Source organism: Bidens hawaiensis, unplaced genomic scaffold, assembly GCF_021521415.1.
Source record: "Bidens hawaiensis isolate Kalapana, Puna unplaced genomic scaffold, B.hawaiensis_p1.1 tig00028645_1, whole genome shotgun sequence".
Classification (NCBI taxonomy): Eukaryota; Viridiplantae; Streptophyta; class Magnoliopsida; order Asterales; family Asteraceae; genus Bidens; species Bidens hawaiensis.
In genome coordinates, this window is record NW_027494693.1 from 279 (window position 1) to 72,367 (window position 72,089).

The following is a 72,089-nucleotide window of genomic DNA, read 5'->3' on the forward strand; positions in this document are numbered from 1 at the left end:
CTCTTTGCTAGTAATAACTTATTAGTCAAGCCAAGTGTGCTGGTAACGCTGTAGCTTACTCGAAGTTGAACCTTGCCCGATGAAGTCCTTAGAATTATTCTTTATCAACTTCAATCAAAGCATGCTCGGACCACTGTTTTATTAATGAATACCTTGCTAGATTTTCCAAATACTTGGCTTCAAAAGCTTGGTTAGCAAGGAGCCTACTCTGAAGTAAACCTTGCTAGGCTATGAAGAACAACTTTTCTAGACATAGAGAACCCTTCTCGGATTGACACGAAAGAAGACTTCTAGAAGATAACCTTGCCCGAAGGACAAAATACCTTGCTAGGCCAAGTAAACTTTGCCCGAGAGTCCAGGTGTGCTCTAATTCCATACTTAGCCATTTCTGGGGAGGTTGAGAAGATTACAATCTTCCTTAATCATCCTTAACTCATTTCAAGTCAAATTCTTGACTCAACAATCTCCCCCTAGATTGGAACACCTCAGCTGTCCCAAAACACCTCTAAGGTTACATACACTTAATCAAAATACAAATCAAATCAAAATTAAATTACATATTCATAAAGTTGAAACATTACATATTCAAAATCTGTCCGTAGACATTACAAAGCAAAACCTATTCTAAGAATCTTCATATTCTTCTTGCATTGTAGGCTGCTTGTCTTCGATTGACTATTACCGTTCCTGCCCTTTGTTGAAAAATGGATAAGATTCGGTAATGAGGGTGACTCTCAGGAATAGTCATCTCCATTATATCCCTCAGGTCTTCATAGCTGGTAAACGTCAAATCTTCATCTATTTTGATAATTCCCAATATAAGACCATCAGAGTTCCTAAGAATGTAGTGGCCTTCATTTTCCTTATATTCAATCTCAGTGATTCGGCCATTCTTCTGAACTTCATAATTTGGTCATGTCATTCTTCATCTCATATTAATGCATGTATTCAGATTTGACAAGGGATTCATGTTTCTGACTAACAACTGATAGCTCACTTCAGCACTTCTTATATTTCTTATTCGATTGGTTTTTCTGCTTTGCTCTTGTTTTGTCAGCTTCCATTTCTTCTTTTGATTCAGCATAGGAAATCCCTTCTCAGCTTCAACTTTCAAGAGTTTTGACAGCTCATTCTGTTGTCTCCCGGCTAGCCTGTTTGAGTCATGATAGTCATAAAGTTCAAGAATGGCCATCTTCTCCAAGTGTTCTCTATTATATTCAGCAAAGTCATCTTTGAAGATTATTTCTCTCAGTTATCTGCTTTTCATGATCACCTTTAGAGTTTGGGAGACAGAGTCATAGTAGAGTACCATAGGTAGATCAAATTCAGATTGATGCTTTTCTCTTCTTTGTGTTCCTCCTCTACTTGATTCTCCTATGATTGTTGATGGGTGTTGCCTTGAAGCAGAGGGCCTAGTTGGAATTGACTTCATGGGTTTACTAGGCCCTGATACTGCAAATGCTTTCTTGTACATTGATTCAATCAATTCAACAGGATAATTAATAAGATCTACAAAGTTTTCACCTGCATCTCTGTGAAGTCTTCTAATCATCTCAACTATCATGGGATTATTCAACAGCCCAGCAGGCACAAACCTTCCTCCAATAAAACTTCTGGGATTTTCACCCTCCAACAAAACTTTCTCCCATTCAGCCTTTTGCATGTAGAATAGTTCTTTCAATTGATCTTTATCCAATGCATTAAAGGTTTACACATCCATTCCTTTCTGATTTACCATTATACCCCTCAAGATTTTAATCATTTCATCATTTTTCCATGGAACTATAGGTTCATCCAGTTCAGGCTTCACTTCCAATGGGATAGGAGTTTCTTGTGTTTCATACCTTTTTGATTCACTTTGAGCCTTTTGTTTCTCTCTCAAGGTTATGGTTCTTCTTTTCTTTGCAGGAGGCTCAGGCTGTTCTTCCCTTGACTGCCTAACCGAGGACTCAGGTTGATCTCTCTTTAACTTATCTTTCTTTTGCAGTATGTTATAGTGAGAGTCAACAACAGTTTTTGATAAACTGTTCACCAATTCTGGTGCCATTCCCTTATCCAGTAAATATCCACACTTGCCAGCATATTTCTTTCTCAAATCATCAATCTTCTCAGCCAAAGCTGCTTCTCTTTCAAGTCTTTCTTTCTCTTTTCTCTCAACATCTTCTCTTGTTGTATTGCAAAGTTTTTCAAGATCTTCAAATTTAAAGTGGGATAGGTCTTTTTCAGAGAAGTTGTGTTTTCTCAGATATTCTCTGAACTTAAGACTATCCATGTTCTTCTTTTCCATCATTATTTTTATACCATCCCTCTCATTGTCCAGTTTTCTTTGCAATTCTTCATCAAATAGAGAGGCAAGATCTTCAAATTTGAATCCATGTCTAATCAGACTGACAATTAAAGGATTATTCCTTCTTGCATTATCAAGACTTTGTTGGATATTTACCCTTTGTTCATTTGAAAATTCTACCTGTGGGGACACAATATCAACATTATCAGTTGTATTCTCCTGGTTATTATCATCATCATCATCAGTTGTATTTTATTCTTTTGTTGATTCAATGACTGCATTAATCTTGTCATCATCAGAGTGTGGAACATCTGAAGCTGGAACATTTGGAACACCTTCTGCTACTTCTTCTGGCCTCAGTGTTTGAATAGGAACTGGCCTTAAAGGGCTTTCTTGATCATCAGGTGTTTCAACAAAATATTGGTTTTTTTCATCCCATTTTCCCTTCTTAATAGTTTCACCTTTTTCAGCTTGGTCATTGGCCTTCCTCTTTCTTGAATACATCTTTACAAATCTGTTTACATTTTCATGAATTTTTGCTGCCTTTGCCATCATATCTTCAACAGTTTCTCCAGTCTCTCTCTCTCTCTCTCAGACTCTTCTTGAGGTTTCTTTTCAGATTGATTTTCTGTTTGAGCGAGCATACTTACCACAATAGCCAATGAGTTGTCAATTTCTTCAGTCTTTTTCAGATTAATCAGGGTTTCAATCACCTCCTAATCTTCAACCTCTTCTTCATCAAAACTTTAGAGATGTTGCCTTGTTCAATCAGGTTTGCCTGCTCTGTCAGTACTTCTGTAGTTAGGGTTCGGGCAATATATTTCCTCTCCCTTATTTCATTCATAACTTGTTCCAGCCTTCTAGCAGCAGCAGCACTTTCATCTTCTTCCTCTTTTTCACCAGTATTTGCCCTAATAGGCTCATCCTCCTTCTCAGCAATTGCTTTGCCTTTGGCTAATCTTCTTTTCTTGTCACTCTCTGTTTTAGAAGGAAATTCATCAATATCTTTCTCCAAATCACTCATTTCTTCATCATGCTCTACTCTCTTGGAACATAATTGATCTGTTTCTGGTGCTGTAAGAACAAGTTCCTCAGTAGCAGCTCCCGCATCCATCAAAGCATCTGTTTGCACATTAGTGGCTGTTAATACATCAGTCATCACACCAGTTGGTACATCTGTCACATCATCAGTAGCAATATCAATTGTAGCCACTTGATCATCATTCACAATCTCCATATCATCCTCCACATTCTTCTCTTTACTCAACACATCATCATCTTTTCTTTCAATTGTGTTTAAAACTTCATTATTTACATCATAGTTTTTTTTTTTCACTCCCGGATAGATCAACTTCATAATCTTCTTCAAATACCATTCTTACACCACTATCCTCATTATCACTCTCATTCTCATCATATGCATTCAATATACAAGGCAAACCTTCAGTATTCATATTTTCAACATTCACTTCCCTATCAGCTCCAGTTGCCTCTTCATGTGAAACATTCCCCCCCTGTTTAGGGGCAGCTGTAACATCCCGAAATTTCAAAGGTAATATTAATTATATTACTTATTAATAGATGGGAAGTTTACTCGGGTTATCAGGAAATAAATAAAAGAATAGGAGTTGGTATGGGTCGGGCTAGTGTCGGGTAATGGAAGTGGGTTATGGACTTGGGTTAATTGAGATAGGTTAAATGAGAATGGGATTTCAGGGATATAAATACCCCCAAAATCCCAAAATATCTCATTTCTCACCAAACTCCCTAACACACACTCCTTACACCCTCAAAACATACACATTCTAACCGATCTAGATTCGAAGCCGAGACCCGAGATTTGTTGATAGATCTGAGTTGGTAAGGTAAGAACTAATCTAACAAAGCTATTATTACTGAAAATGGTTAGGATTGGATGGGTTAACCGGACCCGAAACCCAACTGCCCAAATCGGACCCCTAAAACGTCGATTTTAGGCCGATTTGATGGTTGGGGTTTGTAGGCGCCGATCATACGGTTCCGTGGGTACCAAAATCGAGTTATTTGGCTAAGAAACGAAGGAGTTATGGGCAAACAGATCTGCAGCGCGACAACTTCGCCTGCAAGATTAAGTTCGCCTGATGAACTTCGCCTTCAAGCGTAACTTCGCCTTCAAGCGTAACTTCGCCTAAGGATAACTTCGCCTACGGCCAAGTTCGCCTAAGGATAACTTCGCCTGAAGCCAAGTTCGCCTAAGGATAACTTCGCCTGAAGCCAAGTTCGCCTAAGGTTTAACTTCGCCTGAAGCCAAGTTCGCCTAAGGTTTAACTTCGCCTGAAGCCAAGTTCGCCTAAGGTTTAACTTCGCCTGAAGCCAAGTTCGCCTAAGGTTTAACTTCGCCTGAAGCCAAGTTCGCCTAAGGTTTAACTTCGCCTGAAGCCAAGTTCGCCTAAGGTTTAACTTCGCCTGAAGCCAAGTTCGCCTAAGGTTTAACTTCGCCTGAAGTGAGGTTCGTTTAGAAAATAAATTAAAAACCTAATGGAAAATGTGTTAAGGCAGTTATCGAAAATAAAATTTTTCCAAGCTGACCTGGCAGCTTAACCCCAGCCAGGGGCTCTGCCCCTTGGACCCCGCTAGGGGCTGCCGCCCCTAGAACCCCGCTACCAGGGGCGCTGCCCCCGGACCCCCGTTCATTGTGGGTCATATAAAGATAGAAACGCAACATAAGTAGTAGTAGCTAATTGATACGTGTAAATATTATACAGTTAGCCGTGCACAGCTCAAGAGGGGAATAACTATTAACGGAGGAGCGTAACAGTATTCAGGTGAGTTTCTAGCCCCATTTATGTGTTATGTTTTCGGGGCTGTGTGCATACTCGATGTGTTGTTAATACATTTATCCTAAGTGATAAGTGTATGCCATATGTGATATATGTGATGGATATGAATGGTTGCTTGTCGGTACGCGAACGATCTTCGGATATTGCGCGTACTGTCAGGTCAAAAATAAAGGTACGAATATTATACATCGAAGATGTATGAACATTACAAATGAATACTTGTCGGGGCGTGAACGATCTTCGGATATTGCACGTATCGACAAGAGGTATGGTTGTTAAATGAATGATGTAAAGAACGCCTAGGGTGTTCTTATGCTATGATGTAATTATTGTATATGTGAAGTAGGTGTATACAGGTACACGAATGGTATGTGAGTTCTACGTTCGACATAGTAAGTTAGGATGGCAAATCCCTCTAGCTTTTGTCGGACATAGACTCGGCTGGTGATGACGTAGTTAAGGACTGCGGGCCTTATACGTAAAGTAGATGATAGATGTAAACGTAGTTAAGGACTGCGGGCCTTATACGTAAAGTAGATGATAGATGTAAACGTAGATAGGGACGGTGGGCCTTATACGTGTTACAGATAATAGACGACAACGTAGTTAAGGACTGCGGACCTTATACGTATTATAGATAGGCATCAGCATAGGAAAGGACTGTGGACCTTATACGTGCTGTAGTTGTATTGTGGTAACATAGGGGAGGACTGCGGACCTCGTCGTGCTATGGTTTAGGTTGCAACATAGGGGAGGACTGTGGACCTTGTACGTGTTGTGGATGTAGGATGGTATAGGGAAGGACTGCGGACCTTGCACGTACCATAAAGGGTGAACATAGGTAAGGACTGCGGACCTTTTTACGTGTTCACGACCTTGAGTACAGGTATAGACGGCGGACTATGAACGTACTCTCGGTAGACTGAGGTTAGTGGTTATAAATATGCATGTATGTATGGTAGTAAGTATGTATGTAGAACAGAAGGGTAACTAGTGAAGTATGGATATGTATCTACGGATATGTATGTATGTGTATGTATTGTATGGCGTTCGATTAACTAGAACTCACTCAGCGTAGCTGACTTTTAGTTTGCACGCAGGTGAGCTGATTACAGAGTTAGCATGAGGATGACACACGGCATGGATTGAACGGCTGGCATCTGAAGAAAGAAGTAAAGATGTTTTAAATATAAAGTTTTGTGTTATGGTATCAAAGAAAAGGTTTAACGTTTTGTAACAAATGATTGATGTTTTATATTCCGCGAAAAGTTTTAATAAACTCTGATTTGAAGAACTGTGTTTATGAGTAAATCCGACGCTAAAGTAGGGTTACCGGTGACGGGGCCTTACAGCAGCTGAGGTCTTCTCAACCTCCTGCTCCAGGGTTTGAATTCTTGAATGTTCCTGGGCCAACTGAGCTTTCAGTTCCTCATTTTCATGTTTTAACTCATCATTTTCTTTCCTCAACTTCACAGCTTCTATTATTAAATCAAAGTTTCTTCTGTAAACATTGGAAATATGGGGAGGAGTAATGGGTGGTGTGATAGGAAAAGGTTCTGGTAAAGGATTTGTGGCTTGAGTTTCAGATTGAGGAATTGGGTTAGTGGGAGCGCTTAAGTCTTCAAAGATGTTTTCACTTGTGGAAGGTAATGATTGGTGAAAGGGTTGGTTTGAGGTTTGTGTAAGAGATTGGTCTTGTTATTGTGTGAGGATTGTTTCAGGAATGTAAGGTTCATGGTCATGGGTTTGGGTTAGTGGTTGGGCTTAGGTATAGGTTATCAGGTGGGGTTTGAGGTGGGGATTGTGTTAGGGTTTGTGGTGGCGAGTGAGGTGGTGATTGGATTAGGTTATGTGGTGGTGAGTGAGGTGGTGAGGCTAAGGGTGTGGATAGTGGTGTTTGGATGAGTTGGTTCTCCCCCTGAACAAGTACATCATCAATCACGGCTCCCCCGACCCCTCCTTCATTTCCATCCCCAGCATCTCCGTTATCATTATCATCATCACTATCATCATCCTCTAACTCATTATCCTGCTGTTCCTCCTCTGAGCTCAACTCATGTACATGCATAATTTCCAAGTCATTGTTCATTAACAATGGCAAAATCTCAAACGGAGTGTTTGGATTAAATCTACTAGTGGGTCCCAAATTAGCAATTCGTTTATAGGTGTTGGGATTCTGCTGGACATGAGTTGTACCCATTGTAGGTAAATCATGTAGCTCATGGTTGAAGATTATTTGCAGAAATCTTGGATAAGCTAAGAATCTGTCTTTTTCAGCCTTCCTCAAAATGCCTACCATCCCATCAAAGATCATCTTGGAGAAATTGAACGGTAGATCATAGACAATAGCTACAGTGGCGTTTTCTAAGTCACAACTCATCAGAGTCCAAGATCCTTTTCTCGGGGGAAAAGCCCTGGATCAAATGATGGATCAAGAATCTGTATAAAATAGGGAACATGCCCTTTTGAAATTGGCCTTCATGCACTGTACCCTGATATCCCATAGTTTGCTCGAATATTCTTAGCAGATGAGTAGTATTGAAGTTAATTGGGTTATGATCATCATCATGAAGTGCCAAGCACCTTCTAATCAACCTTTTAGTAACATGTATCTCCTGTCTTGCCATGGTAGCCTCAATCCACCTACCATTAACATCATCAACCAATTGTGCTGAGCGCCAGAAATCTAATGAATGATTTCCATAAATGACTGGGCACTCTGTCAGGGCAAAATGAATGTTCGATCTTATTAGCCATCTTATCATCATAGCCACTTCCTCATTGTCAGAAGTGACCTGCAACAAGGCACACATATTGTGCTTCTGTTCAAAGGGATATCTTGGATTTTCTTGATTCGACATATCCGAACACACAAACAAACATATTCAAAGCAGAAATTAGTCCTAAAGTTCACAACTTTAAGTAATTTCTGGTATAATTTAAAGAAGATAAGTAGAAATTTCATTAAGAACCCGATCTTCGACAAATTTATAACCTACACACATAAACAGAGAGTCAGTAAAAATGCATAATCAAAGCCCATTATAAATTAATCATTGTCGGAAAACATTTAATTGAAGCTTACCGAGTCGAAAAAGTGGGCTGGTAAATTAGGGTTAGGGATTTGAGATTATCGCACTTTGGCGGTTGAGTTTCTGAAAAGTGGGTGAGAGAGTGGAAGGTGAGAGAGAAGAATGAGAAAAATTTCTCTAACTCCCTCTTATATACCTTTTTGAAAGTGGGTTTTAAATGCATTTTGTCATGTAGTGAGTTAATAGCTATCAAACAGTACTATTAACAGTTTAAAATATTCACATTTAAACCTTGCTCATTAAAGTTCATGTATCATACCTTACTCGGTAAATTTCATCTATCAAACCTTGCTCGGAAAAGTTCTTTTTAGTTTAAACAAGGTTTTCTAGGAACCTTCCACTTTCTCAAAGCTTGCCCGTTTCAACAATTAAAAGATATTAAAAATAGATCTAAGTGAGATGAAGAAAGCTTACTCAAAAAACAAGATTGCTCGTGAATTGAATCATAAGACAGATAATCAAGTATAAAATATCAAGTAGGCAACCTTGCCAGGAATTAATTTATAACCCTTAATAGATTTCTCAGAAATATTTCTAATTACATACCTTACTCGGACAACACAACCTATCACAAACTCTACCGTAAATGTAAAATAGTTCACAAATATTCAGTCAAGTATATTTTGAAATCAAAGTATGCCCGAAAAACTTCAAGAATACAAAGTGTGCTAGATAGGGATTCTAAACACAAAGTGTACTCGGAAAGTCAGGTTTTGAAATTACCACGTATGTTAAGAGAACACTTAAAAATTTCAAAGTATGCTCGGAACATAAAGTGTGCCCGGACCCTAAGTTTGCTCGAAAAACACTTTTAATTTCAAAGAATCATATTCACAAATAACACATAGCTTGATAGAATGAGTTCAAACAGTAAAACAAACACCTAAGTATGCTATAAAGTCCGAAATCATATAAAGCTTGCTGGAAGTAACATATTTAATCACAAAGCATGCTAGTAAACCATATCATATCAAATAGCTTGCTAGTAAACATTTGTACTCCTAAACAAAACAATAAAGTGTGCTAGACAATACAAACTATATAAAAGCATTCTAGAAACATCATATTCAGCATTTAAAATGCAAAGCTTGCTAGAAACAAGTTAAACATCTTACAAAACAGTTAAGTGTGTTAGAATAACTTGAACTTGTTAAAGCTTGCTGGTAATATCATATTCAAATTTCAAGTATGCTCGAAGGGGTCAACCTTCAACTAAAACAGTCAAGTCTACCCGAAATAATGTGAAACATCAAAGCATGCCCGAAATTGATAAACTTAGACAAACAACATCTAAGTGTGCTTGGAAGGGTTGAAAACATCAAACCTTACCCGAAAATACATATTCAAACCTTTTGAAAGTAAAATGCAACACTTTTTGACTTAAACACAATATCGGTTATATTTTCAATAAAAATCAAGGTTTAAGAGCAAATGGTGCATTTAGAGATCAAATTTCAGGTATGTTTCCTTTCTAAACAGTTTCTTTCTTTTGCTGAAAAAATCTCAAGAATGGGATCATATTGACTAAGTAGCTTTCTCAATACTTCATTCTCAGCATTATTATGACAATATAAACAGGTTAACAGCAGGTCTAGACTTAGCATGAATTTCATTTCTTTGGTGATATGATTAAGTTTCAATTAATATGCATATTACTCAATGGATAACATATCTTGTTTTCTGATATTCCATATCTATTCTCAAGGCTTATTTGGCTTTCTCCAGATCACCCTGAATTGACTCCGACCCCCGGATATATGGTCCAAAATCTTTAATGACAGAACAGTTTAAAGATATTGATATTTCTTTTCAAATTATACAAACATATTTGAGGTTGAATGTTGGAGTTATAGGCCACACATGATAGACTTACATGCCTTTCATTCGGAATGTTTAAAGGACTTATATGATTGCCTCCACCCCTGTAGTTCTATAATTATCCCTCATGTTTGCATTTTTCTTTATAAAAATTTGTGAACACTTATCAACTTTTGGTTGATTAAATATTTGAAATAGTGTTTTTCACATTTGTTCTTTGTCATTCCAAAAAAAAATATATTTCATTTTGGTGACCAAATACCAACGGACTCGTGCATGACTGGATAATCACTTTTCTGCCTATCATTTGGAAAGATTTATCTTGGAATATGCATAGACAACAATGTAACTCCACATAAGGCTTAACATTTTCTTTATGTTTATATCACCTTAGATTTTACACATCATGGGAAAGTAACCATACATGTTAATGATTGTACTAAGTGCCTTTTTCGCCTATTAAATCCATATGATTGGCTAAGTAGTCAATATACTATCATTTCCCATTATAACACATTTTAAAATTAAGACACCCCACTATCTCTTAGTTGACAGGTAAATGGCTATCCTGTTTGACCAGAAGTGGTTAACATGACCAAACATATATGTGAGTACTGTTGGAATTACGTATGCCCGAGACACATACTTATACTAATGTGGCTAACTGTGTTTGATCCAAGTCGGGTCATACCCAATAACAAGCTAGACGACACCAAATGTATTCTTTTAATGATTTGATCATTTAAACGAATACCGAACACTACGTGTGTAGAAAATTGGTTTTCTAAACAAACACACTTGAGGATTTAAATAAATTATCTGGATAATTTGTTTATATAAATTAATTATTTAATTGGTTAAATAATTACATAAATGTATGTGCATTTTATAAAAATGAGTTTTATAAAATAAAAGGAGATGTTTTAAATGGTTAAAACAAAACAACAAAAAAAAAAAAAAAAAAAAAAAGGGAAAACCGGCCACCCCATGTGGGTGGTGGTTTTGGTTCAACCAAATGTTTTGTCCTTTTGTGTGGACCATCTCTTTATACTCCACCATTCACAAGACATGCATTTTTGATCTTGTCCCCATTTTGAATTCAAGAGTTGAATCAAAAATCCTCTCTCTCTTCCTCCTCCAAAACTCACGGCCAAAGAGGGGATTTTGGGAGAGCTTGGTGAGCTTGTTTAAGTGTTCATAAATCCTAGCAATCAAATTGGTGTTGTCACAAATAGCTTGGGGTATCACTATCTTGAGGTCTTCTTCTTTGGAGGCTTGCCATTCATCCACCATCATCTTCAATATCTTACTTATTCTTCTAAAGGTAGAAGAAGGTACATTTACATTTTGTGAGCATATTGTTCTTGTAATTTTGATCCTTGTTCATTGGGTTTTGATTTTAACATAATGGTATGTTCATAACTAGATTTAAAATCTAAGCTTCCGTTGCGTTTTCTAGTTAAATATGGTTAACTTGACTTTGATAAACTTGTATAAAACCCAACAATGGCATCAAGAGCCGGTTACAAGGACTTATGCTCCTTGCATGTTCATAGATTTCGGTTTTTTCATGGGTGAAAAGGGGTCCGAAATTTTGGTGGATTTTACCCCTCATGGTTTTGTAAGATCTTGACATGCATGCAAAGATCTTAGGAAACCATTACTAACATTTGGATGTTGAAAATATCAAAATTGCAAAATTTTGGGGGGGGGGGGGGGTTGAGCCGTAGCCTCCTTTGGGGGGGGGGGGCTGCCTTTTTTTTTGATGTATTTAGGCATTGGTTGCTTAGGTTGCATGCTTAGAACATTTGGTATGTTTGATTGTGTCATAACCGAAACCGAGACCTTGGATGTGTTGATTGTTGTTATGTGTATGTTGGTTATATTTATTATTCAATATGGTTGTAATAATTCATATTTTAGGCTTGTGTAATTTATTTATTCATAAGTTGGTATGTAATAAATAGATTAGTTGCATTTTCTTTGTTTTAGAAAAATATGTATTAGGATACATTTTGTAAAAATTGAAGATGCAAGAATTGGTGGATTTGGGCCTTGGACCAAATTTTGGGCTTGTTGGGCCTCACCGGCCCATCATGGGATTCAAGCCCATTAAGCCCATAAATTTCACTCTTGGGCCCAAGAAGACTTTTGGAAGTTTGGAGCCCATTTACAAGCCCAACAAGAACACAAACAACTTGGAAAGGATACTTGAAGCATTTGGATGCAAGGTCAAGTGGGAGTCAACATTCCATCCTTGTGTCATGTTTTGTCCCTTAGGTGAGACTTATGACCTATACTTGTTTCGGCTAACAAGTATGGTCAAACTTAGCGGTTCTCGGTTATGACTATATTTTGCATGTATGCTTGGTTGTTTGTTTTACTTTATGTAATGTGTGGTTGATAGATATTAGGATATCCAAACCGTCACATAGGAACGACAACTAGCATAAAACGGGTTCTAATATATATTTGGTAATATCGCGTCAATTAGTTAATAAAATGGGTTTATTAAAACTAAGCGATTACTCACATATAATAAAATTGGTTTTATTATAACTAGAACCTTGAAAATTGGTTTTCAAAATCGCCATATTACTAAATGCATGTTAGGATATGGCATAATGTTTTTCAAACTAGAATATTGGAAAACTTAAAAATCCCTTTTTCATAATTACCAAGGAAACAAGTCTAACACCATCCTTTTGTAAGACACTTAACGTATTAGGAAACTTTAAATGGGATAAAGGTCACCTAACCATTTTAGAGCAAACTAATATACTTAAGGTAATATTAACATAATTGTGGGATAAAGGTCACCTAACCACTTGTATGTTAATCTTACATGTTTATACAAGTAGGACGACTTGAATTGGAAACCATGTGATAAAGGTCACCTAAGCATGGGGTCCAATGGTGTTGATGGGATAAACATGCCAACACGAAATAAGGATTTCGAATGGTCCCATACCTCTAGAAGTTGCAAAGGGTTGCAATTGTCAAGGTTGACTACCTTGTTAAATCAAATAACGGGATAAAGGTCACCTAACCGAAATTTGATTTATCATTGGATTCTAGAATTTAATTATTATTTTAAAATTTGGAATAAAAGGGTATTAATAATTAAATTGTTTATAATACTAAAATAAAACTTTGTTAAATTTTGTAGATGGCCGCTAACAATGCAAACACCTCTACCCATAACACCCGTAACCTATCCTTAAGAACCATCCTTGAAAAGGATCGTCTAAACCATAATAACTTTATGGATTGGTATCGCAACTTGAGAATAGTTCTCAAACAAGAAGAGATATCATATGTCTTAGACGATCCCATTCCCGACGAGCCTAACGTGGAAGATGAGGAGGCTTATTACGATTGGGTTAAGTACACCAAAGATTCGGTGCAAGCCTCTTGCCTCATGTTGGGAACTATGATTCCCGAAATCCAAAAGGATTTCGAGCATCATGGGGCATACGACATGATAACTCAATTGAAGGAAATGTTCCTTCAACAAGCTAGAGCGGAACGTTTCGAAACGGTTCGAGCGTTTCATGCATGTCGTATGGAGGAAACCCAAAGCGTCTCATCTTATGTCCTAAAGATGAAAAGCTACATTGAAAAGCTTCGTAGGTTGAATTGTCCCGTCTCTAATGAGTTGGCTACGGATTTGATCCTCAACTCTTTGACCAAAAGGTTTGAAACCTTTGTCATGAACTATAACATGAACGGGTGGGACAAAAGCATTGGTGAGCTTCACGCAATGCTAAGAACGGCCGAAGCGGGAATGGGTAAAAGGGTTTTACCCGTTCTAACAATCAATGAAGGCAAAAGGGGACATAACTCCAACCCCAAAGCAAGTGTTGCTAAGGGCAAGGGCCACGTCCAAGGAAAGGGAAAGAGGAAAGCCATCACGCCCTACAAACCGAAGGAAAAGAAGCAAAAGGTTGCGACGCAAGATCCATGCTTTGAGTGTGGAGAGATAGGTCATTGGAAAAGAAATTGTCCGACCTATCTCAAAGCGTTAAAAGATAAGAGGGATGCGGAGCAAACCTCAGGTATTATCTTTACTATATATGTTGAACTAAATGTTATTTCTTCAAATACATGGGTACTTGATACCGGATGTGGAACTCACATTTGCAATTTGTTGCAGGGGTTCAAAAGAAGTAAGCAACTCAACAAAGGGGACATTAGTCTCTTTATGGGCAATGGAGCAAGAGTTGAAGTCCAAGCTCAAGGAGACTACATGTTAAAGCTTCCAAGTGGTTTGGAAGTAATTTTGAAAAATGTTTTGTATGCTCCTAAGTTAAGGAGAAACATTATTTCCGTGTCCCTTTTAAAACAATGTGGCTTTGATCTTAAGTTTATTGATTATGATATTCATGTTTTGATGAATGGCATATTTTATTTTAAAGCTATACCCATGAATGGTATATATGAAATAGATCAAAGTGGTATGTCACATAGTAGTTCAATGTATAATGTCAACACCAAGAAACTCAAGAAGGACTTGGGTGATCCCTATCTTTGGCATTGTCGCCTTGGACATATAAGCAAGAATCGCATGCAAACTCTTCGCAAGAGTGGTATTCTAGAAACCAATGAGTTTGATTCATTTGATGTATGTGAATCTTGTTTACAAGGCAAAATGACAAAGCAACCCTTTAATAAAACTTTTGAAAGGTCAAAAGAATTATTGGGTATCATACATTCGGATGTATGTGGTCCTTTTAGACCAATGACTAGGAATGGTGAAAGATACTTCATTACCTTTATTGACGATTATAGTCGATATGGTTATGTGTACTTAATGAAACACAAAGATGAAGCTTTTGAAATGTTCAAAGACTTCAAAGCTGAAGTAGAAAGACAACTCAAAACCACAATCAAAGTACTTCGTAGTGATAGAGGAGGTGAATACCTAAGTAGTGTTTTTCAAGATCATCTTAAGAGTTGTGGAATTATTTCACAACTTACTCCACCTGGAACACCACAACATAATGGTGTGTCTGAAAGGAGAAATCGTACCCTATTAGATATGGTTCGATCGATGATGGCTAGAAGCACTTTACCTCTATCATTTTGGGGCTATGCTTTACTTTCCGCTGTTCGCATATTGAATATGGCTCCAACCAAGAAAGTGGAGAAGACACCTTTTGAAGTATGGCATGGAAAGGCTCCATCGCTATCATTCTTAAAAGTTTGGGGTTGTGAAGCTTATGTAAAGCAATACACCCCAAACAAATTAGAAGTCCGATCCACTAAGTGTATCTTTATAGGTTATCCTAAAGATGATTTAGGATATTACTTTTACGATCCTAGTGAGCAAAATGTTATTATTGCTCGAAAGGGTAAGTTCTTGGAAACTAAGTTCCTTGAGGAAGGAACTAATAGTAGAACAGTGAAATTTGATGAGGATCAAGAATCACAAGATGATACACAATTGGTTGATACTAGCACTCAACAAGAGGTTGTTGAAAGTGATCAAGTGGTTGATCAAAACACACAAAACGTTCGCAGATCTGGTAGAATTAGCAATCCACCTGAAAAATATGGATTTTTTGTAGAAGGTTGCTACGTGGTAGATTCGGATGAACCGACCACATACCGTGATGCAATGTCCAAGAATGATTGTGACAAATGGCTTGAAGCCATGAACGTTGAGATGCAATCCATGTATGACAACCAAGTTTGGGAATTGGTTGAACCACCACTCAACTCCAAAGCTGTTGGAAGTAAGTGGGTTTTCAAAAGGAAAACTGATATGCATGGAAACTTGGATACTTATAAAGCAAGACTTGTAGCTAAAGGTTTCACTCAAACTCAAGGGGTTGATTATGATGAAACTTTTTCGCCTGTGGCAATGCTAAAGTCTATTAGGATATTATTTGCCATAGCTGCACATTATGATTATGAAATCTGGCAAATGGATGTCAAGACCGCTTTCCTAAATGGATATCTTGAGGAAGATGTCTATATGGTTCAGCCTGAAGGTTTTGTCGATCCAAAACATCCTAATAAAGTATGCAAGTTAAAGAAATCAATCTATGGATTGAAACAAGCATCTAGAACTTGGAATCATCGTTTTGATGAAGAAATCAAAAGTTTTGGATTCATCAAGAACGCTGATGAGGCTTGTGTGTATAAGAAAGCTAGTGGGAGTATAATTACCTTCTTAGTATTGTATGTCGATGACATTCTACTATTTGGAAATGACATTCCAACCATGGAAAGCGTTAAGGCTTGGCTTGGAAGTAGATTTTCCATCAAGGATCTTGGTGAAGCTGCCTATATTTTGGGAATAAAGATCTATAGGGATAGGTCAAGGCGCTTGATAGGTTTGAACCAAAGTACATACATTGATAAGATCTTGAAAAGGTTCAAGATGGAAAACTCCAAGAAAGGTTTTGTACCTATTCAAAGAGGGACCATATTGAGTTCAGCTCAATGTCCAAGCTCAAAGGGTGAGCAAGACATGATGAAACAAATCCCATATGCTTCTGCTATAGGATCCATCATGTATGCGATGATATGTACTAGACCGGATGTGTCATGCGCTTTGAGCATGACAAGCAGATACCAACAGAATCCAGGAGACAGTCATTGGATGGCTGTTAAGAGCATATTGAAATACCTTAGGAGGACTAAGGATATGTTTCTGATATATGGATCTGGTGAGGAGGAACTCGCTATAAAAGGTTACACGGATGCGAGCTTCCAAACTGATCGAGATGATTCTCGATCACAATCTGGGTATGTGTTCACTCTTAATGGAGGAGCTGTCTCTTGGAAGAGCTCAAAACAGGAAGTGGTAGCATTGTCCACTACAGAATCAGAATACATCGCCGCTTCATTGGCAGCTCAGGAAGCTGCATGGTTGAAGAAATTCATTACTGATCTAGGGGTGGTCTCTTCCATTCAAGACCCCCTAGAAATCTTTTGTGACAACGAGGGTGCGATTGCACAAATCAAGGAACCTCGTTCGCACCAAAAGACAAGGCACATAGAGCGGAGATTCAACTACATAAGGGATGAAGTTGAAAAGGGAAAGATATGTATTCGCAAAGTTGGAACTGATCAAAATCTTGCGGATCCATTCACGAAGCTCCTAGAAAGACCGAAACATGAGCGTCATGCGAGTGGCTTAGGACTTCGATATTCTAGTAATTGGATTTGATCTATTTTGTATTACGTTTAAAAGACTTTTGTAATTTAACTCTTTTATATGATTATGGAATCTTGAGTTAAATTCTAATATTGCATGTTTAATCCATGAATAAGTTATCTTATTCTAAAAGTCCGTAGTCGATCACATTTGTGGGAACAAATATGAAGCAAGACTATTATGAACTAGGATTGGTGGATATTCATAAGGAATGAATATGGAGCATAGGTTTGCTGCCAAAGTTCATAGATATTTGTGGGATACAAATATTGGACTGACCCGCTCTCAATATTACTACATGGAGTCGATTGACCTGATCATTAGTAATTTTGAGTAAAGGAGAATTTCATATTATCCTTAGACCTGAGATGTATATTGGGTCTTGATTTTCACCGAGTATTACACTTTGACTCTCCCCTTCGCTATTCGTAAAAGATGGTACATAAGGATGAGCTCAGGTGGAGTATAAAGTGATAGTGAGAGGCGTATACAGTCAAGACGGAATTTGTTCCTCTTATGTGTTGAGAGTTTAGATGTCTAAGGCCTGATAAAGTTGAATTGTAAAGAGAATGATCACCTATGTCTCTTAGATTCAACATGACATCTAGTAACAAAGGGATATAATGATAGATTCACCTAAATCATATCAAGTAAGGGACTTGAAGGGATGATGTTATTGAATGGCACTTCGTCAAACACATTAGGGGTGGTGAACTGTTGTTAGGCGGTATTCACCACTTGCATTAATTTTCTATGTATCTCGTGCAAGTGGGAGATTGTTGGAATTACGTATGCCCGAGACACATACTTATACTAATGTGGCTAACTGTGTTTGATCCAAGTCGGGTCATACCCAATAACAAGCTAGACGACACCAAATGTATTCTTTTAATGATTTGATCATTTAAACGAATACCGAACACTACGTGTGTAGAAAATTGGTTTTCTAAACAAACACACTTGAGGATTTAAATAAATTATCTGGATAATTTGTTTATATAAATTAATTATTTAATTGGTTAAATAATTACATAAATGTATGTGCATTTTATAAAAATGAGTTTTATAAAATAAAAGGAGATGTTTTAAATGGTTAAAACAAAACAACAAAAAAAAAAAAAAAAAAAAAAAGGGAAAACCGGCCACCCCATGTGGGTGGTGGTTTTGGTTCAACCAAATGTTTTGTCCTTTTGTGTGGACCATCTCTTTATACTCCACCATTCACAAGACATGCATTTTTGATCTTGTCCCCATTTTGAATTCAAGAGTTGAATCAAAAATCCTCTCTCTCTTCCTCCTCCAAAACTCACGGCCAAAGAGGGGATTTTGGGAGAGCTTGGTGAGCTTGTTTAAGTGTTCATAAATCCTAGCAATCAAATTGGTGTTGTCACAAATAGCTTGGGGTATCACTATCTTGAGGTCTTCTTCTTTGGAGGCTTGCCATTCATCCACCATCATCTTCAATATCTTACTTATTCTTCTAAAGGTAGAAGAAGGTACATTTACATTTTGTGAGCATATTGTTCTTGTAATTTTGATCCTTGTTCATTGGGTTTTGATTTTAACATAATGGTATGTTCATAACTAGATTTAAAATCTAAGCTTCCGTTGCGTTTTCTAGTTAAATATGGTTAACTTGACTTTGATAAACTTGTATAAAACCCAACAAGTACATGTCCTTTCAAAATAGAGTTATTGACATAATTTAAGTGAAAGAACAGAAAACAAGTTACAATTGCCCCATTAGAGTTTAGTATTCCAGGTTAATGGCTATCCTCTCAATCTGAAAACAGATGATAGGACCAAACATATACAAGTATATGTCCTTCCAACTTGAGCTAATGACATAATTTTCAGCAAAAGTAACCCTTTAAGACTTTTCATTGAAAATTTTCCTTTTAAGCTTCTATAAAGCTTTGAACTGAATAGTATTATCATGTCTCTACACCATTAACAACTTGCTCTATGTTATCAAAAAATGTTTTGGTCAAAAGTTTTTCTTTGCAGTTTCAATTTAGCATAACATTTTGACATGGAAACATATTTTTACACAAAGACAAGCAACATATTCAAATCATGATCATTAACATCTTTAATACAAGCAGATTTCTTATCATGCATAGTCTAATTAATCATAACAATATCAACAGATCAGATTACTCACATATTCAAACATTCAAATATGACATCAGATAAGCATATAATCAATTTTGACAATTCATACTACTTTTCATGACATCCTATCAATCAACTGATAAACAATTATAAGCATCAATGATACCTAATCTGCACAGATAATCAGTTACGCACATATCAGTTAACATAAAAAAGTATCATAATCAAACACATATACACAACATTCACTTAGACTTTGAGAAGGTAGTCAGTTTGCTCAAAAAGCACATATCATTAATCAGACTTCATTAGAATTGATCATGCCCAGGGCTTTCAGAAGAAAGTTAAACCTGGTTCTATCAAGTGGTTTTGTGAATAGTCAGCCAAATTATCACTTGTATCAACTCTTTTCACTTCAATTAATTCTTTTTCACTACAGTCTCTTATGAAGTTATGTCTGATTTCAATGTTCTTAGTCTTGGATGTTGCACATGATTATTAACAATGAAAGATGCAGCAGTATTATCAATGTATACAAGGGTGTTTAGAAAATTCAAACCATAGTCCAGCATCTGATTCTGAATCCAGATGACTTGTACACAGCAGGCAGATGCAACAATATACTCAGCTTCTGCAGTTGATATTGACACTGTGGTTTGCTTCTTGCATTGCCATGACACCAATCTATCACCCAAGAATTGACAGCCTCCTAAAGTGGATTTCATTCTCATATTACATCCATCATAGTCACTATCTGTGTAGGCAATCAGATCAAATGACTGGTTCTTTGGATACCAAATTCCCAAATAAGGTCTTCCCTTCAAATATCTAAAGATTCTCTTGACTGCATTCATGTGAGAAACCTTAGGACTTAACTGGAATCTTGCACAGGCACATACAACAAACATGATATCTGGTCTTGAAGCAGTAAGATACATCAGAGACCCAATTTTTGCTATGTATTCATGTTCATCCACTAGCTCCCCCTTTTCATCTGCTACCATCTTTTCTTTTGTATCAATAGGAGTTGAAGCAGTCTTCAAATCATTGCATTTGAATTTGTCTAAGATTTCCAACACATACTTAGACTGGTAGATGAAAATCCCATCAGCTTTCTGTTGAACATGCAATCCAAGAAAGAAGTTCATTTCTCCCATTGAACTCATACTGTATGTGGATTTCGTCACCTCTTCAAACTCCATACACATCTGTTCATTGGTTGACCCAAAAATAATGTCATCCACATAGACTTGTAAATCTCTTCCTTTCTTCTTGTAAAAGAGGGTCTTTTCAATGGCTCCCCTTTGGAAACCATGTTCAATCAAATGAATTGACAACTCATCATATCAAGCTCTTGGAGCTTGATGCAATCCAAACAAGGCTTTGTTTAGCTTATACACCCTGTTAGGATACACTGGGTCCTCAAAACCTGGTGGTTGAGTTACATACACCTCTTCTTCTATCTTTCCATTCAGGAAGGCAGATTTGACATCAAGTTGGAATACCTTTATATTCTTTGAGGCAGCATAAGCTAGAAAGATTCTTATGGCTTCAGGTCTTGCAACAGGTGCAAAGACATCCTCAAAATCAATCCCTTCTTCTTGTAGGCATCCAAGTGCAACAAGTCTAGCTTTATTCTTAATCACAATACCCCTTTCATCACTCTTATTTCGGAAACCCCATTTGGTTCCAATTGCATATCTGTTTCTTGGCCTGTCCACAAGCTCCCAAACATGTAGATCTCTGAACTATGCCAACTCCTCTTGCATTGATTCTACCCAACTGTTGTCCTTTAGAGCTTGAACAATGTTCTTTGGTTCTATTTGGGGCAGCATAAGCAGGAGTACAAACAGATGTTTGCAGATTCAGAATGACTTCTTGTATATTTTTCATATATATCTCCAATGATGTTTTCAGTAGGATGATTCTTTTCAACATAAGGGGTTTGAACTATCACATCTGTAGACACAGTAGTGTCAAGATTTGATTCATTGAGATTTGGTTCATCAATAATCAAATCAGTTGTTTCAGTATCAGCTTCAGGTGCTTCCTCATTGTTCTGCCTTGATGTAGATGCACCATTGTTTCCCAAATTCAATCTTTCAAACAAATCTTGAAACCTTGTTGTTGAAACTGTCTCCTCTTCACTAGCCCCATTCTGAACTTGATCACTTTGCACTTCCTGATTGTCTTGATTATTATCTGCTTGATCATGTTCTGGACTCTGATTTTTTCTTGATTATTGTCTTGAACTTGCTCAACATTTGCACTTTAGGGATCCTTTAGGAATGTATATTCATTTTCCTTACTTGCAACCTTGTTCCATAACTTTTCCAAGTCCAATGTTTTCTGATTTCTCACTTCAATCACACTGGTCTTGTAAAATGAATCATCAAAGTCTTCAGGCTATATCTTGAAAGACTTAACCAATTTTTCAAGTTCAAACATCCATGCTGCACCATCAAGTGTGTTGAACTGATTTTCATTAAAGACTTTATCTATTAATTCAATTAAAACTAAATGATCTTTCACATATACCCTGTATGCCATTGAGTGTGTAGAGTATCCAAGAAAGAAGCAACCCAATGATTTAGCTTGAAATTTGTTTAAATAATCCTTGGTGTTCAAGAGTGAACATTTGCATCCAAAAGGCTTGAGAAACTTGATATAGTATTAAAGAAGATTTTATAAGGAGTCTTGTTGTGCCTTTTATTAAGAAGTACCCTGTTCTGAACATAGCAGGTTGTGTTGATGGCTTTTGCCCAAAATGTAACTGGTAGATTAGCATCTGCTATCATGGTTCTTCCAGCTTCAATTAGTGTTCTGTTTCTTCTTTTTGCAACACCATTCTGTTCAGGAGTTCTAGGAGCTGAGAATTGTTGAAGTATTTCTTTTTCTGCACAAAACGCTTCAATTGAGCTGATGAGTTTTGTCTTATGAGAAGACTTGTGCTACTTTCCTATTTGGCATGAAATACAATTATCATCCAATCTGAACTCTCTTGTAGGTAGGCCAATTACATGCTCACCCTTAACAAGTTTGTTCATGTTCTTCAGATTCACATGGCACAATTTCCTATGCCACAATTTTGACTCATTTTCAGTGGCTTTAGAAACAAAACAGGCACCTCCCCTTAAAACAGCATCCTTCATGTTTAGTTCATACAAATTGCCATTCCTTGGGGCCATCATCATGATCATGTCCGGAGGGATTACATACTCTGGTCTAAGAATGAAACAATGAAAATCATCAAGTCCCACTTTATAACCCTTGTCACACATCTGGGATATGCTTAAAAGGTTAACTGTAATCCCTCAACATAGAAGACATTGTCAAATGTGACTTTTCCATTCGTTAAGATACCCTTTCCTACAATTCTACCTCCATTCTCATCACCACCAAAGGATACAGGACCTTCAAACTTCTCTTCATAGTTGAAAAGTAACCTCTTGTAACAGGTCATGTGCCTGGAACACCCACTATCCATATACCATACTTCATTCAGTGGAGTGGATGGTTCCTGCACCAATTAAAAGAGATTGATTAGTTGGGTGATGAAGTGCAAGTTATTTCAACTTGCAAATCATCAAATTCATTAACAGTAGCAGCATTGAGAGTGAATGTGATGGGCTCAGGATCTTCATGAGTAATCTCAAGATTATCTGAATTATCTGTTTCATAACCACATTCTCTTGGAGTTTTCATAAATGATGTTGGCCACTGGGAATCATCGAATACAATGACACACGAACTGCATAGTCAATTGATCTTGAATAATCTCTCATTTCAGTATTATTATCCTCCTTAATTTCAACCTTAGGTTTCCAAAGAAATCCTTGAGGTTCAAAACCATGTTTCAACAAAAACTTTTCGTCACCAGTTAGTTCAGTTGGTTTCTTTCTTGAGAAAACATTTTTCTTCTCTTTCTTATCAGCATTTGGTGATCCTTGAGAATCATCAGACTTAACTAAATTTATGTCTTGTTTGGGGATAATTCTCAAGGGTTGAAAGTTCTTTTGACAGCAGTTATAGACTTCTTGGGAGATCTGCTTCTTCTGACTGGTTCAGCCACAAGTTTCTTTTGTTTCACGTCAACTTTATTTTCTTTCTTAACCTTCTCTGCAGCCTTCTGAACATTTTCATTTGTCGGTCGTGAATAATCACTCACAATCACAATCAAGTCATAACTCACACAATAAATGTGTCGACAAGAGAGTTAATGACGGTTGCTATTTTAAGAAAGAAAATCGTTTGTTTAAGGCGGAATCGGAAACAAACTGTGTAGTTGCTAAAAGATTAACAAAAGGTAACTAACACCCACAAGAATCACTCAAAATATTTCCATTCATATAAACAAGTCATACAAACTTTAATCGATTTAGGGTTTCTTGGATGAAAAGCTATATCCGTACTATTCTATGACAGCCGCCACGCTCAACGAATATTCTCTCAATATTAATTGGCTTGTCCGTCTCTATCCGTCTGTCATCCGTAGGAGGCGTGCCCTAAAATATTCCTTTTATAGGCCTGACACCTCCAGACAGCTGTCATTCCATCTAGAAACCCTAAATAAACAATACATATTCAAATTACATATTCAAAATTATGCTAAGTGTAAAAATAGGTCTTCCGGGTATACTTTGCATAAGTTATCTTCTCCGGGTAGACCTGGTAACCTTGAAGTGTGCTTGGAAACAGTTCTCCAGGTAGACTTTACTTAAGAGTATTTTCCTAAGAAAATACTCACCTAGCAGACTTCAATTTCATGATCATATCAAACTTTGCCCGACATGACCTTATGAGCAACCTTGTTCTTCAATGGTCCTTTCAACTCCTTGCTAGGAATAGCTTATTAGAAAAGAAAAGTGTGCTTGGTAACACTGTAGCCTGCTAGAGTTGAACCCTACCCGATGTTACTTGAGATATCTCATTACTCATATCAAGCTTACTCGGACCACTGTTTTATTGATGAATACCTTGCCCGATGGCTTCATGAGCTTGGTTAGCCAAGAGTTTACTCGGAGGTAAACCTTACTCGGCTAAGAAGAACAATCTTACTAGTCATAGTGAACCCTGCTCGGGTATACACTAAAGAAGAATTCTAGAAGATAACCTTGCCCGATGGACAAAATACCTTGCTAGGGTAAGAAAACCTTGCCCGGGAATCCAAGTGTGCTCGGATTCCATACTTAGCGATTTCTGAGGAGGTTGTGGAGATTCCAATCTTCATTATACTTCTCTTAGGTCAAATCTTGACTCAACAATCTCCCCCAGATTGGAACACCTCAGCTGTTCCAAAACACTTCTACAGTTACTTACACATTGTCAAAATACACATCAAATGAAAATCAAATTTTTACATATTCAAAATGACAAAAAATTACATATTCAAAATTCTGTCCGAAGACATTACAAATCAAAGCCTATTCTAAGATCTTTATCTTCTTCTGGCATTATAAGCTGCTTGTCTCCTTGCTACAATTACTGCTCCAGCTCTTTGCTTAAAGATAGAAAGGATCTGGTAATGAGTGTGGCTCTCAGGAATATCCATATCCCTAATACCTCTATGATCTTCATCATGCAAATAAGTCAGATCTTTATCCTTCTTGATTATCCCCAAGATAAGCCCATCTGAATTTCGAAGAACATAGTGGCCATCATTTTCCTTATATTCAATTTCAGCAATGATGCCATTCTTCTGAACAGTGTACTTTGGGCGTGTCATTCTTCTCTCAGTGCTTATACAAGTATTTATATTTGACAGGGGATTGTTGTTTCTCACTGACAACTGATAATTCAATTCAGCACTTCTTGTCTTTTTCATTCTTGTTGCTCTTCTTGTTCTATCTTGTTTTGTCAACTTCCAACTTTTCTTTTCTTTCAAAAATGAAATCCCTTGTCAGATTCATTTCTCGAATACTTTGAGAGTTCATTTTACTGTCTCCCGGCCAACTTGTTCCTATCATGATAATCATATAAATTCAGTGTGGCCATTTTCTCCAATAGTTCCCTTGAATACTCAGCAAAATCATCTCTGAATACAATATCTCTCAATTATATACTTTGCATAATCACCTTTTAAGACACAGAGACTGAGTCAAAGTAGAGAGTTCTTGGAAGATCCACATTGGATTGTGGTCTTACTTCTCTTTGTGATCAGGCTCTACTTGATTCACCTCAGCCTGCTGATCAGTGTAGTCTTGATATAGGTGGTCTAATTGGGATAGACTTCATAGGTTTGCTAGGCCTAGATATAGCAAACACTTCCATATACATTGATTCAATCAATTCAGCAGGGTAATTGATCAGATCAGCAAAGTTTACACCTTCATCTTTGCACAGTTTAATAATCATATTAACTACCCTGGTCTTGTTCATTAATCCAGCAAGCACAAATCTCCCATCAACGAAGCTTCTGGGGTTTTCACCCTCCAACAAGACTTTCTCCCACTCAGCTTTTAGCAAATAAAACAACTCTTTCAACTCATACTTATCCAATGCATCAAAGGCATTCTCATTCATTCCCTTCTGATTTACCATTATACCCCTACGAATTTGAATCATTTCTGCATTCTCCCATGGAATAATAGGTTCATCAACTGGTTCAGGTTTCAATTCTACTGGGATTGGGGTTTCATCAGTAGTTGCCCCTTTTGATTTTTCTTTTTCAATTTGGGCCTTTTGTTTCTCCCTTAAGGTCATGATCTTTCTTTTATTTACAGGGGGATCATCTTGATCTCCCCTTGGCTGTACAATGGATGGCTCAGGTTGCACTCTCTTCAGCTTGTATTACCTTTGCAATTTGTTATAATGAGAGTCAACATCAGCTCTTGAAAGGCTATTCACAAAGTCTGGTGACATTCCCTTATCCAACAAGTATCCACATCTACCATTAAATTTCTTCCTCAACTTGTTAATCTTATTAGTCTATTCAGCATCTCTTGCAAGTTGTTCCTTCTCTTTTCTCTTCACATCTTCTTTTGTTGTGTTGTATAGCTTTTCAAGATCTTCAAATTTGAAATGGGACAAGTCTTTTTCAGAGAAATTGTGTTTTCTCAGATAATCTTTGAATTTAGACTATCCCTGTTCTTCTTTTCCATTCTTTTCTTTTCTTCCATTTCTTCATTCTGAATTTTATTTGTCAAATAATTAAATTCTTTTTCAACCATATCTTTAGTCATTGAATCTACATCATAGGGAGTTCTTCCATGTTCTATAAAGAATCTTCACTTTCCTCCATATTTGTTATAGAGTTTCTCAATTCTTTCCTTTTCATTTACAGTTTTCAGCTTAGCTTTCTTAAATGCATTTTCTTTCTCAGCATCTTTGGTTTTATTGTAGACATCACGAAGTTGCTAAAACTTAAAGTGACTTAAATCTTCTTCAGAATAGTTGTGCAATCTTAGATACTCTTTGAATCTTTCACTTTCTCTGTTTTTCTTTTCAATCAATCTCTTATCATTTTCTTTGTCCAACTTGTTCTGCAACTCCTCATTAGTTAAGAAGCTAGTTCTTCAAGCTTGAATCCATGACACATCAATTTGATTACCAAAGGATTTATCCTTTTAGCTTCAACCCAACTCTGCTTAATGTTTTCCCTTTGATATTCATCATTGTTTCTTGTGGTGACACAACATCAGTATTTTTATTAGCTTTTCCCTGATCATCAATATCATCATCATTTTAAGATTCATCCTCCTCCTCTGTTGTTTCATTTACAGCATCAATCTTAGGTTCATTAGGAGTTGGAATATCAGGAACTGGAACATTTGGGACTCCTTCAACTACTTCCTCAGGCCTTAAGCTTTGTAGAGGAATTGCCCTCAATGGACTTGCTTGCTCATCAGGGGTCTCAACATGGTATTGGTTCTGATCATCCCATCTCCTCTTCTTTGCAGATTCAGCTCTACCAGCTTGTACATAATCTTCAGGTCTGAGCCTTCTTCTTGAGTATTTCTTCCCATATCTTAAATCATCTTCACATTCCCAATCAGATGGGTTCTGTCTGATATCTTCTCTTATTTGTTCAGCCCATTTGTTTGCAAAGATTGTTTCAACAGACTCACCAATTTCTTCAAAATTCAAATCCATATTCAAGTTCTTTTCTGGCTCAGCATTTGAATTTGTTTCATTTTGAGGCTTCTGAGATTTGCTGAACTTACTTAATACAATAGCAAGTGAATTATCCACTTCCTCAGTTCTTTTAAGATTTATCAAGGATTCAGTCACAACTTGATCATCAGCCTCTTCTTTATTAAAAAATTTTGAAATGTTGGCTTACTCAATCAGTGATTCCTGCTCTGCCAGTTCAGTTGGATCCTCGGTTCGGGCAATGTGTTCCCTCTCCCATGTTTCATTCATGACCTGTTGCAATCTTCTGGCAGCAGCAGCAGAAATCTCATCTATTTCCTCTTCTTCTTCCTCAGCATTATCCTTTTCATGCTCATTTACATTCTCAGCAATTGCTTTACCCTTGGCTAGCCTCCTATGCTTATCACTCTCAGTTTCATATTCAAAATCATCAATTTCTTTATCCAGTTGATTTATCTCAGCATCATGCTCAACATTCTTGGAACCTTCTTCAATAGTTTCAATTACAACTGGTTCCTCAGCTACAGCTTCTTCACCTATCACATCAGCTTGTACTAACACATTAGTCTGCATATCAGTGACCACGTCAGTGGTAACCACATTTTCATCCAAAATTATCTTTTCTATTTCATCCTCTTTCTCCTTTTCACCTCTAACCTCATCATCATCATCTCTGTCAACAACATTTAAAACTTCATTATTGACATCATAGTTCTGCTCAACTCTTTCACTACTGTCCTCATCATCATCATAAGCATTTATCAAAAAAGTCAAAGCATCATTGTTTGACATCACACCAGCATCTACCATCACAACATCATCAGTGTGAATATCATCAGTTGGTCCAACAATATTCTCAATCACATTATCAGTAGCATCAGTTTGAACAATGATATTCTCCCCCTGTTTTGGGCAGCTGAGGTCTTCTCAACCTCCTGCTCTAGGGTTTAAATTCTTGAATTGGCTAGGGCCAACTAAGCTTTCAGTTCATCATTCTCATTCTTCAAATTTGCATTTTCATCTCTCAGTCTTACTGCTTCAATTATTAGATAAAAATTTCTCTTGTAAATATCGGCAATATTGGGAGGTGTAGTGGAAGGTGAAATGGTAAATGTTTCTGGTAAAGGATTTGAGGTTTGTGTCTAGGGTTGGGTTTAAGTCTGGGGTTGGGATTGTGTCTGAGATTGGTTTGAGGTTGGGTTAGGATGGGTATGTGAGTGGGTGGAGATTGAGTAATTTGGTCATTTAATGGTGGAGAGGAATGTGGTGTTTGTGGTGGAGTTTGGTTTAAGTTTATCTGTGAGTTTTGGCTTAGGGCTGGTGGTGGTGAGTGAGGTGGTGATTGGGTGGCTTGGTCAATTGGTGATTGTGGATGGGGTGGTTTTTGTGGTGGTGTGTCAAGGGGTGTGGTTTGTTGGTATGATCTGTGACTCCCCCTGATGTTGTACATAATCATCAAAATTGGCATCTCCCCCTTCTCCTAAACCAGCATCAACATCATCTCTCCTCTCATTATTCCCATCATTACCATCATTGTTTCCATCATCACCATCATTTCCATCATCTCCAGCACTATCTCCCTCATCACCATCATTTCCATCATCTTCTGAGTCATCATCTTCTTCATTCTCATTCACAACAACCTGTTCTTCTTCACCTAAAATCTCATGTAAATGAGGAATTTGAATATCATCAACCATCAGCCATGGTAGATCCTCATACACTTCATTAGGATTAAATCTGTTGGTACTACTCAATTGAGTAATTCTCTTGTATGTATTTGGATTTTGTAAGGAATGAGTGATCCCAGTATCAGGTAATTCCTCCAACTCCTGATTAAAAATGATTTGTAAAAATCTGGGATATGCCAAGAATCTATCTTTGGGTTGCTTCTTCAAGTTACTCACAAGTCCTTCAAAGATCATCTTTGAGAAATTGAAAGGATATCTGAATAATACAGCAACTGTAGCATTAGCCAGATCCCGACTCATTAGAGTCCAAGAGCCTTTTCGAGGGCCAAAAACTTGAATGATGTGATGAATCAAAAATCGATACAAGATGGGGAACATTCCCTTCTGGAATTGTCCTTCATGTATTGTTCCCTGATAACCCATTATCTGCCCGAAAATTCGAAAAAGTTGGGCAGTTGTTAAGTGAAGTGAATCTGGGTTATCATCATTCAACTGCAAACACCTTCTAATCACCCTTTGTAGGTTCCTGAACGCGGATCGTACACGGGAAATCTCTAACAACGCAGGTGCGGAATCCCTGCGTATATAGGTACGAGTGTAGATATTGTAGAGATTGAATACACGAACAATGAACACGAGCTATAAGGTAAACACGTTATATTGAATAACTAAACACGTGACAGTAAGTCACTGTTACAGAGAACAAAACGAAACAAAGCGTAACCAAAAACCCTAACTCACGTCCTCTTCTGTTTCGGTTGAAACAGTGTATTTAAACACGACAACTTCGCCACTGGCGAAGTTGTCAGTAACCTCGCTAAATCAGCAAGTTCGCCATAGCGAACTTGCTGATAACTTCGCTAGTTTACAAAACAAAACATAAACAAACCATTAACTATATTACAGACTCGATAACAAATACTAGACTATGAACTACTGACAAACATGTACCAACAGACTCCCCCTTGGCAGTAGCTTCATATCTTGATCTCTGAGTCTTGTAATCTTGCACTTTCACGCGTGCGCCCCTTCTCTCACACAAACCGACACAACTCCTTGATATTTCCTCGCTTGATCCTTCCAAGCAGGAATGTAGAAGATCTTCTTGTTGTTCAGCACTTCCAGATCAGCCTGCGATAGATTAACAAGATGCATCGGGTCATAAACCCGAAGAACTTCTTGTTCGTCCTCATCTTCCATAACCGCCTCAGCTGTCTCGCAATCCACATACCACCATTTCAGATCTGTTAGGACATTCTTGGGCATGACTCTCATTGGTACTTCCTTCAGATGTCGGACTGGTTTATACTTCATAACCATCCATGGTTTTCCGTCAGCCCTCATTCCCCTATCTTTATCTTCTATCAATCTTCCTTTCTGAGGCTTTAGCAGTTCAAACTTTTTGTCTTTGATGGCTTCTTTCCAGACGATCTTTTCAATAATTCTCGCCATATTATCGTTACTTCTGTTAATTAGCCCCAGTCTTGCTAACTCTTTCACCTCGCATTCCGGTAGGGAGTTTAGAGATCTCAATAATCTTTTAAAGTATTGAATGCCGTCGTACCTTTTGATCACAAATAATTTCAACTCTTTGTCGTACAACCAGCATATAATACCTTTCTTCGACTCTGCATAGCCCTTTATATTATACGTCTTTCTAAACATTGTTGGCACTGCAGGCTTCTTAGTTTTAACAAACCATTGAGCACACCCTTCTTTCCAATTTGGTTGCTCCTCCCATACCGTATCATCTACCACATTCTCATCTCCCAAATCTGCTCTTTCAACAGCTGGAATCTCATGTTCCACTGCGTCATCCACGATCTCTCCTTCTTCCAACACATTCACCACATCAATATTTTCTCCAATCCTTTCAATTTCCTCCACGGGCAACACATCATCGTCATCATCATTCACAAAGTCATCAACCTCCTCCTCATCTAACTCCTTCAAAGCATCGATGACGTCTTCAACATCAGCATCGTCATCAACATCCACAACATCATCACCCGCTGCATCAGTTGACTCCCCCTCAGCTGTGGAAGCCCCAAGATCCTGAGAGGTTCTTGGCAACTCACCACCTGCACCTTCCGGTGCATTGGGATCATCGTCTTGATCATTTCTTCTTTTAGTCCTCAGTTTTTCTTCTTTTAGTCCTCAGTTCATCGCCTCTATAGCTTATCTCCCCCTGAGATGCCAAGAACTCCTTCAAGGTATCTATTACGTTCCTATGCTCAACCTCAACCAATAGTAATCAGTAAAAAAAAACATAAAACTATCTAAAAAAAAATTTAAAGTATAAGGGATCAAATTTCAGTCTAGTTAAGGACTAGCACGTTTTAGAAAAGATCCTAACAGGAATCATACTAACTATGTGACTGTCACATAGATCCGTGTTTAGCTGTATTATGACATAAAGAGACAGGTTGTAAGCATGTAAATAACTTAAATGGTTTTCATCGTTTCTGTGATACGGATTAAGGTTCAGTTAAGCTCAAAAATTTAAGTTGGCAACAACTCAGAGGTAATGATATCTTCTATCTATTCTCAAAGCGTATTTGGCTATACCCAAGTCACCCCGAATTGACTTCGACCCATAGTGTCTGATTAACTTGTAGATACTCGTTGTCTGCTTCCCGTTTTCTTCTTACTCCAAACTTGAGAAATCTTGAGAAGTGTCGGTTCTCGTGTTTATTGTCACTACTTCTCATAAGTACATTTTTTTTTTTTTTTTTTTTTTTTTTTTTTTTTTTTTTTTTTTTTTAAATCACACATAAGAGTTTTCATCGGAGTACTAAACTACTGCAAGTCCCGAATCTGGATCACTGCAGTGTCTTGAAATGCTTTCTTCACGGGAATCAGAACACTCACGGGCTCGTGTATGACTGGGTAGTTGCTTTTCTGCCTATCCTTCGAAAAGATATGTATGAAGACATGCAAAACTCTTAAGGAGTTTCCACATTAAATTCGAGTAAATTTAGGTTAGTATCACATACACTTTTACGCACCATTAAAATTACCATGACATACAATGACTGTTCTAAAGCCTTTTAAGCTTAATAACTTCACTAGTTAGGCACACATAGTCAGTATATATATCATTTTCCAAGGGTGGATCAATTTTCTTTTAAACACAGCAAAGAACTTCTTACGAAGTAATAGACTTGAAAAGTAATTTCATTTCCCAAAATAAAGTATTGAATTCAATTGCCCCAATCATGTCAAAGTCATCAGGTAAACGGCTATCCTGAAGATCCATTGGATCAGCTGGACCGACCACATGCAAGTATGTGTCCTTCTTACTAAGAATGACCGACTAATTTTCAGCAACTGAAAGAAAAACATGTCAACACTGCCCCAGTTACTTTCAGTCTTCCGGTTAATGGCTATCCTCATTTCCTAAGTCGAAAACAAGGACCAAAACATATCCGAGGAGATGTCCATCAAACCGAGGTAACCGACTAATTTTAAGCAATAAAGACTCATTTTTTTTTTTTTTTTTTTTTTTTTTTTTTTTTTTTTTTTTTTTTTTAAGGTAAACAAAGACATGGTTACTCGGGATTGATCATCCCATTTAGTTCAATTAGGTTTTGAAATCTGGATTTATCAAACGCTTTTGTAAACAAGTCAGCAAAATTTTCAAGTGTATCAACTTTTTCGATCTTGATCAGTTTCTTCTCAGCACAATCCCGTATGAAGTGATGACGAATGTCAATATGCTTAGTTTTACTGTGCTTCACGGGATTGTTAATTACTGAGATGGCGGCAGTGTTATCAATTAAAATAGGAGTGAGTAAGAAATTCAGACCATAGTCGCGCAATTGTTGCTGAATCCATAAAACCTGAGAGCAGCAGTTGGATGCTGCCATGTATTCAGCTTCGCAAGTTGAAATTGCGACTGATGTCTGTTTCTTGCACTGCCAGGAAACTAATCTTCCTCCAAGAAACTGACAGCCTCCTGTTGTTGACTTCCGACTCTGATTACAACCTCCATAATCAGAATCAGTATATGCCACCAGTTCAACGTCTCCTCCCTTTGGGTACCACAATCCTAGTTTCGGCTTGCCCTTGAGATACCGCAAAATCCTCTTCACACCTTTCATGTGAGATTCCTTTGGGTTTGCCTGAAAGCGAGCACAAAGACAAACAGAAAACATTATATCAGGCCTAGAAGCAGTTAAATACATTAAAGAACCTATTATCGCCCGATACAGAGTAGGGTCCACATCTGCATCACCATCTGATTCAGCTCCCAATTTGTGATTGACGCAGATTGGAGTGTCATATGGAGAACTGTCCTCCATCTTGAATCTTTTCAGCACATCATGAACATACTTTGTTTGATGAATGAACATTCCATCTTTCTTCTGATCAACCTGCAATCCTAGAAAGAAAGTTAGTTCACCCATGGCACTCATCTCGAATCGTTTCTTCATGACAGCCTCAAAATCTTGACACATGGATACTCTTGATGCAGCAAAAATGATGTCATCCACGTAGACTTGAACCAGTAAGAAGTCACATCCTTCTCTCTTCACAAACAGCGTACTGTCGATCAAACCCCTTTCAAAACCATTTTCCAGCAAGTAGTCCGATAACGTTGAATACCAGGCACGAGGTGCCTGATGTAAACCATATAACGCCTTGCTCAACCTATATACATGATCAGGAAAGTCTGGGTCAGGAAAACCCGGTGGTTGCTCAACATACACAACCTCGTCAACTTTCCCGTTAAGAAACGCACTCTTTACATCCAACTGAAACACCTTCATCTTTTTGAAAGCAGCAAACGCCAAAAACAATCGAATAGCTTCTAACCGGGCAACAGGAGCGAAAACCTCATTGTAGTCAATACCCTCTTGCTGATTAAAACCTTTAACAACCAGCCTCGCCTTATTTCTCACAATAATCCCCTTTTCATCTCTCTTGCACTTGAACACCCATTTCGTGCCTATAGCGTGCACATTCTTTGGTTTTTCGACCAAAGTCCAAACTTCCATTTTCCCGAACTGAGCCAACTCTTCTTGCATAGCTTCGACCCACGAGCTGTCCTTCAAAGCCATTTGATAATTTTTCGGTTCAATTTGGCTTATAAAGCAGGAGTACAAACATTCATTCATTATACCTGTTTCTTTTATGCTTGAATAAACACAGGTGTGCTCATTCAGGCTACTTCTGGTTTGTACACCCGAGGACACATCACCTATAACATTCTCCAAAGGGTGATCTTTGTGAATTCTCGTGGTCGGAACAGCACCGACATGTAAATTGTCTTCCAAGTTTGAAGAGATCTCATCTATGGTAGTTTCAGGCTGAGAGTGAAAAGGATTAATAAACTCATCTTCAGTTGAGGCCGCAGGGGTATCGATAGGGTTTGATGTGGAAGGCTGAGATTTTTCTGTCATCTGATGTTGCACTAGCTCCTCTTCCTCATCAAATATCATCTTCGTCACAACTCTTTCGTCTTCTTCAGCAATTTCCAAATTAGGTACGTTAAACGACTTAAACAGTTTAACATAGTCAAAAAGCTCAGCAGGTCCATTGCTTGGTTTTGGCGGTTGATAACTAGTAATGTCGGTGTTACAAACCACCTCCACCTTGCAAGTTGTCGTATTGAAGACCCGTCTGTTGGGAGTCCCAACAACATAACCGACTAGAATTCCCTCATCGGCTACTTCACCAAATTTCGAGTTAGTCTTCAAAATCGAACAAGGAGACCCAAAAGGTTCAAGACCACACAAGTTGGGCTTCCTTCCGTGCATAAGCTCGTAACAAGTTTTTCCAAGTCTCTTAACGGTTAACACCCGATTCAGAACATAGCAGGCTGTAGCAACTGCTTCAGCCCAGAACATCACAGGAAGCTTTGAGTCGGCCAGCATAGTTCTGGCTCCTTCAATCAACGTTCGGTTCTTCCTTTCAGCTACTCCGTTCTGTTGTGGAGTATACGGAGCGCTATATTGATGCTCAATACCCTTCTGAAGACAAAAGATTTCCATCTCAAAGTTCTTGAACTCTGTCCCATTGTCGCTTCTGATGAATTTAACTGATTTACTCATGACGTTCTCGACTTTTGTAATTAGATTCTTCACCATCTGAGTCGTCTCGTCTTTCGTTTTCAGAAAATATACCCACGAGTATCGTGAGTAATCATCAGTTATCACCAAGCAGTAAGAAGTACCGCCTAGACTTTGTACATTCACCGGACCGAAGAGATCCATATGAAGTAGTTCTAGAGTACCAGCAATTGAGTTGATCGTCTTGGTGAGATGGCTTTTCTTGTGTTGTTTTCCCTTCTTGCACGCTATGCATTTATCTTCAAAGTTAAAACTCTTTAAGGGAACACCCATCACAAGCCCATTTTTGACAATGAAGTTCATCTTACGAAGATGAATATGTCCCATTCTCCTGTGCCATAACTCTGATTCTGATTCGCTTGCCTTTGTCATTAAACAGGATTCTCTGGTGGCCATTTCAGTAGACCTCATATCCATCACGTATGTATTCGTTTCACGTGGAGCTTTCATTACTATCCATTCTTCTGGTATATGAAAACCAGGCTTCAATACAATTGCTTCATTCTTAGTGAAATGGACAGTATATTCTTTATCACAGATCTGCGACACACTCAGCAGATTGTGCTTTAATTCCTCCACAAAATTTACATTTTCAAGTGTCATTCTCCCATTCGACACTGTTCCTCTCCCAGTTATTCTTCCTCCGCTTTCACCAGCAAAACTAACTCTAGCTCCCTGAACAGGTTTTAAATCTTGCAACAAGTGTTTGTTGCCAGTCATGTGCCGGGAACAGCCGCTATCTACAATCCAAAGATTGTTGGCAGCCCTGTTCAACTGTTCCTGCACAATAAAACAATGAGTTAGAATCTTGGGACCCAAGACCAGTTGGTCTTGGATCGATACATCCCGTACCCTGGCTTTCTCAAGTTAGCGTCAGGATAATTTCTGTACGTCCTGTTAGGGAATCTCCCTGCAGATTGAGTGTAATGCCTTCCAAACCTTTGAGAATAGAAAGTGTTATTTCTTGTGGTTTGGTTGTAAAAATGAGGTTGGTTTTTATGAAAACTTGAATTCGTTACATTTTGGCAATTTTTAAAGTTTTCATTTTTAGCTGGAATAAAATGACGCTTATTCTCATTTTTATTTGGCTTCACATCTCTAAATCTCGGTTTCAAAGGACAATCTGCAACAAGATGTCCTAACCTGTTACATCTAAAGCAACATCTACTCTCCATTTTCTTGTCAAATGTTGGTTTGGATGTAGAGGTAGTATTACCAGCCGTTCGTCTCACATAAGGTGGGACGTACGGATTGAGTGGAGAACTCTTTTTAGAAACTTTATCATTATCTCCACTGGTGGGTAATTCTACCTTTTCTTTTGTCTGACCAGATTCGGACAACATATCCGAATCTGATGAGACTGGACTTGATACAGAAATATTCACACTAGAAACAGGCGAACTTGTTTCGCCACAGCTAACACTTGGTTTGACACTAGTAATTCTAATTGGGGTTGACTGAGCAATCTCAAAATCAACAGATTTCTGAACACTTGGATTATAAGTGTAATTATGGTTAAAGGGTGGTGGAACCTCGTGGTATCCGATTCCTGCCCTCTTTGCAGAGGTACTTGGATCACTCACAAGGTGATCAAGGATAGCCGAGGAGTTTCTGAACTGCTCAAGTTTGCGGTTCAGTTCCACCACCTTTACCTGGTGGTCAGCAATCTGTTTATCTCTATCAGCAATCAATTTTGTCTTTTCTTCCAAAACCTCATAACTAAGATCAATAATTTCTATTTTCTCAGCAAGTTTAGTTTTAAGACTTTTAATGTCTTTTTCACAAGCCTTTATCTTAACTTTATAACTGTTTTCTCTTGCTTTAATGAAATGGTGATCTTCTTTAACAGTTTTAAACTCAGCATCTAATTTGACATACTGATCAGTTATATTGGTTACTTGCTCAGTCAAATTTTCACAATTAGCACAAATAATTTTGGGACATACCTTGGATCTACCATCCTGATCGTTCGCCATGAAAGCAGTTTCTTCTTCATTTGCTTTCTTCTCTCCATCAACCTTCTCAACTTCTACAGCTTCAGTCTCAGCCATGTGTGCTTGTTCACCCAAACCACTTGAGTGTTGGTTCCAGTTGTATTCTCCTGCCTCTCTAGTTAACATGGCATTGATCTCGCGGTTAATTCCAGAGTGTTGGTTAGGCCTAACTTGTCCCCGTTCAACTCTCTCATTCCTACATTCCCTAGCAAAGTGCCCGAACTGTTGACAATTGTAGCACCTTACTTTTGATTTGTCAAATCCAGGCCTACCACCAACAAACTTTCTTCCTGTTTTGTTCATAAAACGTTTTACCCGTCTCACGATCATTGCCATTTGCCATTGCAAATCCATTTCTTCCAAATCGTCAGCATCAATCTGGTCATAATCCTCATCAAGAACGGCAGGGTCCACAATCTTCCCCTGGATATAATTCTCGTATGAAGCAATAAATGAAGCGTAGACTGCAAACTGCTCTTCAGCAGATTTTACACTCATAGGCATCTTGGTGTAATTATTGCTTGTGGGTCCAGCTGAATAACCACTTGTAGAGGATTGAGGCTTTGAAGCACTAGATCCTCCAGCAACAAAACATACGTCCCCATTTGAGTTCACAGAAACATTTCCTTCATGTGCAGAGTCAGAACCTGACTCCCCCTTCGAATAAAATGCAGCAGATTCAGGCCTTGAACTTGAGCCTGAGTTAACTTTAGCACCATACATACCAGGGTCTTGTATCTGGTCTGTGGGTGTCTCCTTTCGAACCATATTTAGCTCATACGTTCTGAGCTTGTTCACTGCAGTTTCTAAGTCACAGTTAGGAAAGTCTTTGTCTTCCCTCATTAACACGGTATACATTTCCCACTTCGGTGGGAGAGCATCTAGAAGCTTTTCAACGATCTCCTCCTCTCGATAGGCAATTGAATAGTTGCTAAGCTCTGTCATTAAGTGATAGTATCGGGTGATAATATCATCTAAGGATTCATTCTTCAAATATTTGAAGACGGAGAATTGGGTTTTTAAAAGTTTAATTTTTGAGGCACGTATACCCACGTTCCCCTCGAATCTGTTTTCCAGAGCATCCCAGAGCTCTCTTGCAGAAGTGTACTTTCGGAATGTATGAAGAACTTCTTGAGGTAGTGCCATAGTAATAGCAGCATGGGCCTTACTCTCAGCCTCATACATTTTCTTCTCCTCGTCATCCATCTTACTGTACTTCTTCACCACATCACGTCCTTCGTATTGCATGGTTGGAGGTACATATCCATCCTGCATGCACACCCACATCTTGGCGTCCTGATATTTGATATACTGGATGAACCTGTCCTTCCATGCCACGAAGTCCGTTCCCTTCATCAACCTCGGGGCCTTAGTGGCTGACCCCGCCTCTACCTCCATCTTGACTAAATCTGAGATGTTAATCGCGGACATCCTTGCGAAAACCTGAAAAACCTGAAAAACACAAAAAAAAATATTAAAACAGCTCAGATGGCGAAGTTAAGAATAACTTCGCTGGAAGTTAACTTCGCTGAACAAGAACTTCGCTGGATCTTAAATTCGCTTGACTTGGCGAAGTTAAGAATAACTTCGCTTAGAATGAGCGAACTTAGGATGTAAGCGAAGTTGGGTGGTAAGCGAAGTTACGGATAACTTTGCTTTGGCGAACTTATGAGGTAAGCGAAGTTGTGGTTAACTTCGCTAATCCTTATATCTTCGCCGAAACCCTAATCTCCAGTGACGGCAACTTCGCCTGAATTCAGCAACTTCGCCCGATGAACGCGAAGAACAGTTCAGATCTGAAACTCGGATTTTAACGAGAATTTTGAAGGTTTAAAGGCTTAAACACACTGGTAGGTAGCTAGAATGAATAAACACACCAAAAACTCGTCCCGGTAACACCCGAAATTAAACGAAATCTACACCCGCGTGAAATCCCGAACCTCACAATCGAGCCGATGGCTCTGATACCAATTGTAGGTTCCTGAACGCGGATCGTACACGGGAAATCTCTAACAACGCAGGTGCGGAATCCCTGCGTATATAGGTACGAGTGTAGATATTGTAGAGATTGAATACACGAACAATGAACACGAGCTATAAGGTAAACACGTTATATTGAATAACTAAACACGTGACAGTAAGTCACTGTTACAGAGAACAAAACGAAACAAAGCGTAACCAAAAACCCTAACTCACGTCCTCTTCTGTTTCGGTTGAAACAGTGTATTTAAACACGACAACTTCGCCACTGGCGAAGTTGTCAGTAACCTCGCTAAATCAGCAAGTTCGCCATAGCGAACTTGCTGATAACTTCGCTAGTTTACAAAACAAAACATAAACAAACCATTAACTATATTACAGACTCGATAACAAATACTAGACTATGAACTACTGACAAACATGTACCAACACCCTTTCGTCTATCCGTATCTCTTGGTTTGCAACAGTGGCTTCTATCCTCCTTCCGTTGATATCATCATATAGTTTCACTGATCACCAAAAATCAAGTGAATGATTTCTGTAGATAGTAGGACATTTTGTCAAAGCAAAATTGTTGTTGGATCGTTGAACCTATCTTATACTCACAACAAATTCTTCATTTGACGAAATTACTTCCAACAAGGCACACATGTTGTGCTTGTGTTCAAAGAAATATCTTGGTTGGTTATTATCCGCCATATCTGAAGAAAAACATATTCAAACACATTCAAAGTAGAAATTAGTCCAAAAGTTCAGAACTTTAACTAATTTCAAGTTATAAATTAGAAGAAGAACGAAAGAAATATCATTAAGAACCTGATCTTCGATAAGTTTATAACCTACACATAAAACAGAGATGTTAGTAAACATGAATAATCAGAGCCCATTATCACTTAATCGGTGTTGGAAAACAGTTAATTAACACTTACCAAGTTGGATTGTGAGGGCTGATAAATTAGGGTTTGGATTATTATGAATGCGATAAGTCGGTTAGGTTTCTTTAGAGAGAATCAGTGGAAGGAGAGAGAGAGACGGAAAATAATGTTGAAAAACATCTCTCACTTCATCTTATATACCTTTTGAAAGTGGGTTTTAAATGCATTTTTTTGTTTACTGAGTTAATAGCTGTCATATAATAGTCTTATCCATTAAAAAGTTTTAACACCTGAAAAACTTACCCGATAAAATTCAAGTATCAAACCTTGCCTGAAAATGTTCATTATAGAATATACAAGGTTTGCCCGGTCTCTTCCACATACAAAGCTTTCTAGATTTAGTCAATTAACAATTACTAAAAGTATATTTAAAATTATATGAAGAAAGCTTACTTGAAATACAGGATTGCCTGAGAACTGAATCACAAGACGAATAATCAAGCATAAAATATCAAGTAGTCAACCTTGCTAGGAATCAGTTAAGATGCCCGAATAGTGTAAACATACTTCCAATTGCTAACCTTACTCGAATAACATAATAATACAGCTTAGCACATACCTTACCCGAATGACTTAGCCTATCGCAAACCTTACCCGAAAATTATTCATAATACTCAGTCGAATATACTTTGATTGCAAAGTATGCCCGAAGACCTTCAAGACAAAGTGTGCTAGGAGTGGATTCCTAACACAAAGTGTACTCGGAAAGTCAATTTGAAATTACCAAGGTATATTAAGGGAACATATGAAACTTCAAAGTGTGCACGAAATATAAGTGTGCCCGGGAAACAAGGTTTACCCGAAAACACTTGTAATTTCAAAGAATCATAATCACAAAAACACATAGCTTGCTAGGAATGAATTTAAACAATAAAACACACCTAAATGTGCTAGAATGGTCAAAATCACTAAAGATTGCTAGAATATCACACTAAATCACAAAGCTTGCTAGTGAACAGTAACATATTAAATAGCTTGCTAGTAAATAGTTGTACTCCTAAACAAAACAATAAAGTATGCTAGACAATACAGACTATACAAGAGCATGCTAGAATTATCATATTTAGCATATAAGATGCAAAGCTTGCTAGAAACAAATCAAATCTCTTACAGATCAGTTAAGTGTGCTAGTAAAACTTGAACTTGTTAATGCTTTCTAGTAAAACCATATTCAAATATCAAGTATGCTTGGGAACTAAACTAAACAGTTAAGTCTACCCAAAAAACTTCAGATCATCAAAGCATACCCTAAATCACAAACTTAGATAAAAACATCTAATTTTTCCCGGAAAGGTTATAAAACAACAAACCTTACCCGAAATTACATAATCAACCATTTGTGGGTAAAATGCGACACTGTTTGACTTAAACCATAACATGAACATAATTTTCAATAAAGATCATTGTTTAAGTGCAAATGGTGCATTTAGAGATCAAATTTCAGTCATGATTCTTTTCAAAACTATTTCATTCTTTTGCTGAAAAGATCTCAGGAATGGGATCATAGTGACTAAGTAGCTTTCTCAATACTTCATTCTCAGCATTATTATGACAACATAGACAGGTCAACAACAGGTCTAGACTTAACATGAATTTCATCTCTTTGGTGATATGATTAAGTTTCATTTAATATGCATATTTCGTAAACACATGTTGTTTTCTGATGCTCCTTATCTATTCTCAAGGCTTATTTGGCTTTCTCCAGATCACCCCAATTTGACTTTGACCCCCTGGATTTGGTTAAAATTTTAAATGACAGAACATATTTTTGAAAATTTCTTAGATTTTTCTTTTCAAATTTACAAACATATGTGAGGTTGAACGTTGGACTTACATGCCACGCTAGTCGGACTTACGGGCCTTTCATTCAGAATTTTAAAGGACTTATATGATTGCCTCCACCCCTATAATTCTAGAATTAACCCTCTTGTTTGCATTTTATTTTAAAAAATTTTGTGAACATTGATCAACTTTTTGTTGATAAAATATTTAAAATTCATGTAGTTCACAATTGTTTTTTGTCATTCTTTTAAATCAGACATTTCATTTTGGTGACCAAATACCAACAGGCTTGTGTATGACTGGATAATCACTTTTCTTCCTATCATTTGGAAAGATTTATATAGGAACATGCATTGACAACAATGTAAATCCACATAAGACATAGCAGTTTCTTTATGTTCATATCACCTTAGATTTTACACATCATGAGAAAGCAACCATACATGTTAATGACTGTACTAAGTGCCCTTTTGGCCTATTAAAACCATATGATTGGCTAAGTAGTCAATGTACTATCATTTCCCATTTAAAAACAGTTTTAAACTCAGACACCACAATATCTCTTATTTGTCAGGTAAATGGCTGTTCTGTTTGACCACAAGTAGTCAACAAGACCAAACATATATGAGAATACATGTCCTTTCAAAGTAGAGCTATTGACATAATTTTAAGTGAAGGAATAGAAAACAAGTTACAATTACCCCAAATGCTTTCAGTTTTCCAGGTTAATGGCTATCATATCAATTCTGAGAACAGGTGACAGGACCAAACATATACAAGTATATGCCTTTCAAACTTTAGCAAATGACATAATTTTAAGTAAAAGTAACTTTTTGAAACTTTTCAATGAAAAAATTCTTCTTAAAATTCTTCAAAGCCTGAACTGAATAGATTATCATATCTCAGCACCATTAACAACTTGCACTGTGTAATCAAAATATTATTGTTCAAAAAGTTTTTCTTTGCAGTTTCAATTTAGCATAACATTTTGACATGAAAACATATTTTGACACAAATACAGGCATAACATAATCAAATCATGATCATCAATGATATCATTAAAACAAGCAGATTTCACAATATGTATAGTCTAATTTATCCTAACAGCATCATCAGATCAGATTACTCACATAATCAAACATTTAGTCATGACATCAGACAGGCAAATATCAATTTTGACAATGAAAAGAAACTACTTATCATGACATCAAAACAGTTAACTGACAAGCAATTATAAGCATCAATGACACCTAATTTGCACAAATACTCATTTAAGCACATATCAGTTAACATCAAACGGGTATCATATTCAAGCACATTCACACAACATTCAATATGCAGGACCTCTATCAATAAATCAAATAGCACATAGAGGCTCACAACAAGAACACATCCTCAATCAGACCTCATCAGAGTTGATCATCCCCAGGGCTTTCAAAAGAAAGTTAAACCTGGTTATTTCAAGTGGTTTGGTGAATAGGGCAGCCAAGTTATCACTTGTATCAACTCTTTTCATCTCAATCAAACATTTTTCACTACAGTATCTTATCAAATAATGTCTGATCTCAATGTGCTTAGTCTTTGAATGTTGAACTGGATTCTTAAAAGTAAAATATGCAGCAGTATTATCAATAAAAATAGGACTGTTCAGAAAATTCAAACCATAGTCCAGCATTTGGTTCTGAATCCAGAGAACTTGAGCACAGCAAGCAGATGCAGCAATGTATTCAGCTTCTGCAGTAGATATTGACACAGTTGTCTGCTTCATGCATTGCCATGACACTAGCCTGTCTCCCAGAAATTGACATCCACCTGAGATTGACTTCCTGCTCATGTTGCAGCCATCATAATCACTATCTGTGTAGGAAATCAAATCAAATGACTGGTTCTTTGGATACCAAATCCCCAAGTCTGGTCTTTCTTTCAAATATCTAAAGATTCTCTTGACTGCATTCATGTGAGAAACTTTTGTACTTGACTGGAATCTTGCAAAGACACAAACAGCATACATAATGTCAGGTCTTGTAGCAGTTAGGTACATCAGGTATCCAATTTTGGCTCTATATTCATGCTCATCCACAGGCTCCCCCTTTTCATCACCTATCATCTTTTCTTTTATGTCCATTGGAGTTGAAGTTATTTTGAATTCATGACATTTGAACTTATTCAGAATGTCCTGCACATATTTAGTTTGGTAAATGAAAATCCCGTCAGTTTTCTATTGAAACTGCAGTCCCAGAAAGAAGTTCATTTCTTCCATAGAGCTCATACTGTATTTAGATTTCATCACCCCTTCAAACTCCATACACATTTGTTCATTGGTTGACTCAAAGATGATACCATGCACATAGACTTGTAACAACAGCAAATCTGATCCTCTCTTTTTGTAGATTAGCTTCCCTTTGGAAACCATTTTCAAGAATATGGTTTGACAGCTCATCATACCATGCTCTAGGAGCTTGATGCAATCCATACAAGGCTTTGTTTAGCTTATACACCCTGTTAGGATACACATGATCCTCAAAACCTGGTGGTAGAGCAACATACACCTCTTCATCAATCTTTCCATTTAGAAATGCATATTTGACATCAAGTTGGAATACCTTGATATTCTTTGAGGCAGCATAAGCAAGAAAAATTCTTATGGCTTCTAGTCTTGCAACTGGTGCAAAGACTTTCTCAAAATCATTCCCTTCTTCTTGTGGGCATCCAAGTGCAACAAGTCTAGCTTTATTCTTAATTACAATACCCCTCTCATCCCTTTTATTTCTGAAAACCCATTTTGTTCAAATTGCATATCTATTTCTTGGCTTGTCAACAAGATCCCAAACATGTAGATCTCTGAATTGAGACAACTCCTCTTGCATTGCTTCTACCCAGCTGTTGTCCTTTAGTGCTTGAACAATGTTCTTTAGTTCTATTTGGGATAGAAAGCAGGAGTACAAACAGATGTTTGCAGATTCAGAATGACTTCTTGTAACTCTTTCATGTATATCTACAATGATGTTTTCAGAAGGATAATTCTTTTCAACATAAGGGGTTTGAACTATCACATCAGCAGACACATTTGTGTCAAGATTTGATTCATTGAGATCCGGTTCCTCAATGATCAATTCAGTTTTAGCATCATGAAACTCTGGTGCTTCTTCATTATTCTGTCTTGAAGTGGATGCACCATTGTTTCCCATATTCAATCTCTCAAACAGATCTTGAAACCTTGTTGTTGATACAGCTTCTTCTTCACTTGTTTGGTTGCTTGGGTTTCCCTCATTCTGAATTTGATCATTTTGCACCTCTTGATTGTCTTGGATGTTTTCTGCATGATCCTGTTCAGGACTTTGATTATTCTCTTGACAATTGTCTTGAACTTGCTCAACACTTTCACTTTAGAGATCCTTAATAAATGTATATTTCTTTTCTTTAGTAGCAACCTTCTTCCATAATTTTTCTAAGTCCAATGTATATTTTTTTCTCTTCAATCACACTGGTCTTGTAGAATGAATCATCAAAGTCTTCAGGATAAATCTTGAAGGACTTTATCAATTTTTCAAGATCAAACAACCATGTTACACCATCAACTGTGTTGAACTGATTCTCATTAAAGATAATATCAGATGATTCAATGACACTCAAATGGTCTTTCACATATACCCTATAGGCTTTTGAGTGTGTAGAATATCCAACAAAGAAGCAATCCAAGGATTTAGCTTGAAACTTGTTTAAATAGTCCTTGGTGTTAAAAAGTGAACATTTGCATCCAAAAGGCTTGAGAAACTTGATGTACGGGTTTCTATTAAAGAAAATTTCATATGGAGTCTTGTTGTGTCTTTTGTTGAGAAGTACCCTATTCTGAACATAGCAGGCTGTGTTAATGACTTCTGCCCAAAATGTAACTGGTAAGTTAGCATCTGCTAGCATGGTTTTTGCAAATTCAATGAGTGTCATGTTTCTTCTTTCTACAACACCATTCTGTTCAGGAGTTCTAAGAGCTGAGAATTATTGTAGTATACCCTTTTCTGCACAAAATTCTTCAATCACTCCATTTTTGAACTCAGTACCATTGTCACTTCTCATCACTTTAACCCTCTTATCCAGTTGATTCTCAATCCTTGTCACACATCCCTTAATCAACTCTGCAGTCTCATCTTTTGTACTCAGAAAATAAACCCAAGTATATCTTGAATAATCATCAATGATCACTAGACAATATCTTTTCTTTCCAATGCTTGGGACACTCACAGGACCAAAGAGATCCATGTGAAGTAATTCAAGAACTTGATCAATTGAATTGATGAGTTTTGTCTTATGAGATGACTTGTGCTGTTTGCCTTTTTGGCATAAATACAGTTATCATCCAATTTGAACTCCCTTGTAGGTAAACCAATTACATGCTCACCCTTCACAAGTTTGTTCATGTTTTTCAGATTCACATGACACAATTTCCTATGCCACAATTTTGACTCATTTTCAGTGGCTTTGGAAACAAAACATGTACCACCTTTTGAAACAGCTTCTTTCATGTTGAGCTCATATAAGTTGCCATTTCTTGGTGCCATCATCATAATCATGTCAGGTGGGATCACAAATTCAGATCTTAAAGTGAAACAATGTGAGTCATCAAAACCAACTTTATAACCCTTATCACACATCTGTGATATGCTCAACAGGTTATATTGTAGTCCCTCAACATAGAATACATTATCTAATGATACTTTTCCATTTGTTAATATTCCCTTTCCCACTATCTTTCCTCCATTCTCATCACTGTCAAATGCCACTGGACATTCAAACTTCTCTTCATAATTAATAAGTGACCTCTTGTCATAAGTCATGTGCCTAGAACATCCACTGTCCAAATACCACACTTCATTCAGTGGAGTGGACTGTTCCTGCACAAATCAAAGAAGTTGATTAGTTAAGTGTTGAAGTGCAAGTTATTTCAACTTGCAGATCATCATATTCATTTTCAGTAGCAGCATTGGGTGTGAGTCTTATGGGTTCAGGATCTTCATGTGTCAACTCAAGATTATCTGAATTGTCAGTTTCATAACCACACTCTCTTGGAGTTTTCACAAATGAAGTTGTGTTCTTGGAATCTCTCAGTGCACTATCACATTCTTGAACAACATAGTCTTTCTTTTCTGAGTAATCTCTTACATCAGCAAACTCTTCCACCTTTGCTTCAACCTTAGGTTCCCAAAGAAATCCTTGAGGTTCATGACCATGTTTCAAAAGAAACATTTCATCACCAGTCAGGTCTGTTGGTTTCTTTCTAGAAAAGACACTCTTGTTTCTTGTCTTCTCACTGCTTGGTGATCCATGAGAATCATCAGACTTTACTGATTTTGTGTCTTTTTTGGGGACAATTCTTAATGGTTGAACATTCTTCTTGACATCCTTTTCAGACTTCTTAAGAGACATGCTTCTTCTTACTGATGTAGTCATATTTTTCCTAGCATTGATATCAGTTTTCTTTTCTTTCTTTGTCTCTACTTTGGCTTTCAACATATCTTCACTCATGGTCTCTCTTCCACACACCTTCCCTTTTCCCAGGTAAGCATCATACTTTTGCTTGTAGAGAACAAAGTTTTGTCCATACATTGTCTCATATGGGACATGAAAAGGTTTGAAGTTGAATCTCTCATTACAAGAATCAGTGTGGTGACCATACTCATCACATTTCTTGCACCAAACTTTTCCCTTGTATTTTTCATGATCACTTGCTTTCTTAAACCTTTCACTTGGTCTAGGTGCTTTGACTCCAAGTGTCTCCTGATTCTTTAAACCATCAAAATCAATTGAGAAAGGAACAAATTCCTCAATCTTGATATCTTGTCTTTCAATCTTGCTTTTAACAAAGACAATTTTCTTCATAATCAAAGGTTCTTCATCTATGCTTTCCTTATGTCTTGTCTACCTCTTCTCATATTCTTCCAAAGTTTCCACTTCCCCAATATCAAACACCTCATGACTAGAGAAAACTAGATAAATAGGGATAAAGTTTTCAACATCAATTGTTTCAGTCACCTTTTCTTATTGTTGCTCTTTATCCTTTCCAATACAGCCTTGCTTGGTGTCCTTACTGCATTGTAGCTTATCTGTTTCTTCTCACATATGTCAAAAGACATATGCTCTCGTTTTATTCTTTCATTTTGTTTCTTCATTCTTGTGTGACAGGTGGATACAATGGAAGTTTGTCAATTGATTCTGGTTTCTTCAATCTTCTTCCCCTTTCAGCAGCTTTGATTTCTTCATCAATGATCTAATCACTCAAGTCACTTAAGTCATCTGCATTCAGATCATCAGAATCAAAATCATCTTCAGAGACTTGCACTCTAATTGACTTTTCTTCTTTCACTTCTTCCTTTACCACAAGTTCTCCTTGTTCAATCACCTCAACATTCATGTAAAGATCAACAAATTCTTCTTTATCTTGAAAGGCATCTCTGAATTGTTGTAGATATGCATCTCTCTTCTCTTTGTCAACTTTAGGTACAAAGTTGTTGTTGAATGGTGGTGGAACTGCATTACACTTGTCTTCTTCTTTCACTTGGTTTAAGATACCAAATATGTTTCCTGTGGAAACCAAATTCTTCAGAAAATCAATCTCAATTTGCAGTATTGTGTCCTGCACTTTCACCTCAACTATCATCTTCTTCAGTCCATCTATCTCAGTAATGTATCTCTTTTGAGCTCTATAACTGCTCATACAGTCATCTTCCAAACTTTTAATTTTCTCTTCATTGATCAAATCACTTGCCTCATACCCATTGATGATACTTTGTTTTCTAAAACACTCACCCACCAGCTTGCCTACTTTTATAGTGAACTCATTTATAGTTTCATGTAAATCAACGGTAGAAGTAGAGTGTACCTGAGATGATGTTCCAGCCTCCTTTTCAGCAATAGCCATCAAAGCAACATTTGCTCTTGATATGTCCTCTTCATGGTTGCTCCAGTCAAAATCACCCTCTTGTTGTGCGACCAAAGCTACATTCCCTTGATTTCTTGGTTGATTTTGATTGGTTTTGTTTGAGTTAGTTGGAGCAGTTTGAAGGTTTTGGTTGTTGTTTCTTTGAGAATTTTGATTTTGAGGCACAACTTTTTGATTGTTCATTTGAGGCTGTTGAAAGTTGTTGAAGTTGGGATTATAGTTGTTGAAGTTGTTGGGATTGTTGTTGAAATTGTTATTTCTTTGCTAGTTTTGTTGGTACTGTTGCTGCTGATTTCTTGGCTGATTCTGGAACTAATTCATCTGAAAGTTTCTTGGTATGTTGCATTCTCTGGCAAATTGACCTGGCTGTTGGCAATTATAACAGATGGCTTTTGACTTGCCAAAGCCAATTCTTTCATTTGGCCCTGATAGAAGCGATCTATCAGTCCTGTTGTACAACCTTTTGCTTCTAAGAGCCAACATGGCAGCATGCCATTTCAAATCCATGTCCTCCAAATCATCAGCATCTATCTGCTCTAAATCATCTTGAACAATGCTGGTATGAACCATATTCTTTGCTACAAAAGCATTATAAGATTTAGTGAACATTGAGAGCAATGCATGGTAATTAGATCCATGACTTCCATTTCCACCAACAAAAGGTGCATGTCCACTTGCCATTGAGGCTGAATCACTGTCTTCTAAGAGTTGGACATTGAACCTTGATTGGTTTCCTGGGTTGCTTGAGCTACCACCAATAAAAGCTTTAGTGTATCAACACCATGTTCAATTGGTTCCTCTATGATGGGAATCTGTTGTTGGTTTTTGGTTGACAGGTTTCCCATAGGTTCAATGAGAGCATTGGTCACCTGGAAACATGGCTTCTCTTCTTTGATCATTTTGTTCTCAATCATCTCAATGTCAGCAGCCTGAAGGAAGTAGACTACATCATCCACCTTTAAATCGTTAAAGTTGGGCTTTTGAAGAATGAACTTGCAGGCAGTGTCCCATTCCTTTGGCATTGAATTGAGCAACTTGGTTTTCAAGTCAAAGTAGGTCATCACATAGTCAGTTGTTCTTAGCTCATTCACAATTTCTAGAAATCTTTCTAGAATTGACTTCAATCTTTCTCCATCCTTGTTCTTAAATCTTTCTAGCTGTTTCTTGAGCCTTTGTTTCTTTATGTTCTTCAGTTCAGTGTTACCCTCATACATATCAAGGATTGCATCATACATTGCCTTAGCAGTTGTGTGATGAGCAACCTTGGTCAAAATCTCCCAAGACAGTCCTAGCTTGATCATGGCTAAGGCCCTGTCATCCACCTTCCTCAATCTTTCATGCACAGCTGCAGTTGCATTTGCATTTGCACTTTCAGTAGTATCTTGTGGACCATTCTTAATCGAATTCCGCATATCCACATCATTATAGCAAACAGCTGCTTCAAATAAGAATTTCCATTTCGTGAAATTTTCCTATCCATAAAGTCTATGAATCTTATTAGTAGAAACCTCTTGGTCTTCGTAACCAGACATTTTGAAAAGCAGAATCAGTTAATTAGTAAAAACAGATATTGAAAATAATCAGATCTGAGAATCGGATCTTCAGATATGATGTATCTGGTCAGATTAGAGAAAGATTAAGTAATAAAGATGAGAACTTTAAACGAATTAAGTAAAAAAAACACCAGTAATATGCAGATCTGGACGGAAATGAAGAACAGAGCAGCTGACGTCACTCTTCAATGAAACAGTGTTCTGCTTACGTCATTGTTCTTCAACAGATCTTCAATCAGCAACAAATTTTTTACCCAAATCAGCAACAAACAAGCTCTGATACCACTTGTCGGTCCCGAATAATCACTCACAATCACAATCAAGTCATAACTCACACAATAAATGTGTCGACAAGAGAGTTAATGACGGTTGCTATTTTAGGAAAGAAAACCGTTTGTTTAAGGCGGAATCAGAAACAAACAGTGTAGTTGCTAAAAGATTAACAAAAGGTAACTAACACACAAGAATCACTCAAAAGATTTCCATTCATATAAACAAGTCATACAAACGTTAATAGATTTAGGGTTTCTTGGATGAAAAGCTATATTCGTACTATTCTATGACAGCCACCACGCTCAACGAATATTCTCTCAATATTAATTGGCTTGTCCGTCTGTCATCCGTAGGAGGCGTGCCCTAAAATATTCCTTTTATAGGCCTGACACCTCCAGACAGCTGTCATTCCATTTAGAAACCCTAAATAAACAATACATATTCAAAACTATGCTAAGTGTAAAAACAGGTCTTCCGGGTATACTTTGCATAAGTTATCTTCACCGGGTAGTGTTAGTGCACGGTTTTGCGTCTAGAGTCTTTGTGTTTATCGTTAATGTGTATTTGATGATTTATGTAATATTTAATGTTTATTTTGAACTAGTTCGTTAAGTTTAAGTCTAGTTCGCTAGGAATGTTAGCGAACTAAGGCTAGTTCGTTAAGGTTAAGTCTAGTTCGCTAGAGATGTTAGCGAACTAAGACATTATAATGTATTCCCTCCTGATTCGTTAGGGGATGTTAACGAATCAGGGGGTGGTTCGTTAAGTTAAGTTATGTAACGAAGGGGAAGCTGGTTTGCTAGGGAATGTTAGCGAACCAAATCGCCTTCTATATATAGTGAACTACTGTTCACGTTAATGTAAGCTTTTTGAATGTTAAGTTTTCAGAGCCTAGATCTCTAAAAAGCTTCACCTAATACTATACAAACAATATTGATAACTTAATGATAATGTATACACATACATACAACACTAAATCTATGTTAATTATGAGCTAGATCCTTACTCGTATTAATCTTATATACAGATCTGAGATCTGTGTTTATTGTTATTGATTGATGTATACGGGAAGATCAAACAAGTGATATCAGAGCTGTTGGTGCTCGTTGTACACTTGATTTGGTGTTATAAGTATTCCATTTTTGTTAGTTTTTGGTTTTTGTTTGATTTTGAATCAATTGGTATTTGATTTGGATGAATTATGGACGAATTAGAGTGAATTTGTGTTGATTAAGGTATTGTTGAGATTTAGTTAAGAGGAATTGAGGTTTGATTTGGATTTGAGTTATTTGGTTTTAATTTCGGTTTGAGTCCGAAACAGGGGTGTGATTTTTGGTTAATTTGGATTGATTAAGGTGTTAATTGGTTACGAGGTTTTGTGTATTGGATTCGGAATTGGTTTACGAGTATTTTGGTAGTTTACTTGTGCAATTTGATTGAGTAACGAAGGTGTATTACAGATTTGGTATTATTAAGTTTCTGGGTTTAATCTTCATAATTTCTGGAATTTCGTTTGAAGGTTTGAAGATTTGAAGATGAATGTGATTCGTTATCTTCTTCCTGGTGATTCGCTATATTTTTATCTTTGATTCGTTATCAACAGTTTTAATTCGCTACCTTGTTCGTTAGTCAGTTCGTGTGAGTTATTGATTCGTGTTATCTAGTTCGTTAACTAGATTAACTGATTCATGTGACACGTGTTCTTCTTGGGATTTGTGTCATAACAACCTTTTCCACGTGGCATAAGGTGTCAGAGTTTGTTACAAACGGTTGTAACAACCTGATTCGTTATAGTATAATTCGCTACAGTGTTGATTCGCTATCAACTGTAGCTGATTTGTTATCTTAATTCGCTAAGTTTATGTTGGAGATTCGTTACTGATTATCATCTGAGTCGCTAAACTAATCATGTGCAATTCGTTTGGTCAATTCGTTAAGTTGAGTTGGTCAATTCGTTTGGTCAATTCGTTAAGTTGACTTGGTCAATTCGTTAAGTTGACTTGGTCAATTCATTTGGTCAATTCGCTAAGTTGACTTGTGATTCGTTAAACCTTCATTACATTCGTTATCTGTTTCGTCATTTGAGTGATTCGTTAACCTTATTTGTGATTCGTTAAGTTGACTCGTTATGTTGACTTTTGATTCGTTAAGTTGACTTCGTTATTGATCAGTCTTAATTTTATTAAGGATTGATTCGCTACAACTGTTCATAGTTCGCTACAACTGTTACGGTTCGCTACAACTGTTCACAGTTCGCTATAGTTATTCATTGATTCGTTAAGATACTTCATTATTTGATTCGATTTTCAAAGATGGCTGGTATGTATGCATTAGCGTCTCAAAATATGTTGATGCAACAGATGTTGCAACTTGATACCGAGATAGGTTCACATTCTAAATGTCCAAGATTTATGAAGTTCAGTGACTTCGCCAAGGGGAACCTCGGTTTCGTGCACATTTGGGATCTGTTCATCCTGACTGCTCATATTGTCTTGATAAAGTTTATGTTGCACCAATGATTGGTGATGATATTATTGGGTATACTCCTAAAGTTGTTTCTAAATACTCACAAGAAGAGAAGAAAGCTTTAGAAATCGAGATAAAAGCATATTCTACTTTGACTATGGCTTTACCAGAAAATATCTTTCATCAAGTTGGTAGTATCAAGAGATGTGCATCTTTATTTCCACATCTGCGTATGAGAAGTATGGGAAACACAGCTGAAAGTAAGAAAGTGATGCTCAAGTTTCAATTTCGAAACTTTAATTTATTGAAAGGAGAAACAGTTGAAGAGATGACTACAAGATTTAGTCATTTAATTGCTGAAATGGACAAGATGAAAATGGAAATTTCTGAAAGAGATAAAATTGACACTATCAAGAGTGTGCTTCCAAGTTCCTACTCAACATTTCTAATGGTTTTGAAAGAGAATGATTATTTTCTGAATGAAGACTTGACGGCACTTGAATTTATACAAAAGATCGAATCTAGAGAATATGATCTTAAGTGTCAAAAATCCTCCAAAGAAAATCAAGATCCAGCTTTCTATGGTGGAAGTATGCCTCTCAGTTCAACAATCTCTCCAATCACTGCTTTTCTTACTCATGCGGCAAGTGAAAAAGAATCAACAATGTTTAATGATCCAAAAGCTTGTTTTTACTCTGCTGGTAATTCGGGTGGTTCTGGAAGTTCGACAAGTACAAATCCATTTGCTACACCACCTAGTGTTAATATGAAGGAAGCTGAGCAAAACTTTGCTTTTCTGACGGCTTTTATGTCTTCATATGAAAACTTAGTGAGTAGTAAAAATGCCACAAGTGATTTAACAGATGAGGACTATGATCAGATAGATCCAGATGATCTAGAAATCATGGATTTGAAATGGAACATGGCGATGATCGTTCGTAAAGTTAAAATATTCATGCAGAGAACTGGAAAAGATCTTCCAGCTTTAAACAAGAAGTTGGGTTTTGATAAATTAAAAGTAAAGTGTTATAATTGTCAAGATGATAAGCCAAGGAAAGAATACACTGGACCTCGTGGTCAAAGTCAAAATGCTTCTTCACCACGAGGAAGTGATGCTGAAAAGAAACCATCTTCTGCTACAACACAAGCAATGTTAGCAGATGGTAATGATTGGTCACAACGGCTACTATGCAATGATGTTCAAGCAAATTTGGCTATGTTTGGGTTACATGAAGATTGTCAAGATGCTACTGGTAGTGTGATGTCTTCCGATAATGATTCTGGATCTGATTCTGACGACTCTTGCGACAAGCCTTCTGAATCAATGTTTGCTTGCATGGCCAAGATCAATGAGGTTAGTAATTCTATGTCTACTACTTCATTTGTTAAATCATCATGTGTTGACTGTGAATCTAACAACTCTAAGTTAGAAGCATTGAAAAATCAAAATGATAATATTATAAGAGAAATTGCTTCTCTTAAGGATACTTATCGACAATCTCTTGAATCTCAAAGGAGATCTCGAGAAAAGATTGACTCATTGTCGACAAGTAACCACGATCTCAAAGACGAGTTATCTGTGTAAATGACCATTAATGACCAAAAGTTTCAAGAAATCTTGAAACATCGTTCTAAGATAACTGCGCTTGAGAATGAGGTTCTTGAGTTGAAGAACAAATTGGGGAAATTTTGGAATTCATCTTTTCTGTTGAATCAAATTATTGAAGTATCTGGAAAACAAAAAGATTCCAAGAAAGGTATTGGTTTTGTTGAAATTCCACCACCTTTTCATAATGATTATAAAATTAATCCTTTTGCAAGAAAAGAAGAGGATTTGATTCAAAAGGAATCTGTGATTTCTGAAAAACCTAAGATGGTTAAAACTGAAATTGTCAAACCCCAAGTTGCTCCTCAAAATTCTCATGTGGAAAGTAAAAAGGTCTTTGTTGAAAATGTTGACAAGGTAATTATTGAAGATTTGTTTGAACCTGAGATTATACACAAGAATAAGAACATTCCTAGTTATAATCATATTCTTTGCGAACCTCAAGAGTTTGAGAAAGCTGTGTATAGTTCATTCAAGTCTCAGATAAACAAGGAAGAAACTGTGAAAACTAAACCAGTGAGGACAAAGAAGTCAGTTAAACCAAAGATTTCTGATGAGGACTTAATGCATTTCATTAATCCTCCGAGTTCTAAGTCTTCTTCAGCTAGAGTTTTTAAGTTAAAGGGAATGGATAAAATGTTCACTGAAAAAGATATTCCAATAAGTATTATCAAACCTGAACTTATTGAGAGTGTTTTTGTCAATGAAACTTCAAAAATTCAAGAACTTGAACGTGTGTATGCTCAAACAAAAACATCAGTTGAATCTGATCCTTTGACTAAGGCAAAACAATTTTTAAAACAAGCTAAGAAGATTAACTTTGTTAAGTCAACTGGAACAGATACACTAAAAAGTTTTTCAAACAGTTCTAATTTAGATTTTTATTTAAAGAAGAAATCTGACTTATCTGATGAGTTTGCTAAGAGCATGACTAAAAATGTGAGTCATCATCAATCTTCTGTTTCATTTATTCCAATTACTTCTAAACATCATCATGTAAACATGCGACTTTGTTTTTTATGCGGTCAACAAGGTCATGTTGTGAAGAATTGTAGTCAACAGAACTATCAGAATCTTCATCCTTTTATCAAGGACAAATCTAAGCCAATTCCAGTGGTCAAGGAGATTCTGAAACGACCTGTGTCGTATGCTGATGATACTCATATTTTGTTCTCCGATGTGAATCCTCGAAAGGTTCTTCATGTCAATGAGACACACGGTCAAGTGAAACCAAAATTCATTCCAACTGAACCTATATGTCAAAACAAGAATTCAAATATTGTTCAGGCAGTTTATTTAAGATGAAAGTCTAGGAAGCCAGTAACTTATTCACAAGTGGCTGAACAACAATTGAAATCTGTTAAAGTTAATGATCAAAGAGAAAATCAAAAGGTGCCCAAGACTGAGGCCTGGGCTGCCTTTTTGAACTAATCACTTTTGTTTGTGTGTAGGGTTCATCCATGACCATTTCTGGTGAAAAATGGATCGTGGATAGCGGATGTTCTCATCATATCACTGGGAATCTCAACCTATTAACCAACGTAAGAAATATTCAAGGGGGTTATGTAGCGTTTGCTGGGAATTCTGGGGGCATGATCACACAAGAGGGTGAAGTTTCAAATGGTCACATTACGTTAGAGAAAGTGAATTATTGCGACAAGGTTGATCATAACTTATTGAGTGTATCGCAAATTTGTGATAAAAAATACACTACGATATTTACTGACAAAGAGTGTCTTATCTTGAAACCGGGTTATGTTATTCCCGAGGACATGGTTGTCATGCGATCACCACGATCAAATGATATTTATGTCTTAAATATGAGTTCTAAGATATCAACATCAATTGAAACATGTTTTGTCTCGAAAGCAACCGAGAAAGACTCGATTCTATGGCATCGTAGAATGGGTCACATACATGTCAGAAAGATGAATTATTTAATGGCAAATGACTTAGTTGAGGGTGTCTCGTTAAAGAATTTTAAGTTATTTGATCACTGCGTTGCATGCAAAAAGGGCAAGCAGAAGAAGAAGATACATCCCTCTAAGTTATTGAATTCCATTGATACTCCTCTTGAACGACTTCATATGGATTTGTTTGGTCCAGTGAATCGTGCGAGTATTTCTGGAGACTGGTATTATCTGGTAGTGACAGATGATTATTCAAGATATTCATGGGTGTTATTTATGAGCTCAAAAGATCAAACACCAGTTTTTGTACAAAACCTTATTACTAAGATCGAATCACTGTATAAACAAAAGGTGAGGAGAATCCGAAGTGATAATGGTACTGAATTCAAAAACACTATATTGGATTTCTTTTGTATTCAAAAGGGAATTCACCGAGAATATAGTGCACCTTATGTACCTCAACAAAATGGTGTTGCTGAAAGGAAAAATAGAACTCTGATTGAAGCTGCATGTACAATGCTCGCTGATTCAAAGCTTCCGGTTCAATTTTGGAATGAGGCAGTGAATACAGCTTGTTATACGCTTAATCGGGTTCTAACAGTGAAACGACTCAAGAAAACAAGTTACGAGATCTTAAATAATAGAAAACCTAATTTAAAGTACCTGGAACCATTTGGGTGTCCATGTACAATGTTGAAGAAGGATTCGGGTAAATTTGAAGAATATCTATCGAAGGGTATTTCTTGGGATATGCATCTCCAAAGAAAAGGGTTTTTAATTTCACATCTGGCTTTGTTGAAGAATGGTACCATGTGGACTATCAAAAGTACACAACCCCTCCTCAAGGGAAAGGTCCAGACTGGATGTTTGAGTACGATAGTTTATTTAATTCTTTTACTCCTTCGACTGAAAACATCGATGAAGATCTAGTTAGAGCATACTTTGAAGATCAATTGAATATTCCAGGTTCTTCAAGTTCTAATACAGTTGATGCTCAACCAGATGCTCCAACTGAAGACTCTCCAGTTGTTTCTCCAGTTGCTATTGATACTGTTTCTACTTCTTCTGATGATGATCAAGCTGAAGTTCAAGTTATTGATCTTGACAGTGATAATGTTTTATCTCCAGAGTTGGGTGAACATTACACTAACTTATTTGATAATGTTGTTGTTCCTGAGAATCCCACTCTTCGGATTCATGGATATCATCCACAGGAAAACATCATCGGAGAACTTGATGTGGGTGTTCGTACACGTCATCAAGTTGCTTCGTCAAGTGACAATAACATATTATGTGCTTACACTAATTTACATTCTTCGGGAATCACGAATGCTGCTAAATTCAATTGCTTTCTATCTCAAGTTGAGCCAACTACAGCTCGTAAGGCACTTGAAGATCCTTCTTGGGTAGATGCTATGCAAGAGGAATTACAGCAGTTTGCACGATTGGGTGTTTGGGATTTAATAGACAAACCTGCTAGAGTTACGAAAGCTATTCCGACTAAGTGGGTATTTAAGTGTAAAAAGGACGATCGAGGGGTGATTGTCAGAAATAAAGCACGTTTAGTGGTGCAAGGTTTTTATCAGCAAGAGGGTATTGATTACACAGAGGTATATTCTCCAGTTGCAAGATTAGAGTCGATTCGAATCTTTCTGGCTTATGCATCTTATAAGAATATCAAGGTTTATCAAATGGATGTTAAGAGTGCTTTTCTCAATGGTGAATTACACGAGGAAGTGTTTGTCCAACAACCACCTGGTTTTGAAGATCATGATTATCCAGACCGTGTTTACCATTTAAACAAGGCTCTGTATGGTCTACATCAAGCCCCGAGAGCTTGGTATGGCACGCTCGCCGACCATCTGACTGATAATGGCTTCAAACAAGGAACTGTTGACTGCACTTTATTTCATAAGACTGTTGGTGATGATCTTCTTCTAGTCCAGATTTATGTTGACGATATTATTTTTGGGTCTACAAACGACATATTGTGTAAGGAGTTCGAGAAGTCCATGCAAACAAAGTTCGAGATGAGCTTGATGGGAGAGATGAATTTCTTTTTAGGGTTGCAGGTTCACCAGTCTGCTCACGGAATTTTTATTCATCAGACTAAGTATGTGAATGACGTCTTGAGCCGATTCAAGATTTCTGCCAGCAAAATCCTTTCTACTCTTCTTCCAGTGGCTCACAATTTATCACCGGATGAATTGGAGGATTCTGTTGATCCAACCCTTTATCGTGCTATGATTGGTTCTCTAATGTATTTAACGGCTTCTCGCCCTGATATTATGTTTGCTGTTTGTCTTTGTGCTAGGTATCAAGCAAGTCCACAAGTGACTCACCTAGCTGCATTCAAGAGAATTCATCAGTATTTGAGGGGAAATCCAGACATCGGGTTGTGGTACCCCAAGGATGATACGTTCTTTCTTACTGCCTACTCCGACTCAGATTATGAAGGATGCAAGATCAACTTCAAATTAACGACTGCGGGATGTCAATTTTTAGGAAACCGACTTGTTTCCTGGCAGTGTAAGAAGCAGACAACGGTCTCCACTTCAACCGCTGAAGCTGAGTATGTTGCAGCCTCGAGTTGTTGTTCCCAGGTTTTGTGGATACAACAACATCTTCGCGACTACGGTTTGAAATTTCTTACTACTCCCATCTTGATTGATAATTCTTCTGCTATTAGTATCACCAAGAATCCCGTACAACATCCTAAAACGAAACATATCGAAATTCGATATCATTTTATACGGGATTGCTATGAAAAGAAATTAATTGATTTTGAGAAAGTACATACTGATTTTCAAAAAGCCGATCTGTTTACTAAAGCTTTTGACAAAACGCGTTTTAAATTTTTGCTTGATTTAAACGGATTGAAGACCCTCGCTGATATCCTTAAACAGGGATGATTATCTTTATTTTTCTGTCATTTCTTTCTTTTAAAATTTATTTTGGTTTTAGGGGGTGAAAATCTAGAAAAATACAAAAAGAGTGTGTTTTCGTTTGTACAGAGAAAAACCAAAAAGATTTTTGCAGACGCTTCAAAAATATTGTGATTTCTGTTCTTTAATGTTTTTCCTTTAAATATTTAGAAAAAACAAAAACATTTTAAAATTTTGAAAAACCAAAAAGAATGTGATTTATGTTTTGTACAGAAAAATCTGAAAATCCAAAAAGATTGTGAAGTTTATTTTGTTTATAAGAAAATTAAAAAGACAAAAATATTGTGTTTTTAAAGTTGTACAGAGAAAAACCAAAAAGATTTTTGCAGACGTTTTTAGATTATTTTCTCGCCGAAAATTATGTCGGTTGTTTAAGTTTGTGAAGCATGCTTGCATGTCTTGGTCCTATGATTCACTTGTGAATTGATGGTTAGCCATTTATTTATTAACTTAAGTTAACTGGGCGATTAAATTTATCTTTTCTTTATTTTTTGCTCCTTAAAATCTTGAGTTTTTGAAGCAAAAAGAGAAAATGATAGTACATTGATTATCTTGACCCCAAGTTCAGCAAAAAGTAAGCTTAAAAGACTGTGTGCTTAATTGCATTGGTGCATTGGTAGGTCTTAAAACAACCCAGTAGAGTAAAGTATGTGATATAAACATAAAGAAATGCCAAATTGAAAGGGGTGTTAGTCTCTAACAAAAGTCTCGGTGAGGATGCAGAAATGTAATAACCGGTCATACTCAAGCCTTATATTTGTTGATCACCCAAAAATCAAATAAAGCAAATAACAAGCATTAAGATTCTGTACACTGTGAGTCTTTATGCGGCTTAACCATCTGGGTATTCATAAGCATGAATATTTCACTCGTTTTCTAGAGCAAACCCAAAGTCATTAAACTTGATCACCGCTGTACTTCGTACAATTTAAATTACTGACTTGATCAAAATCCGTTGTTAGTCATACAATTGTTCCTCCCTTGCGTGCGTCTTAATACCATTAAGAAACGGACCCCAGGGGATACAATGTATGTAAGCCGACAGATGGACTCGTGCATACTCACTCACAGTAAAGGAAACTTGATGCATTGCTCAAAATTTCTACAATTGGTATCAAAAATTTTGATCAACAATATAATGGTTTAAGTCAAGTTGGGGTGATTTGGCAAAAATCAAATTAAGCTTGAACCGTGATTAGAGGCTGATAGTTTCTGATATTCTGTGCTTTAATTGAACAATTTTAATCATATCACAAAAATACTTGAATGTGTGTTATTAGATTTATGTGGACAACAATACCAATGACCGACTTATCGCCAGTCATAATATCGCTGAAATATAAAATTGTGATGGAAGGGCAATTTGGTCAATATGATTCTCTGCTCAAACTCGACAAAAATACAAAAATATGTACTGTTTTAAAGGTTTGGATATTCTTTTGTAAATACATTCTTTAATTCTTTAATTTTTACAAAATATCAAAAATAATTCGTCTTCTTTTAAAAAAAATAAAATAAATAAATGTTTAAGTTATGTTTCGGAAATCTGAAACAATTTATTTTAACATAATTGGTTGTCGGGATAAAAGGGTTTCTCGATAACCTAATTTCTTAATTTATTTAATTCTTTATTTAATTCCTTAATTTTTTTTTATTTAATTTAAAATTAAATAATTAAATAAAAGTGTTTAATTCGCTAAAATCCCATTCGTTATGTATGGATAACGAACTAGGTGATTCATAGCGAACTACCTTCTGGTTCGCTAACCTAATTCGCTTCCGCACTCTGTAACGAATCATCTCTTCGTTATGCATATTTAACGAATCATGACACGAATCATGTCCTGATTCGCTACCTTTTATTTAACAAATCAAGTAACGATTCGCCCTCATAAGGTAACGAATGAGTTAGCGAATGGGCTTATTCGCTAACTTTAAATTAAACGAATCGTTTGATTCGTGCAAGTTGTGCCTAGGGCTTTGTGCATTGATATATAAGACAAGAAAACGAATAGTATTCCACTGTTCGTCTTCTTTCTTCATCTTTAAGAAACCTATTCAAATTCTCTCTGAAAATTCAACATTTCCGTTTGAATACTTCAAAGATCGATTTGAGTTTCTAAGGTATAACTGTTCTTGGCGATATCTATTTCGTCAACAATGGTCATGTATTGACTGCTAAATTATGAACTTTTAGGGGTTTTAGAGTTTTGAACTTTTGAAACTCTTTTGTGTATAATTTATGTTCATAATTGTATGATTTTGATATCATTATGATCGGAATCACTTTCCGACACCCTTGGTGGACTCTAATCAACATTTGATTATTGTTTGCTGGGTTAATTATTGTTTGTGTTATTGATGTTTACTGTTGGTTCGTTTGATCCTTAGTACATTTAGGTAATGAGTCTCAATCTCATTCACCTACATTCACTAGTGTGTTTCTGAGCTCAACGAGCTGATTATCTTGATGGTTCAACGATAGTTCTGGCCTAATTGTATCTGGGTTTAAGATGTTGACTATTGTTGTTCATGTTAATTTTGACCTTGACTTTGAGAAGTCAAAGAACAAGTCTTAATTCTGACCATTCGTTAGTCTTAGTGAATTGGAACTGTTTCGTGTCCAATTCGTTAAGATTCTACACGAACTAGCTTAGCGAATAAGATGTTACACGAATCAGAGTTTGATTCGCTTAAAATATAATGAACTAGAGTTTAGTTCGTTAAAATTAATTAGTGATTCGCTAGGTTTAGTTCGTTAAGGTATTTACTTGATAGCGAATCGCCTGATTCGTTATCTGTGTATAACGAATCAGTATGATTCTTAACTAATGACATTTAAAAAAATAAAAAATAAATAAATTTTTTAACTAATTTTTTAGATAAATTTAATATTCATTTAATTTAATTAAAGGATTTAAATCGTCTAATACACGTAACTAGATTAATTACACATATCTTTTTATTATATATGGTGATATCTATTCTCATATTCGTTTTTATTTATATAGTTAAACATGGCTAATCAAGAACAACAACATCAACCACCACAGGAACAACCTCGTCAAGAACAACCACAACAACCAGATCAACAAGCTGAAATGATTTTATTACCGTTTGATAAGAAGCACAACATCTGTGCTTATGTTGATCACGACGTGAATGATTTAAGGACGTTCGGAGCTATGTTGACTTTCTTACGTCGATCGAAGATAAATTATGCAATCACTGCTAAACCTAAGGTGTATCTTAGTATAAACAGGCAGTTTTGGACCACGGCGGTATATGTTGAGGAAAATAATTGGGTTCAAGCTATAATTAATCAGCTTCCTATCACGATTGATGTTGAGGTCATTCGTCGGGTACTTCAATTTGACGATAGTGATGATTACCCGAGTGAATTTGACAGAACGCTGGTTAGGGGTCTATTCACAAGATTAAATTATGGGGGTGATATTCGTCGGTCTATGTTGAACAAGAATGGGTTGTGTCCACCATACAAGTATCTGCTGCATGTTTTGCTTCACTGTATGAGTGGACGTCGAGGCGGTTTTGACGAATATAGACTAAGTTTACAATCAGCGTTTGTTGCCCTAATCCTGAATAAGCCATTCAACTACTCAGAACTTATCTTTGATCATCTGAAAAAGCAAGTTCAGCAAACTCTACCGACGAAGAAGTTCTTAATGTATCCACGCTTTTTACAGCTAATTATTCAGGATCTGATACCGAATTTGGTGATTGATCGATCGTTGGTGAATGATGTTCTTGATATGGAACATATGAAAGCTGAAACGGTGCATCGTATGTTAATATATAGAAAAGACAAGCCACAGGACAAACGGATGATTGGTCATGTAATCAATCCGGATTACGTATGTCCTCCTAATGAGCGTTGGATCCATGATGATTCGGATTCCGAGCGTGAAGGGGGGGAAGTGGGAACAATGATGGTGGAGATGATGATGGTGACAATGATGATAATAATGGTGATGGTGGAGATAGTGGACGTGCTCTGAAAGAACAACAAGATGCAGTCGATGATGCCCTAGCTGCCACCATGAAAGCTCAGCTAGAACGCAAACGAAACGGCAAAGCTGTAGCTACTGGTGAACCATCGAAGAAGCCCCGTGTGTCTGCTGGGGCTGGGGTAATTATTGGAACACCACCACCACGTCAATCAACTACTCAAAGCTCGGCGGTGCCGCTAACTACTAGCACTCCGACGCTCACCTTGACAACGACGATGGTGTCACATGAGAGGCTCGGTCTTATTCCTCAAATGGCGTTGACCGAGATACCGAGGCCTCCTGCTGTGTTGTCTACAGTATCTCCCACCACATCAATGAGACCTCCTCCTCTGCCAACAACTACTCTTCCTCCACCTCCGCCGAGTGATGTCTCTTTTATGAGGATTACTCGACCTCAAGGACCTGTTCAACCTGTTCATCCATCCGTATACAACTTGCCACCAGGTCGTCAAACTGAAATGCTGCTAAATCTGCTACACTTATATGAAAATCAAATGGCAGCCGATCGACAAACTCAAGAACGAATCATGGAGAATCAACGAAAAATGATGAGTTATATTTCGTTCTGTCAGAAGGAGACTAAGTCGTTGCGTGCGATTGTTGAGTCTCAGGGGGGTGAAATTAAAGGAACAAGATGAGTTGATTTTACAATTAACTTGCAAAGAAGATGCCCTCAAGAAACTCAAAAATGACGTTGATGATCCTGACGAATCTGATGCAGGAGGTGAGCCTAAACATTCGCATGGTTCATCCTCTGGTGCTGGTGTTAGTGGCGCTGATGAGTCGAGCAAGCAGATAATTACCTATCAAGATCCAACAGCTGCCAAACCAATTGAAATGATTGAGGCTAACACGGTGATATTTATTGATGGATCGGGGATGGTTAGAAGTGTGGTGAACATAGATGAGATAGAGGTCGGTGAGTTTGTGGTTAGATCTTTGACACGGGAGCAGCTTTCGATTCTGCTTGGGCTGAATGACGGTCAGTTGACTGCTTTAGAGACTGAGCCCGTTGTCGAAGTGATCAATGAGGATGAAATGGAAGTTGATCCGTTATTCATGGATACGGATTTTATTTATGAGAACGAGGAGATTGAGATGGAGGATGTGACAGCTGAAGAGTACCCGGACTTGTATCAACACGTAAATGTTGATCAAGGTGCACCGGTATTTCATGAAGATGTAATCAAAGAGACTGAGGATGAACTGGAGAAGATTGTGCAGCAAACTGTTCCCTCACTCAAAGAAGTGACTGATGATGACATAGAAAGATGGTTCAAACGTCAGAAAGTGGGAAAGATCATCAGTGCTTATCGGCATGTAGATCAGGAAAGAAAAGATGCTACTGCTGCTTGGATTGAAGCTAATCAGGTGACTACCTTCAAGACTGTCTCTAAGGTACATGGTGATATTCTCTCCTGGCTCTATGATTCAGACCTTAAGGTATGTATATTCAAGTGGGAAAAGGGTGTCCAGTATTACGAGAGGATAATGGATGTTTTAACTATACCGCGTTGGGATGTACGTACCCTAGCGAGACGTCCATTTATCAATCGTGGGGGTCACCGAACGGCTGAGTGGTTTCATCAACACTTACAGTTCGAGGTCAATCATGGCTTCAAATTCTTCAAGCCCCAGGTCCCAAGATGTAAGCGCACTGATGAGATTGATCCAAGGACCGGCTGGAAGAAACTTGTCTTGAAAGTGAAGCCGTCAAAGACAATGAAAAGAGTTCCTGTGAAGACAATGCCTCAAGATATTTATCTGTCTTTCAACCGTTGGTACTATGACAATCGTACTGGTGAGGCCGTTATTGTTTGTGGTCGAGGACTGCAGGCCGAGCTCATCAAGATAATCGACCCGATGTGGTTGGTTAATTTATCAGAGACAGACAACGACGTGCTATACAGGAAGCAGATTTTGTTTGAACGCCAAGAAGATTACGACCTGGCTATGCAATTCCAACGAGTCATTCGTGTGTGTCACGAACATGGAATTCATAGTTGCAGAGACTGGCAGTCCAAGCGCTTCAAATAAGTTAAAGACAAAGAGCTCAAGACGAGGGGGTGTCTGTTAGTGCACGGTTTTGCGTCTAGAGTCTTTGTATTTATCGTTAATGTATATTTGATGATTTATGTAATATTTAATGTTTATTTTGAACTAGTTCGTTAAGTTTAAGTCTAGTTCGCTAGGAATGTTAGCGAACTAAGGCTAGTTCGTTAAGGTTAAGTCTAGTTCGCTAGAGATGTTAGCGAACTAAGACATTATAATGTATTCCCTCCTGATTCGTTAGGGGATGTTAACGAATCAGGGCGTGGTTTGTTAAGTTAAGTTATGTAACGAAGGGGAAGCTGGTTCGCTAGGGAATGTTAGCGAACCAGATCGCCTTCTATATATAGTGAACTACTGTTCACGTTAATGTAAGCTTTTTGAATGTTAAGTTTTCAGAGCCTAGATCTCTAAAAAGCTTCACCTAATACTATACAAACAATATTGATAACTTAATGATAATGTATACACATACATACAACACTGAATCTATGTTAATTATGAGCTAGATCCTTACTCGTATTAATATTATACACAGATCTGAGATCTGTGTTTATTGTTATTGATTGATGTATACGGGGAGATCAAACAGGTAGGCTTGTACCTTGTCTTCTTCGGGTAGACCTGGTAACCTTGAAGTGTGCATGGAAATAGTTCTCCGGGCAGACTTTACTTAGAGTACTTTCCTAAGAAAATACTTACCTAGCAGACTTCAATGTTCTCGATCATATCAAACTTTGCCCGACATGACCTTATGAGCAACCTTGTTCTTCAATGGTACCTTTAACTCCTTGCTAGGAATAGCTTATTAGCAAAGCGAAGTGTGCTTGGTAACACTGTAGCCTGCTAGAGTTGAACTCTGCCCGATGTTACTTGAGATATCTCATTACTCACATCAAGCTTACTCAGACCACTGTTTTATTGATGAATACCTTACCCGATCTTCCAATCACTTAGCTTCATGAGCTTGGTTAGCCAAGAGCTTACTCGGAGGTAAACCTTCCTCGGCTAAGAAGAACAATCTTGCTAGTCATAGTGAACCCTGCTCTGGTGTACATTAAAGAAGAACTCTAGAAGATAACCTTCCCCGATGGACAAAATACCTTGCTAGGGTAAGAAAACCTTGCCCGGAAATCCAAGTGTGCTCGGATTCCATACTTAGCGATTTCTGAGGAGGTTGAGAAGATTCCAATTTTCATTATACTTCTCTTAGGTCAAATCTTGACTCAATATCATTCATAGTTTCCTTTCCACACACCTTTCCTTTTCCCAGGTATTCATCATACTTCTGTTTGTATAGAACAAAATCTTGTCCAATTTTGTCTCATCTGGAACATGAAAGGGTTTGAAGTTAAGCCTTTCATTGTGAGAATCAGTGTGGTGACCATATTAATCACACTTTTTGCATCACAATTTTCCCTTGAATCTTTCATGATCACTTCCCTTTTTGAATATCTCACTTGGTCTAGGTGGTTTGACACCAAGTGATTTCTGAGTCTTCAAACCATGAAAGTCAATTGAAAAATGAAAAAAATTCTTCTCTCTTGATATCTTGTCTTTCAATTTTTCTCTTCACAAAATTGATTTTCTTCAAGCTCAATGGTTCTTCATCCAGGCTTCCTGTAACACCCCGAAACCGCAGCGGAAACGTAAACGGGATGCAACAGACACATCTGATATCAACCACATTGTTTATAAAGAAAACTGAATACATTAATATACTTCAAATTACATTAACTCGTATTTCATTACCGTCTAGGTGATACACACATCATACGATACGATACATAATTCTATTTGTTATAATATATCATAACATCCCGCACGCAAATCTTACACACATCAAGCACTTAGCACGTAAGCAATCACTTCATCTTAATTGTACCTGAAAAGCATGTGAGAAAACGGGTCAACTACGAATAGTTGGTGAGTTTCACAATTCGAGTAAACCATGATAAATCATTATCAAAATATAATATTATCGATGTAATTATGCTGAGCCCACAAGTGAAACCTTTGACTGTCACACACACAACCCCCGTGGCATATCCCCCGCCCACGGACCTGCCCCAAACCGCTATGTCTAACATTACATAGCAAAATATATATCAACAACAAAATAGACATGTGCAACTGGCTGGGAAACATCAGCAAATCCATGCCGGACCAGTTGGGTTTGTCAGACCAATAGTACTATCCACACTCTACCGGCTTTCAGTTAATCACTCGTGTTCCGGGGCCTTAGAATGTTAGCAACTCAGACAATTACCATCTTAGTACATTTCCGTACAATAAAATATATATTAAAACACGCAAATCCATGCGTTCAGTATATACTCAAACATTTCAGTAGTAACATGCTTCCGCCCCGGGAAAATATTTAAAAACATTTCAGAAAGAGGGGCTCGTGAAACTCACCTTAGCACATGCAAGCAGGTAACAACAATCATTATCAATTAACACGTCCAATCTGTAATATGATCCCTACGATCGTTACTATACGCTCATTATTAATATAACTTTAACCGTATTAACCGGTACATCTGGGGACACTGTTAACCCAGTACTGTACCCATTCCGGGGGCAATGTTAACCCAGAAACACTTCTCCGGACTCAGATTGTGATATCGTTTAGAGTTCCATGGTCACAATTACTATTAGTCGATTTTCTCGTTTTGCGTGCCTAGCACGGTTATCCGTTTTTACGTTTCAAAAATGAGTTTGGTCACACACGACCCGAAAGTAGTGGTTGACTGATAATTTAATTAAAGATGTGAAATTATAGCTCGGTTTAGACGCCCCGATTGGCCGCGGGACCCGTTTCCGTCTTTAGCGTACCGGAAACTGTTAAATCGGACAAAAATTACTCAAATCATCCGAATTATTTTCGGATGATTTATTTTTACTTGTTTAACTCATTTATATGAAAATAGTCCATTTTTAGGGTTTTTATACACCAGTCAGCTCGTTTAAGCGAGCTTTACCGGTTCACTCGTTTTAAGCTTTAATAGTTTGTTTTTGCACAAATAATTATCCGTTTAATCTCGGATCTTGAAATTTTTGCACAAAAGACTTTTTTGACAGTGGGGAATTTTATAAAAATATTTCCAGAATTAATTATTATATTTAAAATTTATTTATCTATTTTAAACACCATTTAAACACTAAATATGTCGTAAATACCAAACGACCTTAGAAAAATCCCAAATTTTTCCTGGATGTCCCCTGCCATCAACATAGTCCCCTGTAATTTTTCCAGAACCAAAATCTCTTTTTACATGCCATTTTCACTAAAACCGAGCTAGAAAACCCTAGAACTCGTTTAACCGAAAAGCCTACTTAGACTTCTCCAACTGACCTAAAATTTTTTGTGTGACTTATACATGTTATAAAAACCTTATCTGAAATTTTCCAGAATTTTTCATGATATTTAACTACTTTTCACCATTTTTAGCCAAAACCGAACATTAAATTCACCAAATATTCATCCTTTATCCAAAAATTACCAAAATTTCACAGAACTCTTATTTTCATGTGTAGAAAATCCCTGTAAAATTTCATGACCTAACTCTAAACCCTCAACAATCTGTCCAAAAACTCCAAAACCGAACATAAACCGAATATACCTTTTGTTTTCCGCCACTACAAGCTACAAACTCGTCTTTCCGCCTTATCTACCACTAAATATAGAACCTACAACCAACATACCACAATACCAAGCAAGTTACACTCACGATCAAGCCTCTTACACTATGGTTTCGGTTATTGTTTCAAAACTAAAGTTTAAACCGTAAAAATTCGTTTTTGGTTCGTTTAACTCCTTTCTTGGACCAAGATCCCTTGTATAACCCGTATACATCACTTGATCATGCAAGAATCGGTTTTCATCTTTTAAACCTCATTTTCTTGCAAACAAACTCAAGAAACGAAGATGAACACGTAAATAACTCGTTCTTTACCTCGGTTTTCTTACTCCAAATCTCGGTTTTTGAGTGAAATGTGGAGAGAATTGAAGATGGATGCCATGGTTGATGTAAAAAAATGATAAAGGAATGGGGAAGAACCCCTTTAGTCCGATCGGCATATGATGGGGGGTGGGGTGGGACCCACTTCTCCATTCTTGGCCACTCATTTGGATTCTCGAAATCCGGATAATGTTTTGGATAATCTGGTTCAGTTCGTTTTTCGGTTAAATGTTTAATTCGGCTTAAAACGAGTTTAAAACGGTCGTTTTTCGGCTTAAAAATGAAATTTATAAAAAACCGATTTAAAAACTTTAAAAACTTAAACCATGACATTTATTGACATAAAATATCATATTATTAATTATTGCGCATCTTTTTCGGCTTGATCGATCGTCTCTTGCTCGGTTTGGTATTAAAGGTTTCGTTTAACGTACCGAGATACATTAAATCGAGAATTCTTTTTCTGTGCTTTAATTCACTTATCCCGAAGCTTTAATACTTCGTAAACATCACTAAATATTATAGATATCGTCTATAATTGAACCCTCGATTCTTTCGGGTTTCAATAACTATCGATCGATTGATCGCATATACAATACGATGAATTATAAATTCACGTACAATCAATACAGTGAACATGTATTCTCGTATAATTACTATGGTAATTCATGTACCCGACATTAAATATGACGTAACTATTGTCTACCGGTTAGGGTATACCTGGTTTAGGCGGAATCGTTACACTTCCCTTATGCCTTAATTGTATCTTCTCATACTCCTCCATGGTTTCAACTTCACCAAGGTCAAATACTTCATGGCTTGAGAAAACTGGGTAAATTGGAATAAAGTTGTCACTAATGACTGTTTCATCTTCCTTTTTCATTTTCTTTTCTTCTATTCTCTTCAACAGAGTTCTGCTTGGTGGTCTGACAGCATTGTAACTAACTTTTGCCTTTCACATATGTCAAAGGACACATGTTCTCTCTTTATTCTTTCATTTTGTTTCTTCATCTTTGGTGTCATGGGTGGCAATAATGGAATTTTGTCTACTGATTCTGGTTTCTTCAGTCTTCTGTTTCTTTCAGCAGCCTTGATCTCTTAATCTGTGATTTGATCACTTGATTCACTCAAATCATCTACATTCAGATTATCAGAATCAAATCCATCCTCGGAGACTTGCACTCCAACAGACTTCTCTTCCCTTACTTCCTCTTTTACCACAAACTCTCCCTCTTCATTTACTTCTACCATCTTGTACATAGCAATGAACTCTTCTTTGTCTTGAAAAACATCTCTAAACTGTTGAAGATATCTATCTCTCTTTTCTTTGTCAACCTTGGGTAAAAAGTTGTTGTTGAATGGTGGAGGAACAATTTTATACTTATCTTCTTCTTTTATTTTGTTCATTATCCCACAGATGTTTCATGTAGACACCAAATTCTTTAAAAATTCATTTTCAACATGTAGCTTTGTGTTTTGAACCTTTTCTTCAATGATCATCTTCTTCAAACCATCTATCTCAGTTATGTATCTCTGTTGGGCACTATAGCTACTGACACAGTCATCTTCCAAGCTTCTAATTTTCTCTTCATTGATTAGATCACTAGCTTGGTACCCATTGATTATGCTATGTTTTTTGAAACACTCACCCTCTAGCTTGCCTAATTTTACAGTTAAAGTATCAATTGTTTCATGTAGATTAGTAGTAGAGGTTGAGTGTACCTGAGTAGATGATGTTTCAGCCTCCTTTTCAGCAATAGCCATCAAATCAACACTTGCACTTGTGATATCATTAGCATGGTCACTCCAATCAAAATTTCCTTCATGATGAGTGGCAACAGCAACATTTCCTTGGTTTCTAGGTTGATTTTAATTGTTTCTGTTGGAATTTTTTGGGGCACTTTGGGAGTTTTGGTTGTTTCTTTGAAAGTTTTGGTTTAGTGGCACAACTTGTTGATTGTTCATTAGAGCATGTTGGAAGTTGTTGAAATTGGAATTGTTGTTGTAGTTGTTGTTTCTCGGCTGGTTTTGTTGATATTACAGTTGATTTCTTGGATGGTTCTGGAACTGATTAATCTGAAAGTTTCTAGGTTGGTTGCACTCCCTGGCAAAGTGACCAGGCTGTTGGCAATTATAACAAATGGCTTTAGATTTGTCAAAACCAATCCTCTCATTAGGCCCTGATAGAAGTGATCTACTAGTTCTATTGTATAGCCTTTTCCTTCTAAGAGCCAACATGGCAGCCTGCCACTTGCGATCCATATCCTCAAGGTCATATGCATCTTTTTGTTCCAAGTTATCTTGGATGACACTTGTGTGAATCAAGTTCATAGTAACAAATGCATTATATGACTCTATAAACATGGAGAATAAAGGTTGAGTTTCATTCCCTTGTTCACTGCTTCCACCACCATAGGGCACATGTCCACTTGTCACTGGGGCAGATTCATTGTCATTAATAAGTTGGACATTGAATCTTGATTGGCTGCCTTGGTGACTTATACTCCCACC